General features: G+C 41.2%; 1 protein-coding gene across 4 annotated transcripts; it reads left to right on the forward strand.

Annotated features, from left to right (window-relative positions):
* The first annotated feature begins 14,282 nt into the window (after positions 1-14,282).
* Positions 14,283-60,364, forward strand: zgc:113279 (uncharacterized protein LOC553749 homolog). 4 transcript variants are annotated; one of them, XR_009509066.1, is made up of 15 exons: positions 14,283-15,293; positions 18,945-19,042; positions 19,615-19,642; positions 19,739-19,803; positions 30,243-30,892; positions 33,329-33,434; positions 34,688-34,834; positions 35,236-35,296; positions 37,370-37,536; positions 41,158-41,265; positions 43,006-43,120; positions 43,267-43,465; positions 47,359-47,505; positions 51,452-51,512; positions 57,577-60,364. XR_009509066.1 is itself a non-coding variant. In XM_059956809.1 (12 exons), exons 1-12 carry the CDS (start codon positions 15,065-15,067, stop codon positions 43,284-43,286), a joined length of 1,794 nt encoding a protein of 597 aa, XP_059812792.1. In that variant the 5' UTR covers positions 14,283-15,064; the 3' UTR covers positions 43,287-45,774. The 4 variants fall into 4 exon arrangements, 2 of the variants coding, with proteins under 2 accessions (XP_059812792.1, XP_059812793.1); XR_009509065.1 differs by having other exon boundaries at positions 47,359-51,512; XM_059956809.1 differs by lacking the exons at positions 47,359-47,505; positions 51,452-51,512; positions 57,577-60,364 and having other exon boundaries at positions 43,267-45,774.
* Positions 60,365-60,948: the final 584 nt, after the last annotated feature.

A 60,948-nucleotide genomic window follows, 5' to 3' on the forward strand; every position in this document is an offset into this window, starting at 1 on the left:
CTCTGGCAATGAACTTTGCATCATCAATGGGGACAGGAGAGGTTCTGGAGGTTTGGAAGGTTGTGGATGTTGTTCCTTTATTCAAGAAAGGGAGTGGAGATAGCCCAGGAAATTATAGACCAGTGAGTCTTACTTCAGTGGTTGGTAAGTTGATGGAGAAGATCCTGAGAGGCAGGATTTATGAAACATTTGTATAGGTATAATAGGATTAGGAATAGTCAGCATGGCTTTGTGAAAGGCAGGTTGTGCCTGATGAGCCTGATTGAAATTGTTGAGGATGTGACTAAACACATTGATGAAGGTAGAGCAGTACATGTAGTGTATATGGATTTCAGCAAGGCATTTGATAAGGTACTCCATACAAGACATTGAGGAAGTAAGGAGGCATGGGATCCAAGGGGGCATGGCTTTGTGGATCCAGAACTGGCTTGCCCACAGAAGGCAAAGAGTAGTTGTAGACAGGTCATATTCTGCATGGAGGTCGGTGACCAGTGGTGTGCCTCAGGGATTTGTTCTGGGACTCCTTCTCTTCATTTCTTTTATAAATAACCTGGATGAGGAAGTGGAGGGATGGGTTAGTAAATTTGCTGATGATGCAAATGTTGGGTGTGTTGTGGATAGTGTGGAGGGCTGTCAGAGGTTACAGCGCGACATTGATAGGATGCAAAACTGGGCTGAGAAGTGGCAGCTGGAGTTCAACCCAGGTAAGTGTGAGGTGGTTCATTTTGGTAGGTCAAATATGATGGCAGAACATAGTATTAATGGTAACTCTTTGCAGTGTAGAGGATCAGAGGGATCTTGGGGTCCAAGTCCATAGGACACTCAAAGATGCTGCGCAGGTTGACTCTGTGGTTAAGAAGGCATACGGTGCATCAGCCTTCACCAATCATGGGATTGAGTTTAAGAGCCGAGAGGTAATGTTGCAGCTATATAGGACCCTGGTCAGACCCCACTTGGAGTACTGTGCTCAGTTCTGGTCACTTCACTACAGAAAGGATGTGGAAACCATAGAAAGGGTGCAAAGGAGATTTACAAGGATGTTGGCCAGATCGGGGAGCATGCCTTATGAGAATAGGTTGAGTGAACTCGGCCTTTTCTCCTTGGAGTGATGGAGGATGAGAGGTGACCTGACAGAGATGTAGAAGATGATGAGAGGCATTGATTGTGTGGATAGTCAGAGGCTTTTTCCCAGGGCTGAAATGGCTAACACGGGAGGGCACAGTTTTAAGGTGCTTGGAAGTAGGTACAGAGGGGACATCAGGGGTAAGTTTTTTATGCAGAGAATGGTGAGTGTGTGGAATGGGCTGCCAGCGACAGTGGTGGAGGTGGATACAATAGGGTCTTTTAAGAGACTCCTGGATATGTACATGGAGCTTAGAAAAATAAAGGGCTATGGGTAACCCTAAGTAATTTCTAAAGTAAGTACATGTTCGGCACAGCATTGTGGGCTGAAGGGTCTGTATTGTGCTGTAGGTTTTCTGTATTTCTATGCTTCTATAAATATTGAGAACTTGAGATGAAAAGTCCTTGAAAGTGAGTCCATGAGCTGTGGGAACAGTTCAGTGATGGGGAGAGTGAAGTTGAGTGAAGTTATCCCCTTGGTTTCAAGAGCCCAATGGTTGAGGGGTAATAACTGTTCCTGAACCTGGTGGTATGAATCCTTATTCCTCCGTATTCTTTGATTCCCCTTCACGGATGCTGCCTGACCTGCTGAGTTCCTCCAGGATTTTGTGTGTGCTGCTCTGGATTTCCAGTATTTGCAGAATCTCTTGTGCTTAGGAAAAAAATGTTACTCAGGTCCTCTTTCTTGACTCCAGACTGATGACAATGTTTTTTTTAATCTCAATCCAAACTAGCACTTTGAGTAAAGCTACATTACAGGTCACCAGCATAGGCAGTCACCTGCATATCAAGATCTAGCTCAAAGGAAGACTATTTACACCAGAGTGGGCGGCTGAGTCAGACCCAAGAATCATTAGATTTCTGCAGACCCACAGTGCAAGCTGAAGGCTGAGGTGTGCTGCTTATAGCAAGTCAGAGAATGCTGAGTAATGATGGCATTTTCTGAATCTGAGGTCTTTAGGCTAAATAGGTGAAGTATTCCAAAATTCACTGGTTATAGCACGAGTCAGATGTTCTGGACTTCTGCACACACCCACTGCAGATCAAGTTTAAGTTTAAGTTCTTGTCATGGGCATATATTCCTAGGGCATTAATGCCGTAGAAATTAGGTTATTGCAACAGCAACACAGAATACTACGAACATAACAAACACTAGGCCTCGGGCCATGGGCTTGCCTGTTGCAGCAGTCTAAGATGGGAAATAGCAGATGCGATGGGCACAGCATTCACTCTAGATTGTGGGCTGGCTCCTCCCATTGGTGTTTGTCTCCAGTGTTTGCTCTGTAGAAGACAAACTAGACTGCTGAGAACTGCTTATTCTTGCCGACAATACACATACACTATCAATTTACAGGACATCACTCAGGAACTTGGGCTATATTTTTTTGTGTGTGACTGTATTTTACTGATATCTTATTTTGGCCTTGTGCCATGTATGACTGTTGGTACTCTTTTGCACCTTGGACTGGAGGAACAATGTTTTGTTTGGCTGGATTCATGTATGGTTGAATGATAATTAAATTTGAATGTGCAAAATTACATAAACTTAAATTAACATAAATTATATATACAACAAAATAAATAAATATAAATATAACAATGTTGGTCCAAGTTAATGGGAAATTTGATTTAGGGTTTTTCAGTGGGGAAGAAGCTTGAGGTGAGGGTCTTTACACTCCTGTGCTGATGGCAGCATCGAAAAGAGGGCATTGATGGGATGGTAAGGGTCCTTGATAATGGTGAACTTTTTATGACTGCACTAGGCATCACTGAAACCTGCAAAAGATGGCTGAAGAAGGGAGATTTCCTTCTTTTTGTGACCAGATAAGAGTGTTAGACACTGGCTTTACACTCCAAATGGATGATTTTAAATCTCCCAGCTGCCATGGACAGGTTCAGTTGTATGCATTTAAGACTGGTTCCTGCAAACAATGCTCCTTTGATCGACATCTTCTGGACTGGATAGACCATGAAACCATCTTTTACATTTCTTTACTGTCTTTTACCTTTGTTTCTCATCTTGAAGGTGATTTTGGAACTGTTGGAGCCCATGCTTTGCTGTTTAGAGATCGTTTGGGTGTTTCAGCACTCTGCAGTCTCCTAGAAGATTCTGGGTGGCAGAGGCAGCGTGAACAAAGCTTGTGACAAGAAGGCTGCAGGATGGCACGTGAGCCAATGTTTGACACAATTTAGCCGATTATACCTTGTTCACCGATTAAAGCAACAAGGGAGATTGAAACATCAAGGTGAGTGTGCAAGTTTGGAGATAGTTTAGGTGTCCCCGTGCTCTGCAGTCTCTGAGAGGATTCTGAGAAGCAGACACAGCATGCAGGAACCTCATAGCAGGCAGGCTGCAGGACAGGGTGCAAGCCAATGTTTGGCTCCATTTCACTGATTAAAGCTCCCATTGTTCGTCGAATAAAGCAACAAGGGAGATTGAAGAATTGAAGCAAGTGTAGAGGGTGAGTGCTGGCTACCTGTCCTTTGATCAGTTGCCATATACCAGAGAGGGAAAAGTCAGCCATTGGGCCCTGAGAGTGTTCCCCAGATTTTTCTCCATCTTGGATTTGAACTTTGAACGAGAGACACTTTTTTCAATCTAATGGTATTTATATTCTATGTTTTCGCATTTTCTTGATATTCTCATTTTTTGAGCAGGGAGGGAGATCTGGGGGTCAAAGTGCCTGATCCATTTTGTTTGTTTTTTTTTCCGCAGGGAGGGGGTTTGGGGGCTGCTATGCCTCATCCGTTTATTTGCTTTTTTGTGCAGGAAGAAGGATCTGTGTGGGGGGGGGGGGGAGTCGATTGGTCTGATCCATTCTATTCGTTTGTTTTTGTGTGGGGAGAGGGATTTGAGGGTTGATATGCTTCATCCATTTTCTTTTTTTGTGCAGGAAAAGGGTTTTGGGGGCGCGTCAACATGCCTCAGTTGTCCTATTCCGTTTTTTTTGTGCGGGAAGAGGGACTTGAGGGGGTCAATTTGCCTGATCTGTTTTATTCAGGGATCTATTGTGTGGTAAGTGGGATCTCAGGGAGTCAATGTGCCCGATCAGTTCTGTTTGTTTTTTTTGTGCAAGAGAAGGAATTTTGGGGGGGTTGATGTGCCTGATCCATTCTGTTTTGTTGTTTGTTTATTTTGTGTGAGAGGAGGGATCTGGTGGGGGCGGGGGGAGAGGTGTTGATGTGCCTGATCCATTTTGCTAATTTTTTGTGTGGGAGAAGGAATTTGAGGGTTGATGTGCCTAATCCGTTTTGTTCTTTTTTTGGTGCGGGAGAAGGGACTTAGGGGTCAATGTACTTGATCTGATTAACTTGGTTTTTCTGTGGAGGAGTGATTTGGGGGTTGATGTTACTGATCCATTTTGCTTGTTTTTTGTATGTGAGGAGGGATTTGGGGGTTGATATGCTTGTTTTGTATTTTTGCTTGCTTTTGTTTGCGGGGAGGAGGGATTTAGAGTTTATTGATTGTGCTGCCTTTCTTTTCTTTCTTGGTTTCATGGCAACCCGGAGAACTGAAAAATCTCAGAGTTGTATACTTGGATAATAAATGAAACTTTGAACCTTTGAACTTTTGAAGATAAACAGCCAAGGTTTCTGGAGCACCAACCAAACCATTAAATGATAGGACAGGATCATGGTGTAGATTGAGGAGCTGCGGTTTCAGTGCCCAGTACCAATCTCCTGTGGGTTCAGTACCATCCTCCACTAGTGCTGTCAGTGTGGAGTTTATATGTGACCATGTGGGTTTCCTCTGGGTGCTCCAGTTTCCTCTCACATCCCAAGGATGTCAGAAACTAAATCAGAATCAGGATGAATATTACTGGCATATGTTGTGAAATTTGTTGTTTTGTGGTAGCAGTACGTTGAAATACATAATAAAAACTATAAATTGCAATAAGAAATAAATAAATATATAATGGCAGAGGGGAAGAAGCTGTTTCTGAAATATTAAGGCTCCTGTACCCGCTCCTTGATGGAGCAATGAGAAGAGAGCATGCCCTGAGGGAAAGGGGGTCTTTAATGATGGATGAGGCATCACCTATTTCTTTCCAATATTTTTATTAGTTTCTACATGGAAGAGTACAAGAAAGTATATATAAACGGTCAAAAAAGATTTTTTAAAATCTACCAATTACATTATATCTGTTCATAATAACAATCTCATGTAAGTTAATCAATAGTTATATTGAAATATACTAATTTATTACAAAAAAAAAGGAATCTAACCCCTACCAAGACCGAAGCTGTTCAATAAGGAGAAAAGAAGGTAAAATACCTTCTCGTATAATAAAAATTAATAATAGCCAACATCTGAAGTTAAACAACAAATTGAAGGTTTTGAAAATAATTCAGAAAAGGTCCCCACAATGTTTGGAAAGTCTTGATGAGATTCAGAAATTGAACAACAAATCTTCTCTAAATCTAAACATGACATAACTTCACATAACCATTGAGCATGAGTAGGAGGAAAAACATCTTTTCATTTAAAAAAAAAGCATCCTCCTAGCTATAAGAGAGCTAAAGACCAAAATATGTAAATCAGATGCCTTCAGCTTAATATCTTGTCCTGCAACAATACCGGTTAGGGCTGTCAGAGGGTTAGGCTTAAAAATGACTTTAAAAAGTCAGGAAAAAGTTTGAAAAACTTCCTTCCAATATTTTTCAAGATTCAGACAAGTCCAAAACATATGAATTCATGAAGCTTCTCTATTACTACATCTGTCACGGTAGGGAGATACATCCAAATAAAAATGAGATAGCTTACCCTTAGTCATATGAGCTCTATGTACCACCTTAAATTGTATGAGGAAATGTCGAGCACATAGCGATGAAGTATTAACCAGTTTAAAATTTTCATCTCAAGTTTCCTCAGATATTGATGTCTGTAAATATTGTTCCCAGAGATTCTTCATTTTGTCTAAAGGAACACTGCTCGTCTCCAGTAACATACCATAAATATTAGATATTGAACCAATATGAAAAGGTATCAAACTAAAAATTACGTCTAGTAAGTTCTTATCTGAGCTTATAGGAAATGTGCATAATTGAGATCTTAAGAAGTCTCTGATTTGTAAATATCTAAAAAAGTGAGTTTTAGGTAAGCTATATTTAGCTGATAATTGCTCAAATGAAAAAAGGTTTCCTCCAAAAAACAGATCCCAAAAACATTTAGTACCCAACCTGTCCCATTCTTTAAAAACTAAATCAATCATGGAGAGTTTAAAAAATTAGAATAAATGGGACTTGAATGGGAAAATCTCAATAAACAAAAGTGGTTTCTAAATTGTATCCAGATCCTCAGAGTTTGTTTAACTATTAAATTATCAGTTAGTTTACTTACAGATAAATGAAGTGAGGATCCATAAAGAGAAATAATAGAAAATTTATTACCAGAGTTAGCTTCTAAAGAGACCCATACTGGACAGTCTGCACAATTAATATAATATAGCCAAAATGTAAGATATTATATATTAACTGCCTAGTAATAACACCTAAAATTATGTAAGGCTAAACCTCCAGACTTTTTAGATTTTTGAAGATGAACTTTATTTAAACAAGGACGTATATTTTTCCATATATAGGAGGAGAAAATAGAATCAAAAGAGTCAAAAAAGGATTTAGGAATAAAGACAGGTAAAGCCTGAAAAAGATATATAAATTTAGGTAGAATATTCATTTTAATAGAATTAATTCATCCAATCAATGATATTGAAAGAGGTGACCAATTTAATAATATCTTTTTTACATGATTCAATAAAGTAAGAAAGTTTTCTTTAAACAGGTGTTTGTAATTCTTAGTGACTGTTACACCCAAATAAGTAAATTGATTCCTTACAACTTTAAAAGGGAGATTAGTATTAATTGATAACTAATTATTTAAAGGAAATAATTCACTCTTAGGTAGGTTCAATTTATATCCTGAACACTGGCTAAAATGGGAGAGTAAAGAAAGTACGCAAGGTAACAACTATGTCTCAACATTAGAGATAAAAAACAATATATCATCAGCGTAAAGTGAGATTTTGTGGGTAGTACCTCTCCTTAAACTACCACAGATATCACTAGGTTCTTGAAAAGCAATGACAGGGGGTTCTAAAGCTAGATCAAAGAGCAAAGGGCTCAACCGACAGCCTTGTCTAGTTCCGTGATGAAGTTTAAATGGTTTGGAATTTTGAAAATTAGTAAGAACCCGAGCAGAAGGAGATAAATAAAGTAATTTAATCCATTGAATAAAATCCGGTCCAAAATAAAATTTTTCTAAGGTTTTAAATAAATATTTCCATTCAACCCAATCAAAGGCCTTCTCAGCATCTAAGGATATCACACATTCCGATATCTCTCGTGGGAGGGAGAGTAAATAACATTTAATACATGGCGTATATTAAAATGGGAATGTCGGTTTTTAATAAATCCAGTCTGATCATCAGAAATAATAGAAGGTAGAATATTTTCAATCCTACGAGCCAGTACTTTAGAAAGGGTTTTAGTATGAACATTGAGTAATGAAATTGGCCTATATGAAGAGCGTTCAGTTGGGTCCTTGTTCTTCTTTAGGGTAAGCGAAATAGAGGCTTCATAGAAAGATTGAGGCAAGCTACCCAATTTAAAAGAAACCAAAAAGACTGAGTGTAACTGCGGTATAATTAATGAAGAAAAAGCCTTATAAAATTCTCCAGAAAATCCACCTGGGCCTGGAGCCTTCCCCGAGTGTAATGAACATATAGCCTCGGCAACTTCCTCATAAGAAATGGGTTGATCCATCTGTTTACAATTATCTGCAGAAAGTGTAGGGATATTTAATTGATCTAGAAAATTATTCATTACTGTATTATATTTAGGGGAGTCAGAACTATAAAGTTTAGAATAGAATTCTCTAAAGGTATCATTTATTTCAGAGTGATCAATTGTGCTATCATCATTAGTTTTGGAAATTTCTTTAATTTGTCACTTAACTACAGAAGTTTTTAATTGGTTGGCCAATACTTTGCCTAATTTATCTCTGTGAATGTAAAATTGAGTTTTATCTTTAAGAAGTTGAGTTTCAATTGGATACATTTAACAGAAGATCATATTTAGTTTTAACTTCAACACATTATATAAAACAGGATCTGGAGCTCTAGCATATTTTTGATCTAATTGTTTCAATTGATTGGCTAATTGAATGACTTCTTTATTAGCTTTATTCTTAACACTCGCAGTATAAGAAATAATTTGTCCTCTCATATTGGCCTTGAAAGTATATCATACAGTAAGATTAGAAGTCTCTTCCTTTTTATTCTCTTCAAAAAACAAAATAATATGCCTCTCTAGAAATTTTAAAAAATCCTTATCAGATAACAAAGTTGTATTAAAACGCCAAAATCTGTTTGTTTGAGGAAGTCCAGGGAGATTTAAAAATAGAAATGCAGGAGCATGATCTGAAACAGCAATCTCTTTATATTCACAGGAATGAACTGATGGAATCATTTGACTATCAATAAAAAAATAAACAATCCTGGAATATGTATGATGAACATGGGAAAAAAATGGGTACTCCCTATTTAAAGGATGTAAGAAATGCCAAACATCAACAATACCATATTTCAATAAAAAAGACTGAATAAACAAAGCTGATTTATTAAGAGATGCTGGTTTAGAAGATGACTGGTCTAAAATTGGGTCTAGCCAGTAGTTAAAATCTCCTCCCATAAAGAATAAAGACTCAGATCTGGTAAAAATGAAAAAAAAAACACTCAAAGAATCCTGGATCATCTACATTTGGGCATACACTTTGGCAAATACTATTAATTTACAACATTTGTATTATCTAGTTTTCCTGAAACATTAACAAAATGTCCATTAGTCTCAGACACTACTTTATGTTGGACAAAGGAAAGTGTATTATCTATAAGAATCAAAACTCCTCGAGATTTGGCCTGAAAAGAAGAATGAAAACAAAGTCCGTTCCAACGGCTAAAAAGACATAGATTATCACATTTGCGTATGTGAGTTTCTTGTAAAAAATAATAGGAACCTTAAATTTCCTAATATAAGCAAAAATCTTATTACGTTTAACAGAGTGATTTAGCCCTTTCATGTTAAAACTGAGTAAATTAATTGTTTGGTCCATTTTTAATATTATTTAAAGGAAGGGTTAAAATGCAAGTTAAAACCAATTCATAATCCTTGAGAAATAGTAACCAAGCAACAAGTTGGCTAAAAAAAAATTCAAAAACAGCTTCTGAGAAAAAAAACATGCCCTGCTCATCTCCCAAAGAAAGAGGACCGACCAATAGAGAGCCGGTATCTACAACTACGGAAAAACCTGGTGATCGCCCCAATTAGTTTCAAGGTTATTTATATTCCAACCTAGACTAAACAATGTCCAAACAAGAAATTCAATTCTCATATATCAAAAATACAGGATTAAAAAATACAAAAGGAAATTAGTTACAAAGGTTTACCAAAAGTAAAAGATACAATCATTCATACAGAAAGACATTAAACATTTAATCTTATATCTTCATGAAAAAACAGGCTAAGCAGTTAGCCTTCAAATTTAAAAAATCTTGCAAAAAAATTCCATAGGATGATTACTTTTGGTTAATTCTTCGAGACCCAGAACCCGTAGGTTGTTCCTTCTACTTCTATTTTCTATGTTGATAATCTTCTGTCTTAACTTTTTGTTGGACTTCGATTGCTTTTCACAAAGCTTTTGCAATTCATCCACTCCCGTTTCCAGAAACAACAACATTGCTTCATTATTTTTATACGTTTATCATGTTCATTAAGAGTTTGCTGAATAGAATCTATTTGTTTAAATTCAGAGCTGAATTGTTGAAACTTCTCAGAGGCTTCACGTGGATGTCTTTGCAGCAAATCCATAATAGAATCCAAAGAAGCAGGGGGTTCATCGTTTTTAGTACCTCTGCCACCCCTTGATGAAAAAAAATCACACTAACAAAGGAAGTTTCAAGACAGGTTGGAAATAGTAAGATAATTATAGTTGGAGCAATGGGAGATTGCTGCTACTCCATCAGCCACCACCAGGAAATCCTAGCATCACCTATTGAAGGTGTCTTTGAACCTGGAGAGGCTCATGCCCATGATGGAGTTGGCTGAGCTTACAACTTTCTGCAGCTTTCTCAGATCCCGTGTATTGGCCCCTCCATACCGGACAGTGATGCAACCAGTTATACAGCCTGGTAGGTTGATTAGTGGCTGTAAATTGCTCCTCATGTAGGTGGTCTGAGCTTTTAAGTTGATGGGGATGCAAGGAAAATAATAAAAGGATTAGAGAAACAGCGAGTTTGATGCTACACATAGGCTCAGTTGATCAAAGAGTCTATTTCACCTTGCATGGCTCTATGACTGTGATTCTATGGCTGTCTCATGGGGACAAACAGGACACAGAACTTTTATATATCCTGTTTGTCCAACACAAACATTGACAAAGCATTACTTCATTAAATTATTTATGAGCTTTTACCACTGAATGAACTTTCTTTATTTTCTTTAAGGCGTGAAAATGCACACCGTAAGTTTCCTTTAATACTATTGAGTGAAGTTTCAGCTGAGATCAAATTTCCTCCCCCTTCTCCTCCTCCTCTTCTCTCTTCACATCACACCCTCTCTTTATCTGCTCAGCCTGCAAAATGCTTATCCAATTCTGCTTCACCGAGAGATATTTTCTTGGTGATACACCTGATTGTATTGTGCAAAATGTTTGTCCCTGGGGGCACTGGTGACCTGCTGAGTTCCTTCATTAGATTGCATCCATTTACTCTATTAGGTACATCTGTACAGCTGCTTGTTAATGCAAATATCTAATCAGCCTATCATGTGGCAGCAACTCCATGCATAAAAGCATGCAGACATGGTCAAGAGGTTCAGTTGTTGTTCAGACCAAACATCAGAAAGGGGAAGAAATGTGATCTAAGTGACTTTCACTGTGGAATGATTGTTGGTGACAGATGGGGTGATTGAGTATCTCAGAAACTGCTGATCTCCTGGGATTTTCACACACAACCGTCCCTGGAGTTTACAGAGAACGGTGTGAAAAAAAAATTCCAGTGAGTGACAGTTCTGTGGGTGAAAACACCTCGTTAATGAGAGAGGTCAGAGGAGAATGGCCAGACTGGTTCAAGCTGACAGGAAAGGACAGTAACTCAAATAACCACACGTTACAACAGTGGTGTGCAGAAGAACATCTCTGAATGCTCAACATGTCAAACCTTGAAATGGATGGGCTACAGCAGCAGAAGACCATGAACATACAGAAATATACTTAGTGGCCATTCTATTAGGTATCTCCTGTACCTAATTAAAGTGGTCACTGAGTGTATAATGATTTCCTTGTGTTAGGTAATTTATAACTCAGCAGCAACTACTTTTTGCAGTGAAATATAAGTTGTTGGTCTCTCAGTTTTAATGACACATTGTGTAGAAGTGCAATTTTTGGGTATGTTACTGCTGAAAGCTAAATGTAAACAATGGGGAGAAACTTCAATTACATTAAACAACTATGTTTGGGATCCAAAACCAAGAAATATATGTTTACTATTGAATAATTTGAAAAAGTGTCAGAGTACTAAAACAAAAATCTTCACAATATATGCAGTTGAAATGTAATCCAAACATGATTAAGGGGTGAGACAATATAGGGTGTCAGGGCAGCGCATTAGCATTGCAGCTAGCTAACTCTCTACAGTGCCACTGACTGGGGTTCAAGTCCTGCCACTGTCTGTAACAAATTTGTACATTCTCCCTGTGACCGTGTGGGTTTCCTCCAGGGTGCTCTGGTTTCCTCCCATGTTCCAAAGACATACAGATTCGAGTTAGTAAATTATGGGCATGCTGTGTTGGTGCTGGAAGCATGGCCACAGCTGAGGGCTGACCACAGCACAATCCTCAGACTGTGTTGGTCATTGCCACAAACGGCACATTTCACTGTGTGGTTTGAAGTACATATGACAAATACAGCTAATCTTTTAAATCCTTATAAGAAATGCAGAATTCATTTTTAATTTCAGAATCGTTGACGTCATGGAATTTGTTGTTTTGTGGCAGTAGTATAATGCAAGACATTAAAATCAATATAAGTTACATAAATATATAGTGCAATAGAGGAATAATAATTAGTGTTCATGGGAGTCCTGATGCAGGGTTTTGACCTGAAACATTGACAATTGCTCTTTCCTCACTGACACTGCTCGACCCATTGAGTTCCTCCAGCAGTTTGCGTCCATTCACTGTATCTTATCAACACACACAAAATGCTGGTGGAATGCAGCAGGCCAGGCAGCATCTATAGGGAGAAGCGCTGTCGACATTTCAGGCCGAGACGTCGACAGTGCTTCTCCCTATAGATGCTGCCTGGCCTGCTGTGTTCCACCAGCATTTTGTGTCTGTTGCTTGAATTTCCAGCATCTGCAGATTTCCTCGTGTCACTGTATTTTATGTTAATTTTAATCTGCAAGCAGCAGTAATTCCTTTGACTAAAGTACAAGAGGGAGGAATTGGGAACCTAATTAATGCCTGAACCCCCCTCTTAAATCTCTGCACATTAATGACTGTGAAAGGCCTGTGTGAAATTACTTTTGGCAAGCTTAGATCATCTGTCACCAGGTGAGTCTTCAAGGGAGATTATGCTTCACAATTCAATGAATTGACAGGTTTACAAGAAAACATTCTGTGGGGTTAACTGGAATTATGCTGTAGTGCATTCAAGAACACACCCCGTGGACAATATGACAGTGATAGAATTGTGGGCGTACAAGTTGGCAATGATTTGTGTCAATGGATGCATAATTATTTGAAAATCTTGTCTTGCATTTCTGCAATTTTGATTTCCTTCTAGGACAACTGGAGGCAATAAATCATTATGTATTAACAAGGGAAAGGCTGACAATAGTAGGGAAAGTTGGGTGATGGGAGTTATTAAGAGGTAAAAGAGAGAAACATGGGTCAGGTACAGACAGCTGGGATCAAGTGAACCCCTGGAGGGGTATAAGGGATGTATAAGTGTACTCAAGGAGGAAACCAGGAAGGACAAAGGTGGGGTATGAGATGCCTTTGGCAGAGAAGATTGAGGAAGATCTAGAGAGATTACAGAAATATGTAAAAGGAAAATGAGTAACTAGAGAGAGAAGAGGACCCTTCAAAAACCAAAGGTAAAGCTGTCTGGAACATCTCTCACAAAATGCTGGAGAAAGTCAGCAGATCAGGCTGCGGAGAGGAATAATTAGTTGACATTTCAGGCCCAGATCCTTCATCAGGACTCTCTAGAGACTGAGGCTGCCTGCCCCTCTGAGTTCCTCCAGCATTTTGTGTGAGTTGCTCTGGATTTCCAGCATCTGTAAAATCTCTTGTGTTTATACTTTGTGTGGAGCTGTAGAGATGGCCAAGACCCTATCTGAATAGTCCTCCTCTGTTTTAGTAGCAAAATCATGACCATTCTGATCACTATGAACTAAATGATACTTCGGTTTTTATGCTCCAATTTTGTTTTTCTTGTAAAAGTTGTGTATAATTTATGTTTCGCTTATATTTCTCTTGTGAATGCTGCTTATAAGACTATTAAATGATCTACCTCACTATGATCGATGATTTGTGTACAAAGCTATTAAAGAAAAGCTTAAATGAGGTATGTATGGGGCTAGTAGGGGATTGGAATGGATAAAGTTTTGCCAACAGTAAGTCCTAGCTGTGGTAAACCTTTGATCAGTGAGTGAGCATCAATAAAAATATCAAAGAATGTTTTAACTACATTGACAGTGTTACAGAGAAAAAGTACAAACCACTGCATTGTCTATGGTTATAAACTGTCAGGAAATTGCAATGTACAACCATAAGGTGAATCAAGTCATGACTGCACTCAGCCACTGTTTTAATGTAGGAATGGCAGAACATGATTGATGGGCCAAATGGCCTAATTCTGCACCTATGACTTATGTCGTTTTTCAATAAGACCAATCAGTTTGTGTCCAGCAAGATTCCTGAGAAAGTGATTAGAAATAAAATGACACGTTGCTTTTGGTTTGGTTTGAGGAAGAACAAGGAACCAAGGAAAACTCAGATCTACCTCTGCTAATACTGTCGTACTAACTAGGTAATTCTGGAGTATAATTATTTGCACTCTGGCACGCCAAATATGTTTTTTTCTCTCTGAGCAGGTACTAAGTTCAAAGTAGATGTATTATCAAAGTATGTATATTCCACCATATACTACTGAGATTCATTTTCTTGCGGGCATTCACAATAGAACAAAGAAATACAACAGAATCAACGAAAAACTGCACACAGACTAACATCCAATCAATGTGCAAAATAGGACAAACCGCAAATACAATAAATAAATGAATATCGAGAACGTGAGTTGTAGAATCCTTGAAAGTGAGTCTGTAGGTTGTGGATATAGATCAGCGTTGAGGTGAGTGAAGTTATCCACACTGGTTTAGAAGCCTGAAGGGTGCTATTTAGAGTTTCAAGATTCCATGATACCGTTATCAATATTCTTAAATTAAGTGACAGGAACATAAATGAAAAGCCTGCATTTTTATGACGAAGAAATCTTGCTGCTAAAACATGCGTTTAGTGAGGGCCATGATCTAATGAGTCCATGAAAACGCTGAATAAAAGCAACAGAATTACGTTGCACCTCCAAATCCTCCTCTGTGTTTACTTTCAACTCCTGCAAAATAAGTTTGAAGAAAAACGTGTCACATTCGGTGCAAGTGAAGGATTGTGAAGGACCTGGTAAAATGCGATTAACAAATGCACCAATCAGTGGAGTTGACGCAGATCCGACCGTCAAAGGATCATATTTCAAATCCTTCCTCTTAAATGAGCCCGTTCATTTTCTTTAAGAAAAACACCCATCAAGAGTCAGGATTTCTATTTGTCTTAGAGACAGAGCTTTGCAGGTTACGATACACCTGACGCTGCGTCGCTCGGGCACGGTATGCTGTGCAAAGTGCTGAGTCCGGATAGCTTGCGCGATCAGAGCAGCAATGACAGTGGGATAGACTGCTGCTTCCCGGGGAACGACCTGTCTCTTCCAGCCGGAGAAGTGCCGACCATCCCTGGCGTCTGCACACTGCAGAGTCCCCGTTCTCCCTCTGCGACAGTCTCCCAGTTCTGCAAGCAGGAACGAAAGACCAGGCCAGAAGCAGCGAACAAGAACCAAAGTGGTAAGATGCCTCCACTGTAGTAAGCATGGCAGTAAATATGGGTTGTGGTTTGGATCAGTAATAGTCTCCAGGTATTGAAAAAGGTCAGATACGAGCCTAATCGAGGCAGTGGGGCCCTTGCTCGAGGGAGAGCGAGGAACGAGTCCGTGTTTTACACATTTATGCGCCGGGCCAGATTGAAAAAGTCTGGATGTCAGTGCCGGGCTGCTCCACAAAGTTTACGTGTCTCTGCGCTGAAATGGAACTGTGGCTGCAGCTAACGGGCTGCCGTGACGTGAACTCACTTTCGCAATCTTTAGTTCGCAGTGTTATTTGTGTACTTTTTATTGTTTGCACGACTTGTTTTTTTTCGCATATTGGGCGATTGATGGTCTGTTTTAAATGGATTCTGTTGGGTTCCTTTGATGTTTGTGGCTGCCTGTAAGAAGATGAATCTCCTTACAGATGAAACACAGTATACATACTTTGATAATGTACTTTGAACTTTTGAATGTTAAACATTACATCAGACGTACAGTACCTTGAGCCAATTACTAGAATAGGCAGTCAGTGCAGAGTACCCCGTGGTCGTTCCCCTCAATAATAGGCTTACCGCTTGGGATACCGTTGGGGGTGGGGTATAACCAACCGGGGGAAGCCGCAGTGACCGTGTCTCTGGTTCGGAAGAGTGGAGGGAGGGGAGTGCGGTAATGATAGGGGATTCCAGAATTAGGAGCGGACAGGAGATTCCGCGGATGTGTAAGAGACACCCGGATGGTACGTTAGTTTCGAGACCGTTGGGCTCCGCGGGGTGTGAATGCCATCGTGGATAGGGATGGCAACATTCTGGTGTAATGTCTATTGTCTATTTGTAGTGCAGTAATTGTGTTTGCCACTGTTTTGTATATATTGTATAGCACCGATATTTGTAATAAAGGATTTTGTAATTAAAAAGGTGCCAGGGTCAGGGATGTCTCGGATCAGATCCACAGCATTCACCATTCTAAAGGGGGACCTTCAACAGCCAGAAGTCGTGGTACATCTTAGTACCAACGACATTGGTAGGAAATGAGGAGGTCCTGAAGAGAGAATATAGAGAGTTAGGTAGAGAGCTGTAAAGATGGAACTCCAGGGTAGTAATCTCAAGATTGCTGCCTGTGCCACAGGACAGAGAGGGTAAGAATAGGATGATTTGACAGATGAATGTGTGGCTGTGAAACTGGTGCAGGAGATAGGGGTTCAAATAGATGGACCATTGGGATCTCTTCTGAAAAAGGTATACCTGTACAAAAGTGATAGGACTTGGACAGATTAGGAGAATGGGCAAAGAATTGGCCAATGGAATACAGCGTTGGGGAGTGAATGGTCATGAACTTTGGCAGAAGAAATAAAAGGGTAGACTATTTCCTAAATGGAGAGAAAATTCAAAACTCAGAGGAACAAAGAAACTTGGGACTCTTTGGGCACAATTCCCTGAAGGTTAATTTGCAGGTTGAGTCAGTGGTGAGGAAGACAAATGTGATGTTAGCATTCATTTCAAGAGGACTAGAATATAAAAGCAAGGACGTAATGTTGAGACTTTATAAGGCGCTGGTGAGGCCTCACTTGGAGTATTGTGAACAGCTTTGCGTCCCTTATCTTAGAAAGGATGTGCTGAGATAGAGGAGGGTTCAATGGAGGTTCACGAAAATGATTCCAGGATTGATGGCTTGTCATATGAAGTGTTTAATGCTCTGGGCCTCTACTCATTGGAATTCAGAAGAATGCGGGGTGACCTCATTGAAACCTATCAAACCTACTTATAGAGTGGATGTGGAGAGGATGTTTTGGGGGAGTCTAAGACCAGAGGACAAAGTCTCAGAATAGAAGGGCATCCCTTTAGAACTCAGATGAGGAGGGGAGCACCAGAGGGAGATGAAGAACAGGCAAAAAAGAGAGAAGAGAAAAAAGAAAGGGATAAATAAATAAATAAATAAGAGGTGGGGTAAGAAGGGGAGGGGGGCATTAACAGATGTACCCCTTCCCTTCTTACCCCATCACTTATTTATTTATTATTTTTTCCCTTTTTTCTTTTTTTTTCTCTCTCTGTCCCTCTCACAATCACTCCTTGCCTGTTCTCCATCTCCCTCTGGTGCTCCCCTCCCACTTTCTTTCTCCCGAGGCCTCCCGTCCCATGATCCTTTCCCTTCTCCAGCTCTGTATCACTTTCGCCAATCACCTTTCCAGCTCTTAGCTTCATCCCACCCCCTCCGGCCTTCTCCAATCATTTTGGATATCCCCCTCCTACTTTCAAATCTCTTAACTAACTCTTTTTTCCATTAGTCCTGACGAAGGGTCTCGACCCGAAACGTCAACAGTACTTCTCCCTATAGATGCTGCCTGGCCTGCTGTGTTCCACCAGCGTTTTGTGAGTGTTGCTTGAATTTCCAGCATCTGCAGATTTCCTCGTGTTTGTGTTTTAAAACAGAGTGAGCATAGTTTTAAGTTTCATTAGCCACAATAGAAGGGAATCCCCCATCAATAGAAAAGGAAGACATTTGAAAGAACTCAATGGATGGTGGAACTTCTAGAAAAGAAATGGAAAAGGAGACACTGGGAGGGAGAAAAATGTTTACAAGGAGCAGAGTGCGAGGAAGTATAGTCACACTCTGTAGGAACCATGGAAGAAGTGACACCATTCCAACTGGAATTGAAATAGTGATGAAGGGTCTCAGCCCAAAACATCAACTGTGTATTCCTCTTGGTAGATGCTGCCTGACTTGCTGAGTTTTTCTAGCATTTTGTGTGTGTTGCTCTGGATTTCCAGCATCTGCAGAATCTCTTGTGTGTTTGAATGCAGTGCAGACTTGAAGGGCTGAATGGCCTTCAATCATCCTATGTATCTATGAATGATTGAATGACAGACTACAGAGGGAGAGGAGAGCAATGGTATTGAGTTTAAGATGCTGTGTTATTTGAGCTAATTATCCATGGACATGAGTTCAATTCCCACGAGAGTAACTTTCAATTAATTAAGCAAATTTTGGAATTAAAAGTCCATTTAATCCTTTGGAGTTGTGTATCTATTAAATATGTGATGAGAACTTGAATGTCTAGACTCTACTTTATCAGTTCATTTTGATCTTGTTTGTATTTCATAATTTCCTAACCAGATGAAAGTCTCAACATAGTGAGTTATAAGGAAAGGTTGAACAGGTTAGGATTTTAATTCCTGGAGCAATGCAGAATGAGGGGAGATTTGATAGAGGTATACAAAATTACGAGGGTAATGGATAATGGAATTACGTTGAATAGAAGTTTGGCATGGACTAGATGGGCTGAAGGGCCTGCTTATGTGCTGTATGACAATATGACTGTGTGACTCAAATGTTCTCTTATTATATGTCACCAGGGAAGATTATTAATTAGCACTACAGTTAATTTTATTTCAACATTCAAAGGATTTTAATGAGGTATAAAGTAATGTACAAGCACAAACATTTCTCCATGAATGACCAGTAATTTCTGTCTTTTATTTTGCTAGCAGCTTAGCATAACCCTTGCTGATTTGATTTGATGCAAATGGCACATTTCACTCTATGTTGCCATATTTTGAGTCACGTGTGACAAATAAAGTTAACTTTTCTCTCTAACTTCTTTTTCCCTTGGGTTCAAATCATCAAATGAATACAGAATCCGAGAAGTATTTGGGAGTAAGAGTTCGTCTGCCTGTCCGAGATCTCCTCCGTAATTACCGCAAAGCCAAAGGACAGGAGCCAAAAGACCTCCAGGTGCCACTTTCTCCATTCCAGCTTCATGTAAACAGGGAACTCCATCAAATTTAAGCATGCAACATATTTGAAATGTAACACGAGAAGCCAGGAAGAATTAGAAAAACATAAAAAACCTACAGCACAATACAGGCTCTTCAGCTCACAAAGTTGTGCTGAACATGTCCCTACCTTAGAAATTACTAGGCTTACCTATAGCCCTCAATTTTTCTAAGCTCCATGTACCTCTCCAGGAGTCTCTTAAAAGACCCTATCGTATCCACCTCCACCACCGTTGCCGGCAGCCCATTCCACACACTCACCATTCTCTGAGTAAAAAACTTACCCCTGACATCTCCTCTGTACCTACTCCCCAGCATCTTAAACCTGTGTCCTCTTGTGGCAACCATTTCAGCCCTGGGAAAAAAGCCTCTGACTATCCACACGATCAATGCCTGAATGGTGTTATCGGATTCTCTTCAAAATGGTTTTGTAAAAGTGATAAGGAATTTCATGCTTAAAGTTTACAGATTTATTGTTCAACATTTGTTTGAAGTAAGGATGACTAAGGTATTGTTTTTCTCCCCCTACAGGAAGATGTGGCCTGGAAATTAAATAATAGTAAGAGATTTAAATGACTTTGTTATAGAAATTGTCTAGGTTTCTTTTAAGTATTTATGATGGTGTCCATTGTCATTTTTGATGGTTCTTTTTCAGAAAGAAAACGTGCTGTAAGGGATACACTAAGAGGTCACCCATGTTCTGCTAAAGGGAGGAGACAGGTGAGTAACATGCAGATTGGACATGCCAAGAGCTGGTCCGAGTACCTTCAGTTTCTTGCTTCATTAGAGACCCAGCCAGTTCTTCTCCACTAACATACCCATTCAGCTGGCTGAACTCATTCCTGCTTGGAACATTGAGTGGCATGATAGTGAGATAATTAGCATAATATCATTACAGTGCCAGCAGCCTGGGTTCCATTCTTGCCACTGTTTGCAAGGAGTTTGTACAATCAACTGTGACTGTGTGGATTTCCTCCATTTGGACCATAAGACATCAGAGCAGAATTTGGCCATTTGGCCCATCAAGTCTGCTCCACCATTCAGTTATGGCTGATCTTTTTTCTTCTTCTCAACCCCATTCACCAGCTTTCTCCCTGTAACCTTTGATGCTGTATCCAATCAAGAACCAATCAAGCTCTGCCTTAAATACACCTAAAGACCTGGCCTCCGCAGCTGTCAGTGGTAATAAATTCCACAAATTCACCACTCTCTAGCAAAAGAAATTTCTCTCCATCTCTGTTTTAAATGGACGCCCCTCCATCCGGAGGCCATCTTGTCCTCAACTTCCCCACCATGAGAAACACCCTTTCATGTCTACTCTGTCTAGGTCTTTCAGCGTTCAAAAGGCTTCAATGAGATCTCATCTCAATGTTCAAAATTCCAGTGATTACAGACCCAAAGCTAACAAACGTTCCTTGTATGATAACCCTTTCATTCCTGGAATCATCCTTGCGAACTTCCTCTGAACCCTCTCCAGTGCCAACACATTTTGTCTTAGATGAGGGGCCCAAAACTGTTCCCAATACTCAAAGTGAGGCTTCACCAGTGCCTTATAAAGCCTCAGCATCACATCCCTGCTCTTGTATTCTAGACCTCTAGAAATGAATGCTAACATTACATTTGCCTACTTCATCACTAAATCAACCTGCAAATTAATCTGTTCTGCTCAAAGACTCCCAAGTCCCTTTGCACCTCATATTTTTGAATTTTCTCCACATTCAGAAAATAGTCCACACATTTATTTCTCTACCAAAGTGTATGACCATACAGTTTACAGCATTATATTTCATTTGCCACTTTCTTGCCCATTCTTCTAATCTGTCTATCCTTCTGCAGCCTACCTATTTCCTTAACACTTCACCAATCTTCATATCATCTGCAAACTTGGCAACAAAGCCATCTATTCCATCATCTGAATCATTGATATACAACATAAAAAGAAGTGGTCCCAACACTGACCCCTGCGGAACATCACTAGTCACAGGCAGCCACCCAGAAAAAGATACTTTTATTCCCACTTGCTGCCTCCTACCAATCAACCAATGCTCGAACCATGTTAATAACTTTCCTGTAATATCATGGACTCTTAACTTGGTAAGCAGCTTCATGTGTTGACACCTTGTCAAAGGCCTTCTGAAAGTCCAAATATACAACATCCACTGCATCCCCTTTATCTATCCTACATGTAATCTTCTCAAGGAATTCCAACAGGTTCGTCAGGCAGGATTTTCCCTGAAGGAAACCGTGCTGACTTTGTCCTACCTTGTCCTGTGTCACCAAGTACCCCATAATCTCATCCTGAACAATTGACTCAATATCTTCTCAACCACTAAGGTCAGGCTAACTGGTCTATAATTTCTTTCAGCTTCCTTCCTCCTACCTTAAAGAGTGGAGTGATATTTGCCAGAGCCCAGTGATTTTTGAAAGATAATTACCAATGCCTCCATAATCTCTACAGCTACCTCTTTCAGAACCCGGGGGAGCAGTTCATCTGGTCCAGGTGACTTAAGTACCCTTGGGTATTTCAGCTTTTTGAGCACCTCCCTTGTAATAGTAACTGCACCCACTACTCTTCCTTCACACACTACAACATCTGGCATACTGCTAATGTCTTCAACAGTGAAGTTCATCTGCCATCTCCATGGCCTCCATTATTATATCTTTGGCCTTATTTTTAGTGGTCCTAATCCACTCTCATCTCTCATTTTTTGCATATTTGAAAAAGCTTTTACTACCCACTTTGATATTGTTTGCTAGCTTGCTTTCATATTTCATCTCTCCGTCCTAATGATTTTTTTCGTTGCTCTCTGTAGGTTTTTAAAAACTTCCCAATCCTCTATTTTCCCGCTAATTTGTGCTTTGTTGTATGCCCTTCTTTTGTTCTTACATTAGCTTTGACCTTCCTGTCAGCCACAGTTGTACTATTTTGCCATTTGAGTATTTCTTCGTTTTTGGAATGCAGATTTCCTGCACCTTCCTCATTTTTCCCAGAAACTCACACCATTGCTGCTCTGCTGACATCCCTGCCAGCATCTCCTTCCAATTTACTTTGGCCAACTCCTCTCTCATACCACTGTAATTTCCCTTACTCCACTGAAATTCTGCTACATCAGACTTTACTTCCTCCCTGTCAGATTTCAAGTTAAACTCAATCATATTGTGATCGCTGATTCCTAAGGGTTCTTTTACCTTAAGCTTCCTAATCGCCTCCAACTCATTACATAATACGCAATCCAGTATTGCTGACCCCTATTTATGTTTATGCCCTAATTTATGTTTTTTCCCTTGTGAATGGAACTATGTGCCTGTCATGCTGCTGTAATAAGTTTTTTCATTGCACCTGTGCATACATGCACTTGTGCATTTGACGTAAAACTCAAATTTGACTTTGGCTTTGAGTTTCCCTGCCTTCACTTCCACCTCACCAGCCTCTGCATTCAGTAGATGATCTTTCACAATATCTGTTACCTTCCATGAGATTCCAGCAGCAGACACGTCTTCTCATTCTGATAGCACTGCTCCCTTTGCCAAACCCTGTAGCAGTCATCCATCTGTAACCATACAGACATTCCCCCTCACAACAACAGGAAATGGAATGCACATCTTGTCAACTTTTCCCTTACCACCTCTCAGGGAACCAAACGGTCCTTCCAAGTGAAACAGCAAGTCACTTTCACTCCTTTTAAGCCACTGGTTTGCATCCCATGCTCATAATGTTTTTTTCTCTGTATTAATGAAATGAATCACAGATCAGAGTTACCGGTCACTTAACTTTTCCCTTCCACTCTCACTGTGAGCTGTACATGTTATAATGAGGCTCAATGTGATCTTGAGGCATAGCATCACATCTTCCACTGGATGTGTTGCAGCCTTCCAAATTTAATATTGATTTCAGCAGCTATCCTTATCTGTTCTGTAAGCTATTCATAGAGTCATACAACATGGAAATAGGCCCTTTGGCCCAACTCATGAAAGCAAGCTAGTCCTATCTGTTCATATTTGGCCAATAGCCCTTTAAACCTCTCCTATCCATGTAATTATCTAGATGGATACCTGCTAATTATCTCAAACTGCCCCTGATATCCTGTTCCATTCTCATGCTTCTGATCTTAAACCCTTACCCTCTTATTTTGAGCACAATATTCAACTTTTATAATTCTACTTTGTTTTCTAGTAACTTTACTGGGCATTTTTCTACAATTTCTGACCTGAACATCCTAGTCTTACCTGTTCCTCTGTGTTCTGTCTCATTTTCCTTTGTAACCCCCTGGGTCACCTCAGGCTCACTCAGCTCATTCTCGTCTAGGGGGAGCAGCCTTCGGCCCCGCCAAACTGGGTAATCAGCTGGTGTGGATGCTGTGTGATGTCCCCCCCTCGCCCAAAAACAGACAGTACACCATATGCGATTAAATGAGTACAATTTATAAAGGTTACTATAACTAAGTGATTAATAACGATACAGTATATATGAAGAGAAAAAATAAAGAAAAGGTGCCAAACTAATCAAAGTCAAAACCACTTCGTGCACAACCGTTGGAGCTCAATTACTGAAGTCTTCTGGCCACCATTCGCTCCCCTCCGAACTCCTCGACTCGCAGCTCAGGACCCTCCGAGTGGTCAACCAAGCACATCTAGCTTCATCCCCCCCTCCTCGGAGTACCTCCTGGCCTCGGACCCCCACTTGGGGTCCGTTCCTCGCCCAGCTTACAGCATTGCGTCCTCTCTCTCAACCCCCTTGCGCCAATCGGTCCAAAAGCCCATCAACAAAAGCTTACAGACTCAGAAGAAAGAACATTAATCCCCATTTGGTTTACAAAGGAATATAATTCTCATTATCAGTAAATTTTAACCCAATCAAGCTTCCAGCACTCTCTCGCAACAAAGAAACATTCCTGCTTTTAACAAAACAAAGAAGCCCTTTCCCAACAGTAACAAAGAAAAAAAGAAGAAACCCCCTTTACACCCATCAATAGTTTACGCCTCCCAGGCATTTCAGAGATTTTACTTTTGTTCTGACTATCCCTCTCCAAATATCTCAGCAATCTAAAGTAACTTGTTTGTTTTGGATCTTCTTCAGTTTCAAAGTGATTCTTTGAAATGCTGGAAACACTTGGCAGAGATTTCTCTTCTCACTGCAAAACTGTTGCAGGCTTTTTCTGTTTTGTTTCAGATTCTGAACCTCAGCAGTTGTTTTGATTGACAATATGGAATTCAATCTTGCCTCTGCCTGGGGAAACGTTAGTCGGGTTTTATTCCAAGTGGTACAATACCACTTGTTGGACCATATACAGGACCAGGAATGTTGCAAAAAGCAGAAGGGAGTTCCAGCCATCAGTGTCTTTAGTCAATTAGCCAACTGGGTTTTGATAACAGTTTCAAATCGAGTTCATTATCATAAGCACAGTAGTGGCCTGGTGAGGGGCAGGTTGTACCTTCTGATCCTGATTAAATTCTCCAGGGAAGTGACAAAACAAATTGATGAAGGTAGAGCAAAATGCTCGAGGAACTTGGCAGGTCAGGCTGCATCTATGGAGAGGAATAAGCAGTCTTTCAAAAAAAATTAAATAGTTGTCCCTGAATCTGGTGGTGTGGGTCTTCAGGCTTCTGGACCTCTTGGCCAATGGTAGCTATGAGAAGATGTCATGGCCTAGATGGTGGATATCATTGAAGATGGAAGGTAAAGCAGTGGATGTGGTGTACATGGATTTTTGTAAAGTGTTCGATAAGGTTCCCCATGACAGGCTCATTCAGAGAGTCAGGAGGCATGGGATCGAGGGAAACTTGGCTACATGGATTCAGAATTGGCTTGTCCACAGAACGCAGAGGGTAGAAGTAGATGGAGTGTATTCTGCATGGAGGTCGGTGACCAGTGGTGTTCCACAGCAATCTGTTCTGAGACCTCTCCTCTTTGTAATTCTTATAAATGACCTTGATAAGGAAGTGGAAGGGTGAGTTAGCAAGTTTGCAGATGACACAAAGGTTGGTGTTATTGTAGATAGTGTAGAAGATTTTTTAGCTTACAATGGAGCAATGATAAACTGCAGAGCTGAGCTGAGAAGTGGCAGATGAAGAGCAATTTGAAAAAGTTTGAAGTGATTCACTTTGGAACATCGAGTTTGAAGGCAGAATACAGGGTTAATGGCAAGATTCTTAGCAGTGTGGAGGAACAGAAGGATCTTGGGGTTCACATCCACAGATCCCTCAAAGGTCCAGCACAAATTGATAGGTTGGTTAAGGTGGCCTCATTAGTCAGGGGATTGTGTTCAAGCTCTACGAGGTGATGTTGCAGCTCTTCTTATATAAAAAAAATCTCTGGTTAGACTTGCAGTCCTGTGTTCAGTTCTGGTTATAAGAAGGTTGGGAAAGCTTTAGAGAGGATGCAGAAGAGACTTACCAGGATGCTGTCTGATGCACCATCAATAACTCACACTGAGACGTAGGCGAGATATCGGCTTTTATTGACTGGAAGAAGGAACCAGGAGTGAGTGTCTATCATACAAGGTCTTGGAGACTGAGGCCGAGCGTCAGGCCGCAGGTCTCCTTTATACAGGGGCCTGTGGGAGGAGCCACAGGAGCAGTCAGCAGGGGCGTGTCCCGACAGGCACATAGTTCACCACACTGTCTCAATTAGAACCTTACTTGGATAGGTTGAGTGAGCTAGGGTTTTCCTGTTTGGAATGAAAGAGGATGAGAAGTAACTTGATGGAGGTTTACAAGATGATAAGAAGCATAGATCAAGTGGACAGTCAGAAACTTTTTCCTAGAGCAGAAATGGCTGATAGGAGGGCGCATAATTTTAAGGTGATTGGAGGAAAGCATGGGGTGGGGGGGAAATGTCATAGGTAAGTTTTTTTTTTCCACACAAAGAGTGGTGACTATATGGAATGTGTTGCCAGGGTTTGTGGTAGATGCAGATTGTCAGGAAATGGAGAGGCTTGACCCAAAAGTTGAGCAGCAGAGCCAACTTTGTGGTGAGCAATCATTTTAATAACAAACTGCAAAGTAACAAGCTACAAGAGGCCATAAAACAAGAGGGAATGGGTATTTACACAAGGTAACTGAGGGCTAGGGGTTACTGGTTGAGGCTGGCAGGTTCATCTGAGTGAACAAGGATTGTGGGTGAGAGCTGGGTTTAAAAAGGCTGCAGGTCATGAGCTAGAAACAAGTGGCAGGTGGCTGCTGTTAGCTGGGTTGAGACTGGGAGGAGCTTGCATGTGCAGGCCTGACACTGATACATTATCGAGTTTTAGATAGGCACATGACTGAAAGAAAAATGGATGGCTATGAGGGAGGGAAGGATAAGTTTAAAGGGTAGCACAATGCCATGAACTGAAGGGCGAATTCTATGTTTTATTTACATGAATGTACAGGATTCTTACTCGAAGTAACTTAATAGGCACATAATGTTAAGAATACAAAATTCATAAGAAAAACATCACTTAAATGTTAATTATATAAAAGTAATAAATTATGCAAGAAAGAATGCAATTAAAACAAAAAGAAATGTCCATTGTAATGCAAAATGATCATACTGTTACTGTACTGAGGTAGCTGGTCCAAGAATCAAATGGTTGAAGAGAAGTAACTGTTCCTGAACCTGGTGGACTTCAGGATTCTGGATCTCCTATCTGATTCTTAACTGTAAGAAAATGGCATGGCCCGGATGGTGGTAATCTTCGATAATGGATGTTGAGATAGTGCTAACAACTTCAAAGTTAATGAAAAAAAGAAAATGTTGGAAACAGAATATAGAACATTAAAGAACAGTACAGGCCATTTGGCCCGTGATGTGTGCTGACCTTTTAAGCTATTCTGAGATCAATCTAACACTTCCCCTAGCAAAGACTATAACCCTCCATTTTTCTTTCATCCATTGACTATCTAAGAATCTTGTAAATATCCCTAATGTATCTAATGCACTTACCACTCTGAATGCACAATCAATAACCCATGAACACTAACACACTATTTTTGCTGTTTTTGGCACCACTTTAGTACAACCATGGCTGACAAGGAAGGTCGAAGTTAATGTAAGAGCGAAAAAATAAGGCATACAACAAAACAAAAAACAGCAGGAAGATAGAGGATTGGGGAGCTTTTAAAAACCTGCAGAGAACAACTAAAAGAATTATTAGGCGGGAAAAGATGAAATATGAAAGCAAGTTAGCAAACAATATCAAAGTGGATAGTAGAAGTGTTTTCAATTTTGTCAAAAATAAAAAAGTGATGAGAGTGGATAGAGGGCCGCTGGAAGATGAGGCCTGATAAATAATAATGGGGGACAAGGAGATGGCTGATGAACTAAATGAATATTTTGCGTCCATCTTCACTGTGGAAGACACTAGCAGTATGCCAGGGGAAAAGAAGGATCAGCCATGATGGAGTGGCAGAGCAGACTCGATGAGCCAAATGGCCTAATTCTGCTCCTATGTCTTATGATCTTATTTAATATATTTCTTCAAAGTTTAAAGTGTATTTATTATCAAAGTATGTATACTATACACAACCTTGAAATTCATCTCCTTACAGGCAGCCACAAAACAAGGAAGCTCAGTAAAACCCTTTTTTTTAAAAAAAAAGATCATCAAACATCCAGTGCCAAGAGAGAGAAAAAATGTTCAAGCATAAAAGAAAGCAAATCACATTCAGAACTGAAATTCATGAAAGTGAGTCACAGATATGAAGCCAGTCATCACTGCAGCTGATTCAGCAGCCCATAAGTTGCAGGTCACAGCCTCGGTTCAGCACAGAGATGAGTAAACTGGAGCAGCAAGCTGACCTGGCCTGGAGCTTAAATTGTCCAAATCTTGGGTTGTTCTTTGCTCTCGGACCCGGGCCTCACTGCTTCCATTTGCTCTCGGGCCTGAGCCCCACCGCCTCGATTTGAACTGTACCGGCTTTTCCAATTCAGCCCTGCACTTAAATGGATCAGAGTTGCAAACCTCAGATCTTTCCTCACTCCACCTCGACTTTGCCTCACCTTTGCTCACCTTGCCTTGGTTCTGCCACATTGACTTGCTTCCAAGTCTGCTCCAGCAATGGGCATACATCGACTCATTCCATGCTCTCAGGCCCAGGCCCTGCCACCTTGATTCAGCCCGTACACACCAGGCTGCAACTGTCTTCAGTTCACACCACAAAAAAGCCTGCCACGTTGTATAGGCGGCTCAAAAGCCCAACTCCGACAAGAAAGATATGGGCTATTGTTTGCAGTGATCATTTACCAGGAAAAGTGTGAGCCTCTGCATCCAGCACATCATACTCCGCAACTTTTGCCTTCTCCAAAGGGATCCTTCCACCAAACATATATTTATTTCCCTTCCCTCACTTTCTCCGCTTTCTGCAGAAATCCCTCCCTCTGTGATTCCCCTGGCCATTTGTCCCTCCCCACTAATCTCCCTTCCGACACTTAACCCTGCAAGCAGCCAAAATGCCGCACCTGCCCACTCACCTCCACTCAGAGCCCCAAGCAGTCCTTCCAGGCAAGGCAACACTTGTAAATCTGTTGGGGTTGTCTTTTGTGTCCAATGCTCCCGATGCCGTATTCTCTACATTGGTGAGACCCGTTGTAAACTGGGGGACCGCTTCACTGAACACCTCCACTCCATCCACCAGAAGCGTAACTTCCTGGTGTCCCCCAGCATTTCAATTCCAATCCCCATTCCCGTTCGGGCATGTCAGTCCATGGCCTCCTCTTGTGCCACAATGAGGCCACCCTCAGGGTGGAGGAGCAACAGTTTGTATTCTGTCTGGGTACCATCCAACTAGATAGCATGAGTATTGATTTATCCTTCTGATTTCAAAAAAAAATCCCTCACCACTCTCCTCTTGTTCTGTTCCCCACTCTGCGGCGCTTATCTCTTCCCACCTGCCTATCTCCTCCCCTGGGTCATCTTCTTTTCCTCCTACAGTCCACTCTGCTCTCCTATCAAATTCCTCCTTCTCCAGCCCTTGACCTTTCCCACCCACTTGGCTTCACCAATCACCTTCCAGCTACCCTCCTTCCCCTCTCCCCACCTTTTTATTCTGGTGTCTTCTCCCTTCACTTTTAGTCCTAAAGAAGGGTCTCGGCCAGAAACATTGGCTGTTCTTTTTCCATAGCTGCTGCCTGGCCTGCTGAGTTCTTCCAGCATTTTGTGTGCGTTGTAAAGTATTTAATTCTTTTCTTTGTTATGTTTGCTGCCGGAAAGTAGTTGCTGAGCTTTACCAGGGTCACCGTTTTTATGTCTTGCACTGTACTGCTGTCACAAAACAAGTTTCATGACATATCAGTGATATTAAACCTGATTCTGTATTTTAAAAAAAACTTTGACATCCCTCCAATCATCTTAAGATTATGCCCCTTTATACTAGCCATTACCATCCCTTGGAGAAGAGTCTGGCTGTCCACTCTGTCCATGCCTCCCTAGCTTGTGTTTGACTGCATAGCAGTACCTTCATGTCTTTCTTTCTGTAGTCGAGTATCTTGCTCAACTTAGTAACATGTAACCCTTTCTGTTCCTCGTGGTAACTCAGCATGTGTCATCAGGGTAAGGGTTCAGCAGCAATCCATGTACCGAAACAGTCAGGCAAATCCTTATAGTGAGAGAACAAGCTTATGTTTTCCTCCATCTCGAAGACTTGTAAACGGCCCGCAAAGCTTTGTGTGTCATCAGAACCACCTTGATGAACAGTGACTCTACAACTCATAGTCTCAGCATTATTTGTTTGTTTATTTATTTGCCCATTTTGTCTTCCTCGGCACGTAGGTTGTTTGTATTTGTTTATGTGTAGTTTTTCAATGTTACTAATATATTTCTTTGTTTTATGGTGAATGCCTACAAGAAAATGAATCTCAGATTAGTGTATGGTGATATATAGATACTTTGATAGTAAATTTACTTTGAACTCATCAGTAAGTTTACTTTTTTATTATTTTCTGTTTTTTTATATAACTTGTATGCAAATGTTTTAATTACCCTAGTGAAATTTGAAATCCCGTAATTGTTTTTAGGAAGTGAAAAACACAATGTGTTATTTGTACGATATTCGCATTCATGTTAATAACATAATTTGCATCATTATTGAACTCCTCGTTTTGCTAAAGATATGTTAATATTGTTAAATCTGGTAGATTTCCTGAATCAACAAATGACTTCCTCTTTTGTTTATCTTTCCAGACAAAAAAGATGAATGTTTGTCCTCCAAAAAATGTTGAAGATTTGTTGGAAGATTTGGTGGAAGTTTTGGAGACAGATCTGAAGCAAGGGGGACTGCAACCCCATCAGGGAATTAATTGCCCTCAGAGGTATTACATGGGCTGTCCTGTCAGCCTCAGAGACCTGCACTCCAGAAACCATCACCCTGTTCTACAAGCTAACAACCCAGCCTTCCACTACAACGTGGGTTATGAGAACGTGGGTTATGCAGCCCGCCTAGATCTGGTCTCTCCATCGTACAAACCCTATTCAGTTTCAGAATGTGAGTCTTGGTACCGTTCACCAGGCTGGTTGGCAGCCTTTGCCAGAGAGTGCTGTGTGGACAATTCTGAGAAAGGCAAACTTTTCTGTCTGCATCAGTGCTATCCTCACAACACCAGACATCTGTCACATCCTCAGTCACCACTGCCAAAGTCAAAAGTGTTAGGGCAGGCTGCATCGAGTAATACACAGAGCAGCAGATCCACTCTGGAACTGGAAGCTTCTCAACAGCAATATCTTCCAGAAAGCTCTGCATTGTCTTTCTTCCAGTTTCAACTGCAACAGATCGAGAGCAGCCTTGTTGCCCTGTCGCCTGAAGACGTCCTGTCGGCAGACAAGTATGGCAACACGTAAGTTAAGCAACAGCTGTTATTTATTTTTATTTTATTTTATTTAGTGATACAGTGTGGTATAGACCCTTCTGGCTAACGATCTGCATTGCCCAGCAACCCACCAATTTAACCGTACCCTAATCACAGGGCAATTTACATTGACCAATGAACCCACTAATCCACATGTCTTTGGACTGTAGGAGGAAACTGGAGCACCCAGAGGAAACCCACACATTTTGCAGGGAGATCATACAGAACTTCAATGCCCCAAGGTGTAATACCATCGTGCTAACCCCTACACTACTGTAACGCCAGTCTGATCCCGGTGGTAGGAATACAATGAATGATAAAAACATTTAGCTGAAGGTCAAGTCAAAGTAAATTTATAATCAAAGTCCGTATATGTCACCTTGAGATTCATTTTCCTACAGGCATTTACAGGAAAATAAAGAAACACAATAGAACCCACAAAAAATTATTCATAAAGATTGACAACAACCAATGTGCAAAATAAAACGTATGTAGAAACAAAAGAAACAAATAAATAATACTGAAAACATGATTGAAGAGTCCTTGAAAGTGAGTCCATAGGTTTTGAAATCAATTTAGAGTTAAGGTGAGTGAAGTAATCTATGCTGGCTCAGGGCCCTGATAGTTGTAGGGTAATAACTGTTCCTGAAACTGGTGGTGTGACACCCACCATCTGCCCAAAGCAGCAGTAAGAAGAGAACATGGTCCGGATGTTGGGGTTACTTGACAATAGATCCTGTTCTCTTGTGGCAGTGCAATAGTGAGGAGGGCTTTGCCTGTGATGAACTGTGCCACATTCACCACTTTCTGTGAACTCTTCCATTCCTGGGCATTGGTGTTTTCATACCTGGCTGTGATGCAACATCTCCATGGTCTAGATGCTTGTTAAAGTTTTTGAATGCATTCTGAATCTACGCAAGCTCAGTTGCCCTGCTCCTTCTGAGCACACATCAACGCCCTTCTTCCTTCTTTGACCAGAATATAATGCAATAAAAATAGGTGGCTAGAAAAAAATCTGTTGTCCAGCCTAGTACAAAAGTTATGGAATGGGTATTATTGTTAGTGAATATTCCAGTTAAATATCATAATCATTTATAAATAATTTTGCCATGCCATTCACAGTAATATAGGTTTCCCTAACGTGAATTTTAAGATAGATATTATTTGACCCTCAAAATTCTGGAGAAACTCAACAGGTTAAGCAGCTCTGGATTTCCAGCATCTGCAGAATATCTTGTGTTCATTATTTGACCCTTATGTTGTACATTTACCATTCTGGCACAGTTAGACCTAAATAAAAATTAATTTTGTCTTTCTGTATTTAGATTAAGGTTGATTTCCTTGTTCGCTGTCCTACAGTGAATCATAGTTTGTTGATTTTCATCTGTAGAGTGCCAGTTATTCAGATTTTCCTAAGAAGTACATTGAGAGGACCTTTGCTTGAAACCAGGGTACATCAGAAACTGATGGGCAGCACTCTGCAGGGAAGAACCCCACTTCCATACTTGCTGTCTCATAAAAATCCAGCAACAGTGCTTCAATCAGTTTCCTCTTTGTACTAATATATTGGAAAAAGTACAGAGAAATTTTACAATGACTTGAGGACTGAGTTATAGGGAAAGGATGAATAGGTTAGGACTTTATTCCCTGGTATGTAGGATAATGGGGGAGATTTGACAGAGGTGTACAAAATTATGAGGGGTATAGATAGGGTAAAAGCAGGCTTTTTCTACTGAAGTTGGGTGGGACTACAGCCAGAGGTCATGGGTTAAGGGTGAAAGGTGAAATGTTTATGGGAAAAATGAGATGGCACTTCTTTAGTCAGAGGGTGGCAAGAGTGTGGAACAGTAGTCATTGTGTGACTTCTAAGGAACAGGTATGGATCAGAATATAAATAAGCATGTATTGGATGCATTCCATTTCTTCCAGGAAATCTGATTCTCCTTATGCTTTTGTGCATAACATTAAAAAAAGAGAGATAAGTCAATACCAGTGTATCTGATGATCATTTTAGATAATCTCAGTGGAAATGGATGAGTCAACTACCACAAGATATATTTAGCAGTATTGTAACAAGAAAAATTGCCAAGCATGTAATTTTACTAAACACGATGCTGAAAATCCAGAGCAGCAACACACAAGATGCTGGAGGGACTCAGCAGGTCAGGCAGCATCTATAGAGGAATAAAGAGCCGATGTTTATTCATCAGGCGTCTTGATGAAGGGTCTCAGTTTGAAATGTTTATTCCTGTCCACAGATGCTGCCAGACCTGCTGAGTTCCTCCAGTCTTTTGTATGTCACTATGTAATTTACACCAATTTACATACTATTGCAGAAAAACTAATTTATTTGAATTACAGTATTTCTTATTTCAGTGCTTTGTCACCCTGCTAACCAACTACTCTTTTTTGATGCTTTCATAGATTGTTACATTATGCTGTCATTCAGGGGAAGAGAGCTCTAGCTTATGGGTTAGCTTGTCGGATGTCTGACTTGATTAGCATTGATGCAAAGGATTCCAGAGGTCAGGTAAGTGACACACAAAATCCTGGAGGGACTCAGCAGGTCAGGCAGCATCCATGAAAATGAACAAGCAGTTGATGTTTCAGGGCAAGACCCTTCAGCAGGACTGGAATGGAAGGGGCCAGAAACCAGAATAAGGAGGGGGGAGGGCGAGGAGTACAAGCTGGCAGGTGATAGGTGAACCAGGTGGGTGGGGGGAGCGAGAATAGAGAAAGAAGCTGGGAGGGGATAGGTGGAAAAAGGTAAAGCGCTAAAAAAGAAGGAATCTAATAAGAGAGGAGAGTTGACCATGGGAGGAACGGAAGGAGGAGGGGAACCGGGGTAGTTGATAGGCTGGTGAGGAGAAGAAGGAAGCTAGAATGGGGAATAGAAGAGGGAATGAGGGAGGGAAAAACTTGATCAGGTAAGTGATTGAGGATTTTGAAAAGTTTTGTAATATTTTATTTTACCTTTCCAGAAATAGCTTGTAGGACTCCTTTTGTATTAATGTCTCTGAGATTTTAAAAAAGCATAAATGAAAAGTGGATTAATCTGTAAAAGCATAATTGCACCTTGATTCCTTCAGTAAATATCACAGTGTAACAGTAGTAGTTCCTGCAAACTGAAGTTTACTGCAATCTAATACTCAGCTTCATTCAAGACTGATAATCAGCTTAAAAAGAGCCATACAGATTTATAATACCCAATTTAAACAGAGACATTATATCTTGTGTGTTAAATGAAATCTATTTTCCAAATTGCACATTATCCCCTTCATCTTAACACACACAAAATGCTGGAGGAAATCAGCAGGTCAGACAACATGGGAGAAAGTGAAGGAGGTGGGGTATCAGAGGGAGGTGATAAGCAGGTGAGGAGGAGAGAAGGGAGCCACAATGGCAAATTGAAAATGAGAGAAGGTGGGGGGGAGGGACATTAAAGGAAGTTAGAGAAATCAATGTTCATGCTATCAAGCTGGAGACCACCTAGATGGAATATGGGTGTTGCTCCTCCAACCTGAGTGTGGCCTTATCCTGGCAGTCAAGGTGACCATGGACCAACGTATTGGAATGGGAAGTAGTCTTAAAATGAGTGGGCTCTGGGCTTCAGGTCTATTTTCAAGTGTATTAACACAATCATGAAAATATTTCAATTCTTAACAAGCTCTGTACGAGAGGCCACTGAAACAATGATGTAATAGGGAGAAATGGGAACTCATCAGAAGAGGGATGTCATTCAGAGCTGCACGTGTACTGATTCTACTTGTATTGTTTTCGTAGACTGCACTACACTTAGCTGCGGAACGAAACCAGCACCTAATGGTTAATGATCTTATTTCACTGGGAGCCCAGATCAATGAAAGAGACTTTTTGGGGAAGACTCCTATCCATCTGTGTGCAGAGAATGGCTTCCTACAAGTCTTACAGGTACATCAGCAGGAGGCCTGCTTTATTTATCACATGTACATCCAGTGAAATGTGTCGTTTAGGTCAACGACCAACACAGTCCGAGGATGTGCTGGGGCAGCCCGCAAGTGTTGCTATGCTTCCAGCACCAATGTAGCATGCCTACAACTCACTAACACTAACCTATATGTCTTTGGAATGTGGGAGGAAACTGGAGCACCTGGAGAAAACCCACGCAGTCACGGGGGAGAACGTACAAACTCCTTACAAGCAGCAGTGGGAATTGAACTCTGGTCACTGGTGCAATAAAGTGTTACTCTAGCCGTTACGTTCCTATGTGATCCCCAGGCAAACCTCCTGGCTCCAGATTACCTAATACCTCTACTACACTTATCCAACAATGACGTTATTGATTTTTGCAGGTAATAGAGAAGGCCATGAAGAATGGAACAGATGTTGACATTGATGCCAGGGACAATAATTGTAAGTTTTAGATCTGTGTATCTTCAGTGACATAATTTATAGTCAGTTTGGATTAAATTTACCAACTGTGTTGATCGTGATAATCTATGTATGCTTAAAATAAGATTAGTTTTATGCTCAATAACCACTTTATTAGGTACCCCTGTATACCTCGTTAATGCAAATATCTAATCAGCCAACCATGTGGCAGCAACTCGATGCATAAAAGCATGCAGACATGGTTACGAGGTTCATGAAGTGTTCATCAAGTTCAGTTGTTCAGATCAAACGTCAGAATCAGGAAGAAATGTGATTCAAAAGGATTCAAAGTATGCATGGAGTGTACAACCCTGAGATTTGTCTTTCCACAGACAGCCACAAAACAAAGAAAGGCGTGGAACCTGTTCAAAGAAAAAAATCAACTCTGCCACACAAAGAAAACAAATCGCACAAATGGAAGCAAGAACTTAAAACCCCCATTCCAAAGAAAAACAAAGTGCACGAACGACAATGAGAACATCAGCCCCTCCCCGCATGCAAAAAACATCGCACAAACAGCAACAATGGCATCAAACCCCCCCCACATGCAAAAAACAAATCGCGCAAACAGCAACAATGGCATAAACCCCCCCACGTGCAAAAAAAACCAATGGCATCAAACCCCCCCCCAAGTGCAAAAAACAAATCGCGCAAACAGCAACAATGGCATAAACCCCCCCACGTGCAAAAAAAACCAATGGCATCAAACCCCCCCCCAAGTGCAAAAAACAAATCGCGCAAACAGCAACAATGGCATAAACCCCCCCACGTGCAAAAAACAAATTGCGCAAACAGCAACAAGAAAGAACGGGCAAAATGGCAGAGTATAAAACACAACATCGAAAGAGTCCACATTCATTTCAGCTCAGTGTTGTTATCTGCCTCGATTCAAAGTCACCCAAATTTAGCAAAGTAGCAACGAAATAGGAGTGACCAGGAGCTACAGCCCAATCCACAAACTGCAGACCCAGAACTCCTGTAGCATCCTCAGACAGCATCAGGGAGAGAGAAAGAGAGACCATCACACGCAGCCACCTTCCTCTGGCAGCAGCAAGCAAGAGGCTGGTAGACAGTCCTGAACAACCGCTCGTTTTCACACTCACCTCAATGTTTTCAATCTTCCCCAACACTTTGATCAGTGAGAATTAAGTTGATCAAGGGCTCGTGCCCTGTCTCTAAGCTTCTTGGCCTCAAGGCCACTCACCTACAGGAACCTCCTTGGAGGCAGCAAAACACAAGATCGCTCAATCAGCCTGCAAACACACCATCAAACTGCATATCACAGGCTCCAACAGTATCAGGACCACAGCTAAAAGGAAAAGACAGAAAAGAAGTGGAAAAAAAAAGTTTATGGGTCACCTGGAGAACGTTGCCAGGGTAGCATTGTTCACTGGCACCATCCTCTTCCAGAGGTGATTTTGTCTGTGGAATGATTATAGATTGTGGAATGAGGAAGAAATGTGATTTGAGTGACTTTGACCGTGGAATGATTATTGGTGCCAGATGGGGTGATTTGAGTATCTCAGAAACTGCTGATCTCCTGGGATTTTCACACACAGCAGTCTCTGGAGTTTACAGAGAGTGGTGTGAAAAACAAAAAAACATCCAGTGAGCAGCAGTTCTGTGAGTGAAAACACCTCGTTAATGAGAGAGGTCAGAGGAGAATGGCCAGACTGGTTCAAGCTGACAGGAAGGTGACAGTAACTCAAATAACTACATGTTACAACAGTTGCTGCCACAAGATTGGCTGATTAGATATTTGCATTACTGAGCAGGTGTATAGGTGTACCTAATAAACTGGCCACTGAATGCATTTGTCACATGTACGTCAAATCAGGTCAATGAGGGTTGTGCTGGGGACTTACTAGCTGTACCTCACTGTGCTCATGGACAGTGTATTGATGTCCAGTATATTGAGACCAACATATCGATGTAATTAGGAAGAGGGCATGCAAGCTCATTAGAAGTCTGAGGAGATTTGGTATATCATCAAAGATTCTAGGTATGACTAATTTCAGTAAGTGTGAGTAACAAGCTGTTGTCTTTGGTTTAAAGATCTGACCCCATTACACTATGTAATGTTGGCTCACATTGCATCAGTAAAGGAGTTTGAGAACTCGGAGATGGGCAGTGACATGCAGAGGTTCATGGCGTTGAGAAAGGAGCAGCTCCTGGATGGGTTGCGATGCCTGCTGAGGATGGGATCCTCTATTTCCTTGCAGGTACGGAAGGTGCCACATCGTGGCATTTTAACTGAAAGTTCTCAGAAATGTATTCCATTGGATTCCATGGAAGTAGCTTATCATTGAATATATAACAGGGCCAGAGCGAGAAACCATATAAGTTTATTCTCTAGACTCGGGTCCATTTATTTACATCAAAACATTCAGTGAAATACATTTTTTGTGTTAACAACCAACACACCCAAGGATGTGCTGGGGGCAGCCCACAAGGTCTCCACACATTCCAGTGCTAACGTAGCACGTTCACAATGTTTGGCAGAACAACACAAGCAGCAGCAGCAACAACAGAACACAACCGGGGCAAATCAAGCCCCTTTCCTCCTCCCACCCACTCACATGCACAGACAGTCGCTGAACCCCAAACAGGCCTCCGGAGACAGGATACAAAATCTGATGGGATGGACTAGTGTCAACGCCTTCATTCGGGAAGTCAAGTCTAAGCTTAATCTATTATGATTTTTATTTAACAATAAATTTGGGATTGGTTGTCAATGTAATTTTACACTTTATGAATAGTACCTTAACAGCTGAGAAGTAGATCATATAACATCTTGTATTTCAATAAACTTACCAAGATGCTTCATAGGCGCATATAAATAAAATTTTACATCCCTCTACATGAGGCAGAACTAAAAAACAGGCTAAAAGGGTGGTTTTTAAGGGGTTCTTCAAAGTGGAGACAGAAAAGTAATGGGAGACCCAAGGAACTAGGCCTTGTAGATCTCGATGGGACAATGACAAAAAAACTAAATTTTACCCTTTTGTGCTTGTGTAGCACATATTGACGTCCAGTATTTGAAACCAACATATTGATAGAGAGATACTTTATTGATCCCAAAAGAAATTACAGTGTCACAGTAGCATTACAAGTGCACAAATAGACAAATATTTGAAGAGAAGTAAGAAAAAATAAAAAAGAAGTTGTCTCAAACAGTCTTACAGGTGGGGGTCAATTATGAACAAGATACACCAGTGAGTATATTTCATCAGGAGTTTGAGGAGATTTTGTATGTCACCAAAGACTGCAGCAAATTTCTACAGATGTACCGTGGAGAACATTCTGACTGGTTACATCACTGTCCGATATGGAGGCTCCAATGCACAGGATCAGATAAAGCTACAGAGGGTTGTAAACTCTACCAGCTCCACGGGCACAAGCTGCCTCAACATTGAGGACACTTTCAAAGACAATGCTTCAAGAAAATAACATACATCATTACAGACCCCCTACCATCCAGAATATGCCCTCTTCACATTGCTACTATCAGTGAGGAAGTACAAGAGCCTGAAGATACACTCAACATTTTAGGAACAGCTTCTTCCCCTCCATCGGATTTCTGAACGGTCCATGAACACTTCCTCACAATTTTCCTCTTTTTAAACTACTTAATTATCTTTTATAACGCTCATTGTAATTTCTTGTAACTACTTATGTATTGCACTGTACCGCTGTCGCAAAACAACAAATTTCACAACATGTGTGAGTGATAATAAATATGATTCTGATTAATTGATTTGGGAAATAAATGTTTTGATTCCTGCCCGACAACCATCAGATACTTGCGCAACCCTAATCTCACATCGCCAACTATGGACCATCTCTTGCACTACCATGGACTTGTCCCTCCACTTTATTTGCAAAAGATCTTGTTTTGCAGTCTTTTTCTTTTCACTGTCTTGTATAATTTATACTTTGTGTTTCTGTCTGGATCTACATGCCTATGATGCAGCTGCAAGCAAGTTTATCATTGTACTTGTACCTCACTATACTTGTGCACATCACAATAAGCTCAACTTGACTGGATCTGACTGCTAATTGGATGCATAAAGGCATTTGAAGTCCAATAGCATGCATTCTATTTCAGTTCATTATGAATAGTGTTACGTACCCCATAACTGGGTCACTTCCCAGCAAAGATAGAGAGGTCCATTGAAGTCTGATGGTACTATTTTTAACAGTATTTATTGATAAAAATACACAAAAATAATATCAATGCAAACATACAGATAATATACGTCGTCAATACTAAATCTAAAAGTGCGGGTATAATCAATAAGAAATAGCTCTATCGTTGTCTAGGGGATAATGTATTGTCCAATGGAAATATAAAAGTCACTTTAGTTCATTCAAGCTGCAGGCTGCAACCTTTGGTTGGAGTCAAGAGAGAGAGTTTTAAAACTTGCCCATTCCTTTTATGATGTCAATCCTTCGAGAGTCGTTGGGGCTGATTTCTCCTTTGTGTTAGCTAAAGCCGTTCTTCCGTGGTAAGGCCCACCAATTCCGAGGCAAATGGAAAAGGACGCACGTGGGCTTTCCACCGGCTGTCGCTGTTTCACTGTTACAGGATTTCTAGCGTTTCTTCTGGTGCATCTAAAGGGGCCGTTCCCCAGACCCTCTTTTATCCCCACTCATGGGGTCTCAGATGTCACTCAGGGTGGAATGATGCCATCCCCCAACCAGCCCACGTTGCCTGAGGGCTTCCACAAAGCACAGTACTCAATACACAATTCCATCTCCAAGAGACAATGGCCGCTTCCCGTGGCTTTGTATCGCGGAGGGGCCAGGACATTCCAACCTCTTTGTGGATTCTGCATGTCTTTCTCTCAATTCCTGGGTCTCCTGACCCAAACCAATAGCGATCCTGCGATTCTCAAAAAGCAGGGGGCCATTCTGCACCTCTCGGCCCCTCAGAGTTGGGGCACAGGCGTAACAATAGAGCCATGCCAGAAATACAGTTTCACATAAAGAATGTAAATAAAAGAGACTTGCACAGGGATCGAGATTGCAAGCAGAAGATTATAAAACAGGGTCAGAATTAGGCCATTTGGCCATCAGGTCTGCTCCACTGTTCCATCATGGCTGACTTACTTTCCCTCTCAATCCCATTCTGCTGCCTTCTCCCTGTAATCTTTGACATCCTGGTTAATCAAGAACTTATCAATCTCTGTCTTAAATATAGCGGTGTCTTGGCCTCTGCAGCTGGCTGTGGCAATGGATTCCTCCATCTTCTGGCTATAGAAATTCCTCCTCATCTCTGCTCTAAATGGTTGTCCTTCTATTCTGAGGCTGTGCCCTCCGGTCCTGGACTGACCCACTATAGGAAACTTCCTCTCCAAATTCACTCTATCTCGGTCCATCAATATTTGATAGGTTTCATTGAGATTCCCCTACCATTCCTCTAAACTCCAGTGAGTACTGGCCCAGAGCCATTGAATAACATTCATATATTAACCCTTTCATTTCTGGGATCTCTCTTATTAAACTCCTCTTAACCCTCTCCAATGCCAGCACACCCTTTCTTAGATTAAGGGGCTCAAAACTACTCACAATACTCCAATGTGGTCTGACCAGTGCCTTTTCAAGCCTCAGAATTACATCCTTGCTTTTATATTCTAGTCCTCTGCAGACCTTGACAGGGTGGTGCCGTGTGCAAAGCAGACTGGCTTCTGATGTAAATGGTGTCACAGCTGAGTGACAATATACAAATTGCTAGCACCCAAATGGAAAACTGGCCAGCACCCTTGGGGGACAAGGTGAGGGATAAAAGGAAAACCATTAAGGAATGTCACACATCTGAATGATGTCTTCTTTCCCTAAAGGATATGAATGGACAAAGTATCATCCATTTGGCAGAGGAAGAAAATGACACTGAAGTCCTGAATTTGCTTTATGATCATGTTGGTAAAATGAGAACCATTACTCGCAAGGTATGTTATATTCAATAAAACCAGAGCAGAAACACTTGATGAAATTCAGTGTCTTGATTTAGCCGAGAGCTTTTCTTATCTTACGCTTAGTATTTTAATATTCTTTATTGCAAAAGAATCTTACATTAGCTAAGTAAGAGATACATTCTCAGGTTCATGAGAATGATTCCGAGAATGAAAGAGTTAATGTATGCTTGATGACTTTGGGCCTCAAAAATGGGGGTGGGGGGTTATCGTATTGAAACCTATTGAATATTGAAAGGCTAGATAGAGTGGATGTGGAGAGGATGTTTCCTATAGTGGGGGAGTCTAGGACCAGAGGACACAGATAGAGTGGATGTGGAGAGGATGTTTCCTATAGTGGGGGAGTCTAGGACCAGAGGACACAGATAGAGTGGATGTGGAGAGGATGTTTCCTGTAGTGGGGGAGTCTAGGACCAGAGGACACAGATAGAGTGGATGTGGAGAGGATGTTTCCTATAGTGGGGGAGTCTAGGACCAGAGGACACAGATAGAGTGGATGTGGAGAGGATGTTTCCTATAGTGGGGGAGTCTAGGACCAGAGGACACAGATAGAGTGGATGTGGAGAGGATGTTTCCTATAGTGGGGGAGTCTAGGACCAGAGGACACAGATAGAGTGGATGTGGAGAGGATGTTTCCTATAGTGGGGGAGTCTAGGACCAGAGGACACAGATAGAGTGGATGTGGAGAGGATGTTTCCTATAGTGGGGGAGTCTAGGACCAGAGGACACAGATAGAGTGGATGTGGAGAGGATGTTTCCTATAGTGGGGGAGTCTAGGACCAGAGGACACAGAGAGAGTGGATGTGGAGAGGATGTTTCCTATAGTGGGGGAGTCTAGGACCAGAGGACACAAATAGAGTGGATGTGGAGAGGATGTTTCCTATAGTGGGGGAGTCTAGGACCAGAGGACACAGATAGAGTGGATGTGGAGAGGATGTTTCCTATAGTGGGGGAGTCTGGGACCAGAGGACACAGATAGAGTGGATGTGGAGAGGATGTTTCCTATAGTGGGGGAGTCTGGGACCACCAGATGGCACAGCCTCAGAATAGACGGACGTTTATTTCGAACAGAAGTAGGAGAAGTTTAGCCAGAGAGTGGTGAATCGGGAATTCATTACCAGAGATGGCTGTGCAGGACATGCCATTGGAGGTTGATAGGTTCTTGATTAATCAGGGTGTCAAAGGTTGCAGGAAGAAGGCAGGAGAATGTGGGTGAGAGGGATAATAAATCAGTCATGATGGAATGACAGAGCTGACTCAATGGGTCAAATGGTCTAATTCTGCTCCTATGTCTTATGATCTTGTTCCTTAATTAAATGTAAGGCACATAGGTTAGTAACACACATTCACTGACATACTGTATATATTTAAATTCTACCGTATACTAGAATAGAATTCTACTGTGTCACTAGGCACTGACATAGGTTATTTGACATCCTCATAGTCCAATCAGTGTGAATGCAACTGTTAGCAAATAAACTAGTGACTTGTTCAGCCCTTGTGAGAGCCTCGGTCAAAGACCCATCCAACATGGAAGCAGGCCCACTGACATATATATGACAGCAATCATTCTGGTCTGTACAGGCCTGCAATCAGCACGCCTGGAAAGGAGAGGCTATGGAAGATGCTTCACCTTCCTAAAGTGAGCTCACCCGTCCCCTCCGACATAAATATAACTCAGTGAAACTACTAATGTTGGACTTTGCCTCTCTATAGGAATTTGGCTGTAATGCAGTACTTGATTCAGTGTATCAGAAAACTGAGGTCCTAGCGATAGCCCCTGAACTGCCTCCTTGTAAAAGCTACAAGCAGCCTAGCAACGTGCCACAAGGTGAGTAAAAATTCACATAGAGACAATTTTCTTTAAGGAAAATAGAAAGTCATTTTAAATTATTGTAATTGATATTAAGTCTGAAACATTCATGTAAAAATTCCTTCCAAAATGATGAAAGCAATTGAATGTGTTTTCTTTTATAGGGACTCTGCCAGATCAGTGAGAAGGTTAAGGAACTGAGAAGTAAAGTCAATGTGGAACGGAACGTGAGCTACGGCTGATGTCAAAGTCACTGCCTTCTTGAGTGAATGGTGGATGGTGGCGTAGTTACTGGCAGACCTCTGGGCCGTTTGTCCAGCTGATGTGAATCCTACCTTGGCAAATGTGGAATTTTAAATTCAAGTAATTAAATAAATTTGGAATTTAACGTAGCAGCTAACGGATCACTTTACAGCACCAGTGATCACTGATCGGAGTTCAATTCCCACTGCAGTGTGTAAGGACTTTTATATTCTCCCTGTGACCGCGTGGCTTACCTCCAGGTGCTCCAGGTTCCTTCTACCTTCCAAAGATGAACGGTTAGGGTTAGTGAGTTGTGGCCATGCTATGTTGGTGCCAGAGGTGTGATCACAGCACAATACTCATTGATTGATTTGATGTAAAACAACACATCTCACTCTGTTTCAATATACAGTGGACAAATAAAGCTCATCTTTCTTTAATGTTTATAAATCTATTCCCAGAAATGGTAACCGTGAAACTATCAAATAGCTCTAAAGCCCTAAATGAAAGCTGTTAATCTATACAAAAAGAAATATGCCAATCTTCTTATGAGCCTACTGCTCCTAGAAACTTCCTCAGTTCAGTGATAGAAATAAACACTAGTCAGCAATGCCCTCAACCTGTGAGCAAGAAAAACACACAAGATTCTGCAGATGCTGGAAATCCAGAGCAGCAGACACAAAATAAGAGTACAATACTCAGTTGATGTTTTGAGCTGAGAACCCTCACCTGCCCATCACCTCCCTCTGGTTCCCTTCCTCATTCCCTTCTCCCTGGTTCACTCTCCTCCCCTTTCAGATTCCTCCTTCTTCAATCCTTTACCTCTTCCACCTATCACCTCCCAACTTCTCACATCGTCTTCTTCCCCCACCTACCTATCTTCCCCTCACCTGGTTTTAATCTATCACCACCAACTTGTACTCCTTTCCCTCCACCACCTATTCTGGCTTCTTCCTCCTTCCTTTCCAATCCTGATGAAAGGTCTCGAGCCAAAACATCGACTGTTTATTCAGTGTCAAAATATTTAGGAATTTCCATATGTGCGGCTTGACTTGCTGAGTTCCTCCAGCATTTTGAGAAAACACTCAAGTTGCTTATTAAGTTCAAAATCATTGTGAAAAACAAATAATATGCAATAAAAGCATTTTATGAATGAAATTGAGTATTATTATAAATAAATGACAATCCAAAATACATGTTTGAACATTTTTGAAGGCATTACTCAAAATTAGTGCAAAGATATGTTTCCTTGCACCAACTGAGTAAAGGATATTAAAACACAACTAGAGTTATAAGGCAGTCCTTCCAGGTGAGACAACACTTCACCTGCGAATCTGCAGGAGTTGTCTATTGTGCCCAGAGCTCCCAATGTGGCCCCCTCAACAGTGGTGAGACACGTTGTAAATTGGGGGACCGCTTCATTGAGCATCTCTGCTCCATCCACCACAAGCAGGACTTCAGGTGGCCAAAGATTTTAATTCCAATTCCCATTCCAATATGTCAATCCATGGCCTCCTCTTGTGCTGAGATGAGGTCACCCTGAGAGTGGAGAAGCATCACTTGTATTCCATCTGGGCAGCCCCCCCCCCCCACTCTTCTATTTCCCACTCTGACCTTTTACCTCTTCTCACCTACCTATTACTTCCCCTGGGTCTCTTCCTCCTTCCCTTTCTCCTATGATCCACTCTGCTCTCCTGTCAGATTCCTTCTTCTCCAGCCCTTGACTTTTCCTACCCACCTGGTTTCACCTATCATCTTCTAGCTAGCCTCCCTCCACCTTTTTATTTGGGTGTCTTCCCTCTTCCTTTCCTGTTTTGAAGGGGGGTCTTGGCCTGAAACATCAAAAGTTTATTCATTTCCATTGATGCTGCCTGACCTGCTGAGTTCCTCCAGCATTTTGTGTGTGTTGCTCTGGATTTCCAGCATCTGCAGATTTCCTTGTGTTTAGTTATAAGAGTTGCACATATACCTAAAAAGAAGTAAACATGTCCTTAGACTGATTGCAAAGTCAAAATTGTTGTCTTCTGTTCAAAATCTATTAAATAGGAGAGATTATGTATGGATTGAACATCTCACTGCAGCAGCTGGACGTGACAGGGGTTTAACAGGTATCCCCTACAATCTGTGTTACTAACCCGACCAAACTGAACTGACTTGACCTTAATCATTTGAGTTTGCATTCTCTTGGGGTTATTCATTGCCAAATTAGTATGTTATATCAATTAAGAAAAAGAGAAAAAATAAAATAAGACTCTTCTACTTCTATTACTGACCAATTAAAGCAAACAATTTCAATTTTAGCTTCTGGTCTTTTAGTTTATATGGGAATCTGTGGTTCAAATGAGCTGGTTTCTCTGAAGCTTCTTCTGTTGGTTATATTGTCTAGCAATTGCACTGTATATATTGTTTCAGTAAATGGTTTCTTATGACTTCCCCGTTTGTTTATCTGGACAATTATGTTGATTTTATTTCTGAGCATGATTACTCCTTTGGTAGTTCACCTATTTTTGGTTGCAATAAAACTCCTTTCACTCATATTGAGTTTGTGTCTCTATGGGTTCAGAAAGCAGTTTTTATTAATGTTCTTCAGGAATGACATCGAAATGTTTGATTTGTTTCGATAGGTGAAATGTTTCACGAGGCACTGAGCAATGGCTTGATAAATGACCAACAAAATTGTTTGATTTAAATACTTGGTCATTTTCAAAACTGACAATGGCTGATTGGCTTGTATATCCTTACCTCACTTTCTTTCTTTCTTACCACATAGAAGTGGCACAGTAATGTAATGGTTCGTGTAATGCAATGGCAGCGACCTGTGTTCAATTCCCACCACTATCTGTAAGGAGTTTGTATGGTCTCCCCATGATGACATGGGTTTCCTCTGGGTGCTCTGGTTTCCTCCCACATTCCAAAGATCTACGGGTCAGTAGATTAATTCATCTCCTGATCTGCTGAGTTCCTTCAACATTCTGTATATGTTTCTAACAGGGTAGTATGCTTTGTTTATTTTTGTGATTTAGCAATACAACATGGAGTAGGCCCCCCCCCCCCGGCCCCACCGACCCCCGGCAAGCCCGATTAACCCTAACCTATTCATGGAACAATTTACAATGACTAATTAACCTACCCGGTTATGTCTTTGGACTGTGGGAGGAAACGAGAGGGCCTGGGGAAACACCCCGCTTTCCACAGGGAGGATGTACAGAGACTCCTTACAAAAGGTGACCAGAATTGAATTTCAGACTCTGACGCCCCAAGCCGCAATAGCATTGTGCTAACCACTATGCTATCGAGGTGCCCTTTATTTGCAGGCTCTGTAATCTCTGCACATCTTTTAATAGTTGCTGTATTCTTGCACTAACATCACCTTGTTCGTCAACCTAACATTACCTTCTGAATATAATGTGATTTCTCTATTCTTCTTACCAAAATGCACCAACTCATATTTATCTGATAATTATTTGCCTTATTCTGCAAGCCTTTTAATGTTGCCTCTTTCTCACTGGTGAAATCTCGTTTATTGTCAGCCATGATTCCTGTGTGTAATTCATTAATGTAAATTGTTAGCCCATCATTGAAGCACCATGATCCACCTTCCTCCATTATGAATCGTTAGCCAGTAGAACAGGGTTCCCAACCTTTTTTATATCATGGACCAATACCATTAAATGAGGGGTCCGTGAACTCGTGTAATAGAACATCGAACAGAACAGGGATGGGTCCTTTGGAATTCCTTCTTAAGAATTACTCTGTCAAAATTTCCTTTCACCCCATTGGAAGACAAAATCTCCATAAAGCTCATAATCTCAATTAGGATAATTCACCAGCCTGACGTTCCTCTGGAAAAGAAACCGTTTGTTATTTCACACCAGGCTGAAATGAATAGTTAATAAAGCTGATTAAAGGCAGGCAGTAAGGTCAGATCCCAAGTGCAGAAGAAACTTGTAGCTCAGCATTGATGATATAGCACATCTCTAAATTTATTTGACTTAGTGATTTACATTTCATAGTAACTGGTTGCAATGAAGCAGAATTTCTAGAAGAAATGAAGATAAGTGAGATGGTGCCAGGAGCAGAGCACTCTGAGCTGACGTGGAGGGTTTCTCCCAGCACAATACTACTTCTGTTTTGTTGGTCGTTGCTTTGCAACACTCAAGGTATGTGGCAAAATTTTAAGGATTGTGGAATGTTAGTTACAATCTATTGCTGTACATGCACTTTACCAGGTTGAACTGCATCGCCTGTATGAAAAAAAACTCTGTAAATAAGTTATGATAAATGAACATAAGTTATGCATAACTTGCACGATCAAAAACATCAGCGCAAGTTGAGGGAGAGGGAAAAGAAATATAGTGGAAGATAGTATGGGCATTCCTCAGGTTCAAAAACTAGACAAGAGTGAAGAAGTAGCTGTTGTGGGTCTTCAAGCCCTTGTACCTCCTGCCTGATAGCAGCATTGAGAAGAGAGCATGGGATACAGCCCAATCCATCACAGGCAAAGCCCACCCTACCATTCTGCACATCTACTAAGAGCATTACCACAAGAAAGTAGCATCCACAATCAAGGATCCCCACCATACAGGCCATACTTTCTTCTCTCTACTATCATTGGGAAAGTGGTACAGAGAGCCGTAGGTCCCAGATCATGAGGTTCCGGAACATACCCACCTCCTATATAATGTTGTGACATAGGATCGGAAGATGTTGAATCCTTGTGGGTTGAGTTGAGAAGCTGCAAGGGTAAAAGGACGTTGATGGCAGTTATATACAGGCCTCCCAACAGTGGCTGGCTGGCGGACCACAGGTTACAGCAGGAAATAGAAAAGGCGAGTCAAAAGAGCAATGTTACGGTAGTCATGGGATACTTTAAACATGCAGGTCGATTGGGAAAATCAGGTTGGTAATGGCTCTCAGGAGAGTGAGTTTCTTGAATGCCTAAGAGATGGCTTTTTAGAGCAGTTTGTTGTTGAGCCTACTGGGGGATCACCTATTCTGGATTGGATATTATGTAATGGACTGGAGGTGATTAGGGAACTTAACGTAAAGGAACCCTTAGGGGACAGTGATCACAATATGATTGAGTTTAACTTGAAATCTGATCAGGAGAAAGTAAAGTCTGATGCAGCAGTATTTCAGTGGAGTAAGGGAAATTACAGTGGGATGAGAGAGGAGTTGGCCAAAGTAAATTGGAAGGAGATGCTGGCAGGGATGACAGCAGAGCAGCAATGGTGTGAGTTTCTGGGAAAAATGAGGAAGGTGCAGGGTAGATGTATTCCAGAAACAAAGAAATACTCAAATGGTAAAATAGTACAACCATGGCTGACAAGGGAAGTCAAAGCTAATGTAAACGCAAAAGCGAGGGCATTAAAATAAAGCAAAAATTAGTGGAATGACCAGAGGATAGGAAAGCTTTTAAAAAACTACAGAGAGCAACTAAAAGAGCATTAGCAGGGAAAAGATGAAATATAAAAGCAAACAAGCTAGCAAACAATATCAAAGTGGTAGAGGCAGGTTTGGTATTGTAATTTAAAGTAAAATTGGATAGGTATATAGACAGGAAAGGAATGGAGGGTTATGGGCTGAGTGCGGGCCAGTGGGACTAGGTGAGAATAAGCATCGGCACAGACTAGAAGGGCCGAGGTGGCCTGTTTCCGTGCTGTAATTGTTCTATGGTTATATGTTATATGATAGTAAAAGCGTTTTCAACTATGTAAAAAATAAAATAAAGATGAGAATGGATATAGGACCACTAGAAAATGAGGCTGGAGAAATAATAATGGGGGCCAAGGAGATGGCAGATGAACTAAATGAGTATTCTGCATCAGTCTTCACTGTGGAAGACACTAGCAGTGTGCCAGATGTTGAAGGGTGTGAGAGAAGAGAAGTGAGTGCAGTTACATTACAAGTGAAAAGGTGCTATAAAAGCTGAAAGTCCTAAGGTACATAAGTCACCCAGACCAGATGAACTACACCTTAGGGTTATGAAAGAAGTAGCATTATAGATTGGGGAGGCATTAGCAATGATCTTTCAAATAACATTGGATTCTGCATGGTGCCAGAGGACTGCAAATGTCACTCCACTTTTTAAGAAAAGGGGAAGGCAGCAGAAAGGACATTATAGACCAGTTTGCCTGACCCCAGTGGGAGAGCATGTTAGAGTCAATTGTTAAGGATGAGGTGATGGAGTACTTGGTGACACAGGACGAGATAGGACAAAGTCAGCATGATCTCCTTCATGGAAAATTCTGCCTGATGAACCTGTTGGAATTCTTTGAGAAGGTTATGTGTAGGATAGATAAAGGGGATGCAGTGGATGTTGTATATTTGGACTTTCATAAGGCCTTTGACAAGGTGCCACACATGAGGCTGCTCACCAAGTTAAGAGCCCATGGTATTAAAGGAAAGTTATTAACATGGTTAGAGCATTGGCTGATTGGTAGGAGGCAGCAAGTGGGAATAAAAGGATCCTTGTCTGGTTGACTGCCAGTGACTAGTGGTGTTCTGCAGGGGTCAGTGGTAAATGATTTAGATGATGGAATAGATGACTTTGTTGCCAAGTTTGCAGATGATACAAAGATCTGCGGAGGGGCAGGTAGTGTTGAGGAAAAAGGTGGGCTGCAGAAGGACTTGGACAGATTCAGAGAATGGGCAAGAGAGTGGCAAATGAAATACAATGTTGGAAAATGCATGGTCATGCACTTTGGTGGAAGAAACTTCACTTTGGTGAAGACTTATTTTCTAAATGGGGAGAAAATCCAAAAATCTGAGAATCAAAGGGACTTGGGAGTCTTTGTGTAGAACACCCTAAAGGTTAAATTGCAGGTTGAGTCAGTGGTGAGAAAGGCAAATGCAATGTTAGCATTCATTTCAAGAGGTCTGGAATACAAGAGGAAGGATGTGATGCTGAGGCTTTATAAGGTACTAGTGAGGCCTCACCTTGAATATTGTGAATAGTTTTGGGCTCCTCATCTAAGAGCTGGCATTGGAGAGGGTCCAGAAGAGTTTCATAAGGATGATATTGGGAATGAAAGGGTTATCACATGATGAATGTTTGATGGATCTGGGCTGTACCCGCTGTAATTTAGAAGGATGGGGGGGGGACCTCATTGAAACCTTTTGAATGTTGAAAGGCCTAGATGGATTAGATGTGGAGAGGATATTTCCCATGGTGTGAGAATCTAGGACAAGGGGGCACAGCATCAAAATAGAGGGGCAACAATTTCATTAAAAAACTCTGTCTTAAATCTCCCATTAACATGTCTCCCTTTATCTCTGAAACCCTCTTCTATCCCTATTTCACCCTAGGATTGCTGTGCTCTTCCCACTTCACCCTCTTACTCATTCTAGTCTTTAATCTTTTCTTGCACCTTCAAATGTGAAAAATAAATGTGCTAGGTTTTCTAAAATTGACTCCTTCTACCTTAGGCCACAAACATATCAATTACCCCTCATAAGTACAGACCTGTCAGGGATATCGCATGCCTTTTTAGTGTTGAGCGAAGAAGCGTAGAAGGTGCTTAACTTGTGCTTACTGGTACATTTTCATTTTGTGTTAGCTATTTCATTAGAGTCATCATCATGACATTTAGCTTCAGCGGAACAGGTTTAGAGTATACAGTCTTTAAAATTGATTCTTTAACTAACTAAAATGTCTGTTCAAATGTGTAACCCTCCAATGCAGATAATCACCCAGGATCTGTGAAAGGTAGGATTGTTCAAGAAACATGCTATGTTGAATCGATAATAAAAAACTTACTCCTCTACTGCTGCTTATTTGATAAAGATGAATGCTTTATTTCTCAATCTTCCTCATTGTGGCCATTGCACCGTCTCTGTCTACCTGCACTGAACTTTCTCTGTAGCTGTAACACTATATTCTGTATTCAGTTTAGTTTTACTTTTGTACTACATCACCATAGTTATATGTCCGGATGGTATGCAAGTAAAATGACAATAGGAAATCAATCACCATTATTGTGAACAAAACTAACAATAATAAATTAATGAACCATGAGAAGAATAACCTTTTCACTGTGTTGTCATACATATGACAATAGTAACCCAATACCAATATCGCCAACAAATCCACTTTCATTCCTGCAGATACATCTGACTATGACCAATTTGGAGAGTGCTGTGGTCACAAAGGATCCGTAGGCTGCAGGTACTCACTGATAGTTTTATTTAATGTGTTCTGTTTTGGATTGAAGTATAAAAGGACATACATTTGACAAGGAAAGTGACTGTGGTTTTGAAAGGTTTTTATGGGTGGTAGCTGAAGAGAACATTTGCAATACTGGCTAGTACACCTGGAAACTCACCAGTCTGGGCTTTGAGCCTCTGGGAAGTTAGGAAGGTTACCATGTTCCTGAGAACTTGGTTACAAAGCTCAGGTCTACACACAATGTTGGGTGTTGCATATAAACTGAACAGAGTATGCAGGTGCAAATCTGAAACTGGAGCTTGTGTATGTGTCATTGAACTCAGGGTCAATATGTGTGCACCTCAACTTGAAGCTTGTTTCTTGTTGCTTAAACTCAGTGCCTGCAAATTCACAGCTGAACTCACATCAGATGTGGGCTTGTCAGATATTGGTGTATGCGTATTGGCACAGTGGGACCACAAACTTACAAAAGGGAGTCCTTTGAGCTCGCGGGGAATTGCACTGCAAAATCCTCCAGCTTTGTTACTTCAGCAAGCTGACAGTAAAAAAGGGTTATAAGTTGGATTTATAGTTGAAATAATCTCAAAGAGGTCTGGAGCAGTGACGGGGAAGATAATAGTGTTGACATCAGAACAAGGAAGTGCCTTGAAGAGGAAAGGCTTCCTAGGTTAGCAGAACATAAGAAATAGGAGCAGGTGTAGGCCATCCGGCCCATTGAGCCTGCCCCATCAATCAGTAAGATCATGGCTGATCTGTCTGTAAACTCAGTTCCATCTACCTGCCTTTTCCGCATAACCCTTAATTCCCTTACTATGGAAGTTTTTTACGCAGAGTGTGGTGAGTGCATGGAATGGGCTGCCAGCGGTGGTGGTGAAGGCAGAAATGATATGGTATTTTAAGAGACTCCTGGATAGGTACATGGAGCTTAGAAAAATCGAGGGCTATGGGTAAAGCCTATGTAGTTCTAAGGTAGGGACATGTTCGGCACAACTTTGTGGGCCAAAGGGCCTGTATTGTGCTGTAGGTTTTTTATGTTTCTATGCAAAAACCTATCTAACTGTATCTTAAGTAGATTTAGTGAAGAAGCCTCAACTGCTTCCCTGGACAAAGAATTCCACAGATTCACCGCTCTCTGGGAAAAACAGTTTCTCCTCATCTCCATCCTAAACCTTCTCCCCTGTATCTTGAAGCAATGCCTCCTAGTTCTAGTCTCACTTACCAATGGAAACAACTTTCCTACTATCTTATTTATCCCTTTCAAAATTCTGTACGTTTCTATAAGATTGCCTCTCATTCTTCTGAATTCCAGAGAGTATAATCCCAGGAGACTCAATCCCTCCTCATAAGTTAACCCCTTCATCTCTGGAATCAACCTGGTGAACCTCCTCTGCACTGCTTCTGAAGCCAGTATATCCCTCCTCAAGTATGGAGACCAGAACTGCACACAGTACTCCAGGTGCGGCCTCACCAGTACCCTGTACAGTTGCAGCATAACCTCCCTGCTCTTGAATCCAATCCCTCTAGCAATGAAGGCCAACATTCCATTTGCCTTCTTAATAAACTGTTGTACCTGCAAGCCAACTTTTTGCAATTCATGAACAAGCACTCCCAACTCCCTCTGCACAACAGCATGCTGCAATCTTTCACCATTTAAATAATAATCTGTTCCTCTATTATTCCTTCAAAAGTGGATGATCTCACATTTACCAATATTGTATTCCATCTGCCAGACCTTGACCCACTCACTTAACCTATCTATATCCCTCTGCAGACTCTCCACATCCTCTGCACAATTTGCTTTTCCACTCAGTTTAGTGTCATCAGCAAATTTTGCTACGCTATACTCAGTCCCCTCTTCCAAATCATCACTGTAAATGGTAAACAGCTGCGGGCCCAGCACCAACCTCTGTGGCACCCCACTCGCCACTGATTACCAACTGGAGAAACACCTGTTTATACCAACTCTCTGCCTTCTTTTGGTTTACCAATCCACTATCCATGCCAAGACACTTCCTCCGACTCCATGTATCCGTATCTTATTTATAAGTCTCTTGTGTGGCACCTTATCAAATGCCTTCTGGAAATCCAAGTATACGACATCCACCTGTTCCCCTCTATCCACTGCACTCATTATGTCCTCAAAGAACTCCAATAAGTTTGTCAAACAGGACCTGCCCTTCCTGAGTCCATGCTGCGTGTGTCTACTGGAACCACTCCTTTCCAAATGTTTCGTTATTTCTTCCTTAATGACAGCTTCAAGCATTTTCCCGAATGCAGATGTTAAGCTAACTAGCCTATAGTGGCCTGTCTTTTGCCTACATCCTTTTTTCAAAAATGGTGTGACATTTGCTGTCTTCCAATCTGCCAGGACCTGCCCAGCGTCTAGAAAGTTTTGATAAATGATTACCAACGCATCTACTATAACCTCTGCCAATTCCCTCAGCACCCTGGGATGAATCCCATCAGGACCAGGGGACTTATCAACCTTCAGGCCCTCTAGTTTGCTCATCACTATCTCTTTAGTGACAGTGATTTTATCGAGGTCCTCACCTCCCATTTCGTCCATAACATCCTTCTTTGGCATATTAGACGTGTCCTTCACCATGAAGACCGACACAAAATAGTCATTCAATGCCTCAGCCTTTTCCTTATCACCCAATATCAATTTCCCATTGGGAAACACTGGGAAACATGCATGTGATTGGATGGTCTCCAATGTTAGTGAAGAGTTATCTCATAATCATAACAAAATGAGAATATACTTGGAAACCAAATGTAATAAGTAGAGTTGAGTCACAGATTAAATATAGGCTCACGGTAGCTTAGCAGTTAGCATAACACTTTACAGTGCCAACGTTCAAACAGAAGATCGGGGTTCAATTTCCGCCACTGACTTTAAGACATTTGTACATTCTCTCCATGACTGCCACAATCCAACCACATGTAGATTAGGGTCAGTAAGTTGTGGGCATGCTTTGTTGGCGCCAGAAGCGTGGTGACGCTTGCGGGCTGCCCTCGCCACACTGAGTTAGTCATTGATGCAAATGATGCATTTCACTTAAGTTTTAATGTACATGTGCTAAACCTTAACCTTTTAATCTTTAACCAATTATCTGCTTCTGTTGCCCCTTCCTGCAATGTAGCTTTGTGAAGTTGGAAAGTGCTTCAGGGTCTTAGAAACTACCAGGAAAATGGAGTTGGCACCAAAATAATTTCAGCTATTTGTCACTTTACTTAACATTTTAAATTAAAATTTCAACAGGCCAAAAGAACAAAAAACTCAGAAAAATAAGTAACAAAAATAACTTGCAATAAAGTAAGTAAGGAAAGGTAGCTTCAAACTGATTAGGAAAGTGGTTAGGAAAGTCTTGGCCACTGATAATTAATTGCTGTAGACACTGTTTTAATGGACAAATTCTGATGGTAACTCATGTGAATGAAATAATGTTGAAATATGCTTTTAGTCACTTAATGCAGTTTTGGAAATGTGGGGAATGATGTGAGTGATTTTTCTTATTTTTTCTATAGAGTTATGATATTTTAATAATCAGTAGATTGATAATGAATTAACAGGTGCAAATTCTCTGCCAGAAACCTTGCTGCCAAAGGGGGGACTTGATAGAGGTATTTAAAATTATGAGGGGGTTAGGTAGAGTTGACATGGATAGGCTTTTTCCATTGAGAGTAAGGGAGATTCAAACAAGAGGACAAGAGTTGAGAGTTAAGGAGCAAAAGTTTAGGGGTAACATGAGGGGAAACTTCTTTACTCAGAGAGTGTTAGCTGTGTGGAACGAGCTTCCAGTAGAAGTGGTAGAGGCAGGTTCGGTATTGTCATTTAAAGTAAAATTGGATAGGTATATGGACAGGAAGGGAATGGAGGGTTGTGGACTGAGTGCAGATCGGTGGGACTAGGTGAGAGTAAGCGTTCGGCATGGACTAGAAGGGCCGTGATGGCCTGTTTCCATGCTGTAATTGTTATATGTTATATGTTATTACTCTTCCCAAGAGGACCCCAACTACAAGATTGCTAATTTTACCTGTCTTATTGCACAGGACCAGATCTAAGATAGCACATTCCCATGAATGTTCAATAACATGCTGTTCAAGAAAGCTATCATGTACTCATTTTATGAAGTCCTCCTCAAGACTGCCTCGACCAACTTGATTCACTCAATCTATGTGCTCGCTGAAGTCCCCCATGATAACTGCTGTTCCATTCTTACATGCCTCAGATATTTCTCTGTTTATTGCCTGTGCCACAAAAATGTTACTATTCACTGGCCAATAGACAGCTCCCACCAGTGATTTTTTTTTCCCTTTACTATTCCTAATCTCTACCCGGATGGATTCAACATTCTGCTCCTTAGATCTTATATCGTCTTTCACTATCGCCCTGATCTCATCCTTAATTAAGAGCGCTACCCCACCTCCCTCACCTTCCTGCCTATCCTTCTGTATTACCTGATATCCTTGGATATTTAATTCCCAATCCTCTCCACCCTGCAACCATGTTTCTGTAATGACCACTAAATCATTCATCTTTTGATGGATTTGTGCCACAAGTTCATTGACCTTATTACGAAATCTGTGGACATTCAGATAAACTGCCCTTACACTCATTGTGCCTTTAAAATCTAGTAATCTGTGTCTCTTGTGCACTTGGCTCTTCTGGATTCCACTCTTACTTTTCTCTTTTTTAACTTTTACTTTATCACACTTTTCTCTTTAGTTTATCCATACTTCTCCAATTGGTTTTTCTCATTGAACAATTTACCATTAACATTTCCAATACCTCTGTTTGTTTGTTATGTGTCATGATGTGGGCGATCGTGGTCTTTCCATGACCATTATTGATCTTAGCAAGTTTTTCTCCAGAAGTGGTTTGCTGTTGCCTTCTTCTGGACAGTGTCTTACAAGACAGGTGCCCCAGGATTCATCAGTACTCTTCAGAGATAATCTGCCTGCCATTAATGGTTGCATAACCAGGACGGGATATGCAGCACCTGCTCCCAAGGTTTCACATGACCATGATGGGGGTGGGGGGAGGGCTAAACAGGTGCCCAAGGATGACCTACGGGGTTAGCGGAGGGAAGGAGCGCCTTACATCTCTATTTCCATTTCTTAAACCTCCAGCAATTCACAACTTAAGGGAATGAAATTTCATACTTCTGATGGTTCACTTAACAGCTAAGAAAGATTGATTAGTCTCAACTATCTTCAGTGAGTTTCTTGGGAAAGCAATGTACAGCTGCATCAACCTCAAGATGCAAATGAACCATGGCAGACTCCAAATGACAAGGGAAGCTTGCAATATGAATCTACTGTTATCATCACCTTCATGGATGAGTGCACAAAAGAAAAATACAGGGGATATGCTAGAGTTAATGACAGAACAGAGCAAAGTGCGGGGCTGGTAAACAGGTAAACAGGACACTGGGAAACAAGCATGTGATTGGATGGTCTCCAATGTTAGTGAGCAACCACTTCATAATGTCTTTGTGTTAATAATTGAGAAAAAATTGGAGACCAAATATAAATTCTTGCACAAAGTTCCACATATTTTGCATTGTAAGTACTATAATCTTTGTTGTGAGAATGAACAAAGGTTAACCAGACTGATTCATGAGATTTGTGGCAGACGTTTCTCTAAAACTATTAAAGAGCTTAGTTTCCGATACCAATTCATTCCATCTCCTGATCTTCCATCCATTGTGTCATGGCAATCACAAATGGCACTTTAAATTCTTGCAATAGTTCAGTCAAGGATTGAATGTGTAACATATACTCAGTAACCTCCTGTATCTAATAAAGTGGGCACTGAGTGTATGTTCATGGTCTTCTGCTGCCGTAGTCCATCCACGTCAAGATTCAACATGTTGTGCATTTGGAGATGCTCTTCTGCACACCACTGTTGTAACTTGTGGTTATTTGAGTTACTGTCACCTTCCTGTCAGCTTGAACCAGTCTGGCCATTTTCCACTGACCTCTCTCATTAACGAGGTGTTTTCACTCACAGAACTGGATGTTGTTGTTTTTTATTCACACCATTCTCTGTAAACTCTAGAGACCATTATGTGTGAAAATCCCAGGAGATCAGCAGTTTCTGAGATACTCAAACCACCCTGTCTGGCACCAACGATCATTCCATGTTCAAAGTCACTTAGATCACATTCCTACCTCATTCCGATGTTTATTCTGAACAACAACTGAACCTCTTGACCAGATCCACATGGTTTTATGCTGCCACGTGATTGGCTGATTAGACGTTTGTATTAATAAGCAAGTGGACAGGTGTAACTGATAAAGTAGCCACAGAATGTAGATGGAGTGTTTTCTTTTCCACTGCAAGGGGCATTACAGAAGGAAAACATTCTTTATAAGCATCTCCACACAATTTCTGACGGCTTGATTAAAACCTTGCTGGCTCCAGCCAAACAAATAAAAAGGAGCTTCTTAAACTGGTTGAACAACATTATCTCCTTTATTGCAAATAGTATATAATTGAGAGGAGGAATGTTGCAGGTTTGAAGTGAATTGTTAAACTCTGCGGTATGCCACAAGCTTAGGGGAGGGGTGATGTACTGCTCAGTGAGAAGAAACTGAATTTCAAGATAGCAATCAATATTGCCCTGACATGGAGCCAACAGTCAAGTCAACCTAGATCTGTGACATCAACCAGCCCAAAGCGCTGAGCTTGAACAGGTTGGTGCCTGTCTTCAGGAAGAGGTGTCATTTGGAATCGCAGTTCTTGACCATCCCTAATTGGTTTTGAAGTGAGGAGCCGGTTGAGAATCAACTACCTCAGTACTCCACTTCCTGAGGAGGTGGAGGTGAGTGAAGCTCCACTCCCTCATTCTAATCAATTTTTACAGGAGCACCGTCGAGAGTGTCCTGACCAGCTGCATCATGGTCTGGTACGGGAATTGCAAGGTATCTGACTGCAAGTCCCTACAAAGGATTGCGGTGACTGTTGAGAGGATCACATTGGACAGTCTCTCTTCCACCCATTAGAGATATTTATCAGGAGTGCTGTGTAAGCAGGGCCCTAAGCATTGGCAATGATTTCTCCCATCCGTCCCACAGTCTCTTTGACCCCAGGCAGGCAGGAGGTACCATAGCATTAGGACAAGAATTGTTAGGATGGAAACAGCTTCTTCCCCTGGGCCATCAGACTACAGAACCTCCTGCCACCACACAGGTCTCATCATGTATGAAGCAACAGTAGTGTTATACTGTTTACTTTTTAACTTGTATCGTGTATGCAACTTATTATTAATTTATTGTGGTAATATTACTTTATGTGTTATGTCTGTGAGTTATACATATTGTTATGCACCTTGATCCAGAAGATTGTTGTTTCATTCAGCAGTATACAGGTTATGAATGAATGATAATAAACTAAATTTGAGCTTATTTGACAGTACACATGAGAAAAAACAAGTCCATTCCAGTTATCACATGTCTATTTCTATGTACTTCCAGTAGGAGTCACTGGACACCTTGACTGCATTTTGTCATCTCTTTAGCCCAGATACATAGCAGACATTTAATTTCCAATATTACTCCCATTGAGGAAAGGTTAGCTTTTCCTCGTCTATGGACAGGATTTTGTGTCCACCATTTCAGTGTTGGTTAATCACATGGTCAGCACCTACCAAAATTGTCCTTTTTCCTCATTAAGTTTGCACAATTTCACTGCTGTTCCATTTTCCCTCAATGGCTTTAAAACCTGTTAGGAGATATTAAATTCCTCCTCCACTAGCTGGTGGGTAAATTGTCCTTGTTGGGTCTCAACATTTCTCTCTGTAACTGGATCTTGGATTCTCGACAGAAAGATCACTGTCTGTCTGTGTTGACAGAAACCTCTCTCGCTCCATCACGTTGAGCACCAGTGCTCCCCAGGACTGTGTGCTCAGCCCATGCCGCTAACCTATGACTGCATTGCTAGATCCAGTTCAAACTGAATCATCAAGTTTGCTGATGACACAACAGTGGTTGGCCTCATGAATAACTTTGACATGAGAGTGTACAGAGAGAAGGTAGAGCAGCTGGTAGATTGATGTGTGCACAGCAACTTGAGTCTCAACATGGATGAGACCAAAGTGGTGAAGGTGCTGGCTGACCTCTACTCACTGCATGTACACGTGGAGAGAGTTAAGATTACCAAGTTTCTGGGAGTGCAGTAATGGACGATCTCACCCGGTCCCTCAACACAGCTTCTTTGGTCAAGAAAGCACAGCAGCGTCTCCACTTCCTGAGGAGGTGGAGGTGAGTGAAGCTCCACTCCCCCATTCTAATCAATTTTTACAGGAGCACCGTCGAGAGTGTCCTGACCAGCTGCATCATGGTCTGGTACGGGAATTGCAAGGTATCTGACTGCAAGTCCCTACAAAGGATTGTGGTGACTGTTGAGAGGATCACATTGGGCAGTCTCTCTTCCACCCATTAGAGATATTTATCAGGAGTGCTGTGTAAGCAGGGCCCTAAGCATTGGCAATGATTTCTCCCATCCGTCCCACAGTCTCTTTGACCCCAGGCAGGCAGGAGGTACCATAGCATTAGGACAAGAATTGTTAGGATGGAAACAGCTTCTTCCCCTGGGCCATCAGACTACAGAACCTCCTGCCACCACACAGGTCTCATCATGTATGAAGCGACAGTAGTGTTATACTGTTTACTTTTTAACTTGTATCGTGTATGCAACTTATTATTAATTTATTGTGGTAATATTACTTTATGTGTTATGTCTGTGAGTTATACATATTGTTATGCACCTTGATCCAGAGGATCGTTGTTTCATTTAGCAGTATACATGTTATGATTGAATGACAATAAACTAAACTTCAAGTTCAGATTTCCACCATCTGCAGTTCTTTTTCCCATGTCAAACTTCTGTACTATGTCACATCTATACTTGGTTTCCTGAAATATTAATATTATTTTCTGTGTGAGATTAAAAACTATTACATTTTGTTACAATAACTGGAATATGTTGGAAACGTATGCCAGACAACATATATCCAAGCATACTTAAAGAGGTCTGTGATTATATATACAAATCTCTCACATGGATTTTTCGAAAGTCATTGAAGACTGGTGGAATCCCCAAGGACTGGAAATGGGCTAACGTTATCCCGGTATATAAGAAGGATGACCACACTGACCATGGTAACTACAGACCAGTAAGCTTAATGTGTATCATAGGTAAGATATTGTAAACAGTAATAAAGAATGAGATGGAAAAGTAGATGATAAGAACAGGCATGTTAGCAAAAGGTAGCATGGGTTCAGAAAGAGGAAATCATGTTTTCCCAATATGCTGGAGTTCTATGAAGAGGCAACTAAAATTTATGAGAACAATAGAGCAGTTGATATTATTTACTAGGACTTTTAGAAGGCTTTTGACAAGATATTCCATGAGAGGTTTATAATCAAA

The sequence above is a fragment of the Hypanus sabinus genome, chromosome X2 (assembly GCF_030144855.1).
Source record: "Hypanus sabinus isolate sHypSab1 chromosome X2, sHypSab1.hap1, whole genome shotgun sequence".
NCBI lineage: Eukaryota > Metazoa > Chordata > Chondrichthyes > Myliobatiformes > Dasyatidae > Hypanus > Hypanus sabinus.

What these genes read in the sequence shown, in the direction of transcription:
- zgc:113279 (XM_059956809.1), top strand. Translation starts at nt 15,065, where the DNA reads ATGCTGTGCAAAGTGCTGAGTCCGGATAGCTTGCGCGATCAGAGCAGC. An exon ending in AGGAGCCAAAAGACCTCCAG is followed by an intron (nt 19,043 to 19,614) that starts GTGCCACTTTCT and finishes CTCCCCCTACAG; the next exon opens with GAAGATGTGGCCTGGAAATT. An exon ending in GCCTAGCAACGTGCCACAAG is followed by an intron (nt 43,121 to 43,266) that starts GTGAGTAAAAAT and finishes TTTCTTTTATAG; the next exon opens with GGACTCTGCCAGATCAGTGA.